Raw genomic sequence first — 72,089 nt, forward strand, 5'->3', positions numbered from 1 at the left:
TGATGGAAGAAGACTGTTTTCAAGAGTAGCCCTGTACATGACCTGGTTCATTCGCCCTTCACACAATTGCATTTGCCCTGTTCCACTCATACTGAAACAACCCCAGATCATCACTGATCCACCCCCATGTTTTACTGTAGGGGCAAGACAGTCTGGTTTGTAGGCTTCTCCAGGCCTCCTCCTAACCAGTAAGTTAGCTGGAGTGGGCATCAACTCAAAATTGGATTCATCACTGAAGAGAACCTTAGCCCAATCATCAACAGTCCAATCCTTGTGATCCCTAGCAAAGAGTAACCGGGCCTTCCTGTGCCTTTCGTTGATGAAGGGCTTCTTCCGTGCTCTGTGTGACTTCAGACCAGCTTCAACAAGTCGGTTTCGAACTGTCCTTGCCGAACAAGTCACATTTCTCGACAGTGCCCACTCATTTTTAAGGTCCCTGGAGGTCTGACGACGATTCCTGACACAGGAACGGACGAGTGCACGGTCATCTCGTGGGGTAGAGAGACGTTTCCTGCCGCGGCCAGGTAGCAATTTGGTAGTGCCGTGTTCGGCTTGTTTTTTCTTGTTGTAATGAACAGCTGTCTTGGAGATCTTTAGTTTTTTTGCTACCTGTCTCTCACTCATGCCAATTTCCAGCAGTGCCAAGATGGCTGCCTTTGTGGCTTCACATAATTCTTTTGTTTTAGGCATTATGTGAGAGCTGACAACTTCTGAGTTGTGCTATGGCTTGAATGTAAGCAGGAAACCACTCTAAGCCTTTGCATGTGCAGTGCTGCTTATGACATGAAATGGCCTCTTATATACCCTGGGAATACAATTAAGCTTAAGAATGTCAAATAGGACATAAAGTATTATGTGATCAGCTGCATTTTTTGTCGTGTTCATTGTATTATACCTTTAGTGGTACCAGGTATTAAAATGAACAAGAAATTGAAGAAAACAAGGGTGGTTTAATAATTTTTTCCATGACTGTATATCGGAGGATTTAAGAGCAATATGCAAGAGTCCTTCATACATCTGGAAAATCACTTTAGAGCCCACGGTGCGGTGCAGAAGGAAGGCAATTGAAAAGAGATTTACAGAACATACTAGTTGTTACCAATGCTCCTAGCATCTCATCTGTCAGTGAGTTTCTCCACAGTCAGAACACACCACTGTGTTTTTCTGCAGGTTTGTCTCAGCTCCCGAGTTACAGGCGCCCTTTGTTTCTATATGCACCTTAAATATAGAGGAACTTGAAGATTTGATATATAACACATATTTTTTCAGGGTTTTTCAGGGTTAGTCAAGGCTCATCTTCTACTCTGGCCTCACAGTGGTCGAATGAAGTCCCCGGTAACGTCTGGACAGCAGACACACAAACTGACCCTCCTTGCTCCAGGTTCAGACTACACCCGGAAACCCCATGAAGGAATGTGTTGACATCTAATTTCTACATGAAATAAATGAGTTGTAAGCACTGGTACGGAAGAAGGCACTCACAAATTCTGATGACATCTGACTCCTGAATGCACCTAGGTTAAAATAGGCAAAAGACGTCTTATGTTGTGATTCAAACAAAGCGCTTCTTGGATTGTCAAACAGCATTTGAAACCCCTCCGGTCACATCTTGTCTTTCAACACTTTCTGTTGGAACTGGAACCATTTATGTAGCTCTCCCAAACCCACAATATGACAATCATGCCCTCTACATGTGGAACTAGTCAGGTGTGTGGAGGTCAGAAAGTATGCTGGGGTTGAACTTCTCTCTCAAGCTCCCATTTTTGTTCTTCACACAGTCAATTCTCCTGTGAACATGTGACTGCAATCCTGCCTGAAAGTGTTGGATGTTTTCCAATTGCACGATTAATGCATCTTGCTCTTTCTGACAGCAGGCTTTTGGGATGTTTTATCGGCACAGCTCAGTAATACAAGGTTACGTCTAAACTTGACTTTTACAGTTTTCGCAAATCCCTATTTCAGTACTTAGCAGAAGATTAGATGAGCAGGGTTGTGGCCGGAAGATTGCAGGTCTGTGATTCAGGGTAATTATTAGTTTCTTTCAGTATGAAAGAAAAACACTTCTTTAACAGTGTCCTAGCCCCAATCCCAATACACCACTTGCCCATAACACTTTTGCACATTCACACTAAGGGGTACGGTGCCCTGATTCTACACACTTCACACTTTTCACCAATTCTCTAATATCAGTGCCGACTGGCAGGGTAGGAACAAGGGTTGCTATTGTTAGCCTATAAAGCACCGCTAGTGGCCAGGAAGAAGTGAAGCAGTGTTCTTTTTTATTTGAAGACTTAATTGATAGCGCAAAGTTGTGAAGAAATTGCGAGGGTCCATGTTTTTCTATCTCCATCATTTGAATGCCAAATGACATTGTGATAATACCAGGACTGCCACAGGAGAAATCACCTCAGCTGAAGATGGTATATTGGAAATGTTCATGTTGCTTCCGTTTACATAAACGCCATCTTGAAGGGTTGTCCCATTTCATAGGGGGAGATTTCAACCAATACCCCTTGTAACGCTTGTCTGAGGTGCGAGGGAGCACTGGAAAACTTGGAGTTTATAAATCTTATAAAAGAAACCTTCTGCGCTAGACAGCTGGATGCTGAGCTTAAAGGCTTGTTCCTTGAGAATTAGGAAGCAGATGCCAGCAGCTTAAGAATCTGAAGCTGACAGGCGACTCATGGTCAGTAAGTGTGTGTTTGGAGAGCTTAGAGAGGAAGCACTGCTCTTGCTTCTGCCTGCATTATCAAATCCAAAATTGGATAAAGCTCTTGCCTGAAAGAGGAAATTTGTATTCTGCCTGTCATACCTGCAGCTGTGTTAAAAGGTAGTTGCTATGACTGTGATGTCTCATTTAGAGGGAAAGGTCAGACTGTGTAGCCAACAAATTTGAGATGAAAGAAGATTAATGCGATACTACTGAGGCCTTTCTAACTTTTTTGTGGTAATGATGCTTCTGTTAAGAACCTGTCAGCGTTCCCATTTGATCTGATTAGTGTGTTGGCTCCACTGATCAAAGACAAGCCTCATTTGCACACTATCACTTTGCCTTTGAACCTCAGATGGTGAGAGTAAAATAATTTGGCGGATAGGGAGGACGTACAGACTCTAGCTGTGAAACACACAGTAAGAGGCGTGTGTTAACTTATTACAGAACATAAAAGCCACACATAAATTGCCCCCAAAGTTGTGATTTTCTGTAGACTTGCAGGACGAAAATTGAAATTTTGCTTGCGTGATGGAGCTGTTCTCACTCCTCCTACTGCTCTCTCCCTGTCAGCCTTCAAGTTGAGAGACCACAAAGCACAGGAGGATTACTGTAATGCATTACCAATGTCAAACAAGTCTGAGATGAAACAAGTCATTTTCAGAGAGCTCTTAAACCACACGTCACTCTGAGGGCTTTGATTCATAACCCTAGCCATACCTTGAGACATTTTGTTGAAACTGTGCCAAGGTTATATGTATATGTAAGAGAGAAAGTGCAACATCTGCAGTTTTATGCCATAAAATATATCACATTCACCATGGTGGATAGAGAATAAGCACTCTGCACCTGGTTCTTTTTTAACTTTATTCAGCCTGAATCAGACAAAAAAAATGACCTTTTTGCATTTCGAAAAGGTCAGGATGCAAGTTTTGTCAAAATGCCAAACATGTCAGTTGTGGAAACTTTAAATTGAATATCCTTTGTCAAAAGTGTTGAGAAAAGGTTGAAAAATAGCTGGCATCAAAAGTTAGTTTACTTTCATCTTCAGGGCTCTGACCACACCACCGGCACAGCACAGCAGGGATTGGGGAGTAAGAATATACCGTCACTCCCCAATCAATCAAACAAACCTCAGTATTCCAACTTCTTTGCGTACTCACAGCCTGAGTGAATGCTGGGGTGAAGCTGGGAAATGCTGTATGAAAATCTACAGCAATAGCAGTGAGTGAGCAGAGAACTGATAAATCGCACCTAAAATGGAGAGGTAAATATCAATATATTGAGTTTTCGGTACAAAATAAAGATGAGCTGAAATAAAAAAATATTTTTTAAACATTTTTAGATAACATCCTAGGGCACGTTGTGCACCTATTTAGTATTTATTTTCCCCAAAACTACTCCCTTAACATGTGGCTGCATGGCAGGGATGCAATTCTCATTATACATTATTGGCTACAAAAACAAGTCCCTTCCTACCACTGTTTTTACAGGAAACATGTAAATATGCGGAAGCGAATAACACTTCGCCTTCTGTTTCATGTGGACTTTCAAGACAATTGAAAGGATAAGTGGTGTGTAGAGCTGGGGTGGTGTCTTTAAAGTTGCATGGTTCCAGACCTCCGTCTCCAGTCCAACAAGAAAAAATCACTTTTCACAGCAGCCCAAGTAGAGGAAATGAGCGATTGAGTGATAAATAAAGATAAAATACAAAATAAATATCCCATACAGTATATAAAACTTGTATTACCAAACATATGCAAAAAAATACAAGAGGAAAATATAAATAAGATGACGTGAGGATAGGACTTTTATTTAATCTTAATCACAGATGTGTGTTTTGTAAGAATACACACTTCTGTTTCTGATTTTACTTAAGACCAGAGTGAACGGTGTGCGCATGTGCATGATTTTAGACTAATATATCATTCTTTAAACTTTAGTCCTGTTAGTAATCCCCGCCCTTTTTTTTTTTACTAAATGTATCTGTAATCTATGTTTTCCTGTCACTTTACCAGAATAGCTCCCTTTTTTTTGTGTCCTGATTACATAATCCTGTGTATTCAGTTACTCCCCAAGCCTGATTATACGAATATGACCATGATGGATAATTGCATATGGAAAATACACAGGACACAAACAGGAGTTACACAGACGATGTGTACACTGTAAATATTACTAAATGTGTATATAATATAATGTGTATACATTATATAATATGTATATATAATGTGCATGTGATATAATATAAATAAACGGGATATATAACCTGAGATGAATGGTGCAGAGTAGCTGTGATGTTGTCAGTGTATTTTCTCGTTGTCAGTTGTGTTGAATGTGAAACCTTTCTACTTCCTTTGATGAACGATAAACCTTTCATGTAATTGTTAAGGAGATGGATTCACAACCATTTCAAGCATCAGTAAGAACCGAGAGACAGACATTACTGTAAATAAGCCTGTTCTTCACATAACAGTTACTGAGTGTCTCTCTTTACAACCACTCTTACGTTCGCGTTGCTGGTTTTGAAAAGAGTTGTGCAGGATGGCTGATTGCTGTGATCAAGCAGGCTACCTGGGAGATTTTAATAACTCATTGGCACCTGAACGACTGCAACATTCAGAAAACCAAAGATATCAAACTTCTAAACTTGTTTGTATCATTTCACTGTGGAATAGAAATCAAGTAAACAACTTTCCACCACATCACATGCAGAAGATTCACTGTTATAGATATATAGGGTTGGTTTATATCAAATTCTCTACTTGAGAAAAATTGATGAGCAACAGTAACTTTATCACACATAAATCCAGCTTTCAGAGGATGGAGCTCTCAGTCTCATTAAAGTTTCCTGCCAATGACTGCGCCCATACCTGAACATAATTTAGAAAAATTAAGACAAGAGTTTACCGGGAGGAGATTACTTTTTTGCTGTGTTGCAGCTGCACTTCATGGTGTCAGCTCATAAAAAGAATGATTTATATTAATATAAAAATCTCTTCTTCACTTTTTGTTCTCTCCATCACTCTGCATCAATCCGTAAAAGATACAGACTGTAGCTTGACTCTGCAAATCTGAACTGATGTGTTTTTCTTGTTGTGTCTTTTTTCCGTTTCTGTAGCGACAGCATGCCAAAGCGGATGGCCCTGATCTGCTTCCTGTCTCTGGTCATGCTGATGACCATCCTGGGAAACATGCTGGTCATGGTGGCCGTCTGCAAGGACAGACAACTCAGGTGGGACAGAGCTTTCTTTTCTTTTTCCGACATATATTCCTTTCTTTCCAATAGCACATATGTTAACTATACATTCAGTTAATCAAAATATCAATAACCTTGTTTGAGATACAGGGGCAACAGAGGTTTGGGTTTGGTATGCCAGCAAAGAATCAAATTCAGAGATTAAATGTGTGTGTTTAAGTGACAATAACAGGACGTAGTTCACACTGGAACAAAGTGAGGACCTTTTTGTTAAGTGGGGACATTTTGGGTGAGGGGCTAGGGAATGCATTATGTCAACAAGGGTGCTCACGAATAACAGAGTACAAGTGTGTGTGTGTGTCCTTGTGAGTGATTAAGTGAGACAAAGATAGAAATTATGTTTGCAAGAAGGAAAGAGCGTAAGAGAAGTAGAGCGAGAAAGCCACAGTTAAGTAACACATCAACTGCTTCTAAAACCGGATTCCCAAAAGTGGATTCCCCAAACACTGAAGACGTAACCACAGCAGAATATACTGCAAATATGAAATGAAAAATAAATATATGTACAGAGTATGTCGCCACACGAAAACATACATACACTGTACAAAGAACGCGTGTTTCTTCTGTGCGCCGCTAACAATGCAGGCGACACAGGTTGGCAGGTCATCCTGAGGACGTGTGGTCATGTGGGAGCAGCTGTCGCCACAATAATTCATTCTTCTTCTCCTCCTCTGCGCCTATCCTCTCCACCCTTTCTTTCTTCTTCCCTTGTGTCATCCCTCCCTCTCTTGTTTCTCTATCGCTTACGATAGTCGGACTCTCTCTCTTTGTCTCTTTCTATCATGTGACACCTGAGAGCTCAGGGTGACCTTCGTCCCCAGGATGTAGTCATGACGTGAGTGTGTGTGTGTGTGTGTGTGCGTGTGTGTGTGGAGTGGCATGGCATGGCGTGAGCACACACCCAAAAAAAGTAAATGTAGGCAAGTGTGTGTCAGTTGTGTGTGTGTGTGTGTGTGTGTGTGTATGTGGAATGAAAGTATTTGAGGTTTCACTTCTGTGTATAATTGCATTCATGCAGTGTGTGCATGTGTGTGTATTTACTGGATGTGTGTATTTAAGTGATGTGACAGAGTCACCGCTGTGAAGCCTCACCTCCCTGAGGAGGGAAGCATGACACAACATATTTGTTTCTCCCTGCTTCATTGTCACTGAGGGAATACACACACACACACACACACACACACACTCATCCACTGTCTTTATTCACTTACATGCAAATATAAACACACACACACATTCAGACAAACTGTGAGACCCATGGGTGAAAAAATGAAGAATAACTCAGAGGACATCATTAAAAACCAACAACTGTCCAGTGTTGGTAATACAGCCAGTAAACAGCCTGTCGGTCAGTTTGTAGGTCAGTCAATCTAAAGAAACAGTCAGGCGGTATTTTTAAATTTACATGGTTTGTCTTATTAGCTCTTACTTCTGGCCAAGTGCCAACATAAACAAGAACACAACAGAAGGCAACGCCACTGATTAACATTCCATAAGCATCAGCATTAAAACTTTGTCAGAGTCACAATGGACAGTTTAAAAAAAAAGTATCAATGTCATCAGATATCATCTTTTTGACTCCATGCATTCGTCTTTCATGTCACAACGTGGTGCCTCCATTACCCACAATGCAATTTGAATGCCAGCAGTTCAGTCGGAGATGCTAATGTACCCTCAAGCAGAGATAAAGAGTGAACTACACATGTAGTTTTCCACGAGGCTACAAGCTAGCTACAACTCACATCTGTACAGTCAGGATTCGGTTGTTGTAGACTGTGCAAGCAGTCCAGCCACCAAAGTTGTGAGGCTAATTTGCCTAAAATTAATTATTAATAATAATATAGATAATTAAAATAGGCTATATTATTAAAATCTATTATTATTAATATAGTATTTTATATTATTTTATATTATTATGCATACATATGTAATAATAATATGTTTACACGGAAAGTAGCTGGATGGACAAGTTCTGTGCAGCCTGTAGGAGAGGAAAGCTGCCAGTAAAAGTGTTTGGATAGGTAGGGACACACAAACACACACACACACACACACACACACTGTACACACACACGCACACACACACACACACACACACACACACCCACAAGGTGTTGACACCAGCAGAGGGTGATTCAGAGGGTGCTAAACTACTCAATAACCACCACACTAACACAACCACTGCGACCGACCACCTCTTGTTTCTCTCAATGTGTCAAGTCAAGTGTGTGAACTAGTAACCCCCACACACACACACACCCCACACGCAGACACATACTGCCACACAGTCTGCATGCTGTTTATACTGGACATTGGGCAGATCTTTCAGCAACTGCGGTGATAAATCTGTGCTCGTGAAGCTTTTTTGGTCCCTCGTTACAATCAGGAACGTAGTTATTAAAGAAATGTGTATGTTGTCATTTTGTGTCTCATATGTGTGCATTTAAAAGCTAACTGCTTGAAGATATTTTTATTGTAATAAGTAACAATACATTTTAAGCTATGGTACTTTGCAATTTGCTTGAATTGACATGGTGCAGCCTTGGTTTTCCTTTTGAATGACACGTTTCTGTTCTTTCTTTGGATTCAACCATGTAACACTGACACATTATCCTATTTCTCCACGAAATAGAAAAAAAACATATCCATCTTAGTTATTTGATAAATGCAGTAACTACACAAATGAATATTAACATAATGGCTTGAAGGGAATTTAAATTGTCATTAGCATTTCTAAATGCTGTTGTAATTGAGTCTTGCAGCGTCATTGCAGATGGCATTCACAGCCTCAGGCAACATTTCACAAAAACAAAAATACAAGCTTAATGCTGTTTTGTGGCAGAGCAGTTGTCATGTTGTTATTTCCCATGGGGTCATTTTATTTACATGTTTTTAGCCTTGAAATTCACCAGCTGGAAGATACCCGGCAAAACAAACCATCTAACGAGGGAATAGTTTGATTGTACAGGACTGTGTCAAACTAAATTCCCAGTTCTGGTACACAAGAGCATATTAGCATCACTACACCTGCTGTAGGTGCATCATTGCCTTAGTTACAGCTTCATAAAGAAAAACAGTGTCTTTCTCTAAACCAAGCTACTTACATGATTTTGAATGTGTTTTCCTGCCTGTGTCTTTATCCCTCTTCTCCTCTTTGTGTATTTTCATGTAAAATGCCCTCATGTCTCCTCCTCCACTCTTCATATTGTACAGTAGACACCAATGTTCGTTTGTAAATGACACCAGCCTTACAGTAACACATTCCCTTTTAAAAAAGTTTAGTTATTCTGAGCACTTTAAGCTAAACACGATATGTCATCTTAACTAAACATGACGCCTCCCCCTCCAGGCGTGCTAATGGTTTCTAAACTGCGCTGAATTACAGCCAACACTGCTGTATGTGTGTGTGTGTGTGTGTGTGTGTGGATGTATTACTAACGTTGTGGGGACACACATCTGTTTACACACTGACATTGTGAGGACCCACCTCCGTTATGGGGACAAAACATAATGTGAATCATTACATTTTTGTGTGTGTTTCAGCCTACAGTATAGCGAGTGGGTGTTTAAAAACCTGTTCATCTACAGTATGTGTGTGTGTGTATGTATAAAGTACTTGTGTGGGCTTCTGTGTGTCAGATGCGTGTAAGTGAACATGTGTGCTCATGTCCAACATGGTTTACTTGTGCCCCACATGCAGCAGACAGCTGGTTGTTTCCAGGACTAACAGCCTGTTTTGAGGGACTGTTTGGGTTAGGGACAGGCAGATGGAAAGCCCTCACAGCCATCAGCTCTTACTGCAGCTATTTATAGACTGCAGAGCATCCACGCTGCAGAGCTGAGAGCGTGGAACAGGACTGACTGACAGATTCGTTGACTGATTAGCTGGTTGGCTGGTCTGGTTCGTCTGGGAACACAAAGGTTTACTAGCCTGATAAGAACAAAGGAGATATTGCCAATCTCCATGTGATTGCTTACCTCTCATAATTTCCTTCTAATCTAACAGATTGACTGACGGATGAGCTGTGACAGTACTTCCAACCGCCCTTTGACCTATCTTACCAGGCTTTTGGTCACAGGAAATTAGAGTGCCAAAGTGATGAGTCCTAAAATGTGAAAATAAGCATTTTACCACTTTCGGCTCCCTCGTCTCAAAGTCAATGGGTTTTAAGTTAGATGCCAGAAATAAGATCTGTGGTTAATAGTTTAAAAGTTGAGATTAAAGAAGCTGTCGGAACATTAAACATCATGTCGTCATTCATCTACTCAGTAATTAAACGTCATGTTGTCTATCGTCTGTCCCGAGTAATTTAAAAGTCTAACTATAAATTTGTATCAAAGGAGACCCATTAAGCTTTTTTGTTTGTTTTTCCTTTCCTTCAGTGTTTTATATATGTTCCTCACGGATGTAAAAGTTTAAAAGCCCAAAGTCTGCTCCCACAGTGCCTGAAACACCTCATCAGTAGTACCTTTAATTCCGTGACTTCTTGATATCATACTATGTGAGCTATGCTGGCTCAGGCGTGTGTGAGCTGACCAATCAGAGGGGACTGGGTATTTGGGAGAGGGAATCACTGCCACTGCTGTATGAGAAAACAGATGCGTTTTTTGAGCATTAAAGGTGGTATTTGTAAGAAAAGTAGATTTTTGTGTTTCTCATTCCCAACTCGTCAAATAATGACGCTCTGGGTTTCCTAAATCATCAAAAACTGAAAGTTAACCATACCACCCTTAAAGCATGTAAACCTATTCTAGTAGTAACCCAAAATAAAATTGAGCCTGAACATAAGCAAAATACTGTATATCTCCTTTAAAGTGTGTATAATATAGTGTAGTCAGAAGCTTAGTGGTGGTGCCCAATAGCCTAATGTTAGCTTTTTACTTCTAACGATTGCATTTAAGCATCAGAAATCTTAAAGTGGTGTTTATCAGTAAAAAATCTGAAGAAAACATGCCACAGAGCTTATTTAATCCAAAATAAGACTGAAAATATCAATTTGATAGATTTATATGCTATTAATTAATTTTTCTGTTATCAGAAAGGTTACAAATACGTTCCCCTTGTTTAGCCCCCGACTTAACAGCTGGCTGTTAAAGTGATATCAAGTCACTTTCTGTTGGCAGCTCTGGATTTTTTTTGCTGCACAGTAGTAAACCTTCTGTGAGTGTGTGTGTGAGAGAGAGATACAAAGAGAGTGAGGGTGAGAGAGTATGCATGTATGTGTCCCTGCTGCATAATGAATCCATATATCAGATCTAACCTTGTTTTGTCAGTAACCTCACGCTGGAAAAACAACATGAGGTACAAGCTTCAAATGTCAGCCTAGGTTGTAAAATAGATTTTTGAAAGCAGTATTGATGTACACTGTTTTTTCCACATTGTAATGCATGACAGAAATAAAGGAGCCACTAGCAGCTGAATAAACATGAACCAGATGTTTTCAACCAAAAATAAGCTAATAAATCATTGTAAAAGGATTTTTTACATTTTCAGATTTAAAGATGGCGGGAGAGTTTTCCAAAGATAAACTGATAATCAGTCTAAATTGCTTTTTCCTTTCACCTAATCATGTAGTCATCATCTTCATGTATACCATTGTCTGTTCCTAACTGATCAGCAGTGAGCGATGTATCCGTCAGTCAGTCGATCTATCTGTTTGATTCGAGGACACAGATAAGATACAGAGGTATCCGCTGCCGTACCACCAGGCTCTGAAGCAGCTTCTTTCCTCAGACTGAGATTGAGCTGCACTGATAATACACACTGTAGTACTCCTTCACACAGCAGATGCACCTTGTAGCTCACTGCTGTCTCTCCCACACTGAACCATGTGGGAGACATGTTTAGCAGTATATTCCTTCATTCAACCTTTATTTAAATCTCGAAAAATCATTGATGGCAAGCCCTCATTTGTAATGATTTCGACAGCAAAATTAAAAAACAGAATAGGTGTAAAAATGTGATAACAAACAGAAGCAACGAACACAATCACAGAGGGAATAAACAGAATGGGTACATAAAAATGATAACAGATAAGAAGCAATATGACAGAATACCAATAAAACAGAAAAAAAGTGCTTGAAAAATGATAAGAAACTGCAAGCAAACAATTTTTCTTTTAAAAAATACAAAAAATGACAACATTCATTTGAATCTTGACCGATCTGAAAAATTTCATGGATTTGTGCTAAGCTCAGTGAAAAGGCTACTTTCAGTTCTGTAAATAAAATTATAAAGCGTACTTCCAGACCAAATGTTAAAATGAATATATATATTAAAGACTATTAAAGAAAATAGATACTAAATGAAAAAGGTAGGGCTGGACAATATGTCGCTATTATATCGTTATCCCGATGACACTTTTTTATCGTCTTAGATTTTAAATATCGTTATACGGTGATATAAGTGTTGTCTTCCTGGTTTTAAAGACTGCTTCACAGTAAAGTGATGTCATTTTCTGATACTTGTCTTTACCCACTTAGTAATTATATCCATATTACTGATGATTATTGATCAAAAATCTCATTGTGTGAATATTACCAATATTAAGTACCCTAAAATATTGTCGCAATATTGACAGCAGGGTATTTGGTTGAAAAACTACTGCGATACTTGATTTTCTCGCCCAGTCCGAACATATATGAGGTGCTTTCAGAACATCGATATTGTACAAAAATATCAAAGTGTTCTTTAAAGTCCTAAAGAAACAGATACAATAAACCAGATAAAAAATGACTGCATGAACAGTACAAAGAGAATATAAAGGACACAAGAAAACCTACTCAGCAGTACAGGGCCACCTCTCTATTGGCCATGAACCAGAGCGATGGAGCAGATAAAAGTACAAAATGTCTCTGCGTCCATTTTATGGTTATATTTGTCTTTTTTATCTCAGCAGTACTTTGTGAGACTCTCGCCTTTCACAGATGCTTTGATAAAGAAAATCACGAGAGACTGAAGACTCTGCAGACTGTTAGCTACAACGATCAGGGTGGATTCAATCCCTTAGTCTCTTTTATATGCTTAAGTTTTACCTCTTTGCAGAATAAATCCACTTCAATCCCTTTCTCTCTGTGGTTTCACCTCATCTGAGAAAAGTTGACCTTTTGGTGACTTTTTATTAACTTTCTCACTTTCACAACCAAGCGTCTCTCCCTGATCTCCTCCTCCTCCCTCCTCTTCCTCCTCCTCCCTCCTCCCCTTCCCTTCAGGAAGATGGATGTTTGTTCTTTCCCTCCATTATTGTTGTTGTCCTGTCCTCCTGAAATCTATTATTTTTGTGAGAAATGGAAGCAATATTTGATTTAAAATTTAATTTCCTTTTTTTTTTTTTGTCTTCGCTGGTGCTGGAAGAAAAACTAAACTGAACTTTTCGTTTCCACCTTCAGTTTGGCTTCGATTGCCGAGGGAACTCTGAAGTTCAACCTTTTCTCCGGTGACAGTTTTGGGTCTATTTACACCTGTTTTTAAATTCCTCTATCTATTTCTAAACAACTTCTCATGTAAACCTCACAGAAATAGTTAATGGCTTAAATACATTTTTCTATTTTGACTTTTTTAATGGTTTTTGTTTTACAGTGACCATACTAACATATGAATTATAAAACTTGTTCATATTTACATTTCCCTCACTTCCTGTCCACAAGTGTACCACATTTCAGGTTGATGTGTAAACGTTCTTACCAGTGTACATACGCATTCGTTTTTGTGTGGAATCTCTCCAAAATGGCTAAAATGAAGGAATTTCCATGTAGTGTATAAAATGGAGGGGTAGATATGCTGAAAACGCTTTCCAAAATCTATCCAAAACCTGAAGATGTGTTGTAGCAAACACTGTAACTCGTTTGCGTGGGCGACTTTACAACTATATCCTATTATTTACATCATCCTCCTGGCATGGCTGACATTCAGCTCTGCAGTCCTCTGGTCCTCTGCATGTCATGCCACTCTGGAAATATCCACATGGGACATTACTTCCTACTGGTATTAGTCTTGCCCTGACAGTACGAGACGCTAATGGTTACAGGCACAGGAACACATCCATCTGGCCTCTTTTCAACAACCTGCACCTCCAAAACTAGCAGAAGAAATCAAACTGGTGAACATCAGTGATATGAAATAAAATATGACCCTCTAAATACAAACCTCACTGCGTGGATTTTGGTCTATATGAATAAATGTGCCTTTGTTTGTGGCTTCACAACGCAAAAAACACACACTACTACTCCTACTGTACTACACACACAGTTGAAGGGACAGTTCATCCAAAAACCTAAAATATATATTTCTTCCTCTTACATGTAGTGCCATTTATCTATCTAGATTATTTTGGTGTAAGTTGCAGAGTTTTGGAGATATCAGCCGTAGAGTTGTCTGCTTTCTCTCATTTATAATGGAACTAGACGGAACTGGGATTGTGGTGCTTAAAGTGATGGATAAATACACTACAGGTAAGACGAAAAAAATGGAATTTTTGATTTTCGGAGGTACTGCGCCTTTCAGGTGGCTCCAAAGAATACGGAGTGTGTGCTTTGGAAACCGTGGGCATCAATATGTTGCTTCAGCAGCCTCCACACAGAGATTTTCCAACATGGCTGCAGAGATTTGCTCCCATTCTTTATTCAGCATCAGTGAGGTCCAACAGTGGCCGCACAGTCGGTGTTCCAGTTCATCCCAAAGGTTTTGGATGTGGTTGAGGTCAGAGCTCTGTGCAAAATCAAACTGTGAGAACTAGCCCAGCTTGCGCACGGGGATGTTAAAACAGGAAAGGAACAAACACAACCTGTTGCCACAAAGCTGGTGGAATATTGAAATATATTATTAAGCTGCTGCATTTTGTTATTCCATCTCCAAATGATCAAATCATTCCTGTCATTTGTTCTCCATCAGGAAAATCAAGACCAACTACTTCATCGTGTCTCTGGCGTTCGCCGACTTGCTGGTGTCGGTGTTGGTCATGCCCTTTGGTGCCATCGAGCTGGTCCACCAGCACTGGATCTACGGCGAGACCTTCTGCCTGGTCCGGACCTCGCTGGATGTCCTGCTCACCACCGCGTCCATACTGCACCTGTGCTGCATCGCCCTGGACAGGTCAGACTTTCTGGTGTCCGTGCATATGTGTGTAGGTTTGATTTGTCATGAAAGACTATGTATATTGCATTATAAATACTTAACGTGATTTTTTTTTTTTTGTGTAATGTTCAAGTGTGGGGAGGCTTGTCTGTGCTGTGTGTAAAATGGTAATTATAGAGAAATATTGCCTGTTTGGTGATGAAGTAACACCTCATCTGAAATACTCAATCTCTGAGTAGGTCCACATTAGGCCAGGTGAATTTGTACATGCATCTTTTCCTCCCTGTTTCATGCCTCTGTTCAACAAAACTGTAATTGAAGAGAAAAAAAGAAGAAGAAGATGAATACTAAACACTAGATACCCTGCAGTAACCAACAGGGTCTTAATTGTGCCATACTGCCGTAAGCTACATAGCAGCCCTGCCACATACATGCAACAATTTTATCATATTGAGAATAATAATCCACAAATATAATGCAAGAAAAAGATATCCAAATGTAAACATGTCTTTACATTCATACAGATAAAAAAGAGTGTACATTTCTGCAAACAACAGATATGTTGAAACTTTACATTTATTAATGTTTCAGCTTTACCTTTCTTTAGGTTCAGTTTTCAATTTTATGTTGTGACAGCTCTGTGCTTATGGTCAGGTAAGTAAGGCACAAAAAACACTTGGTTAGGGTTAGGAAAAGATCAGGTTTTGGCTTACAATACCAGGTCTTGTCACCACAACACAGCCAGAGATGTCCTGACGTCTCGTTAAAAACTTGCTTTGTTGCAGGAAAGAACACAGCTGAAAAAATGTGGTTTTACAGATGTTGAGTCAATGTCTTAGATAGTGGTCTCTGGCTTGGCAACCTCTTTGCCCACCTTTGACACCACCACCACCCCCTCCACCTACCAACTATAACTATGAAAGTCAGCTCAGTCATGGTTCGTATGACACGTACAATACAAATGTGAACATATCGATATGATTTGTAGATGCATAAAATGCTAACATTTATTCTCCCAACTGGGCCGATTTTAGGGTTTTTAAAACTTTTGATTGTTGTGAATGCAAGAAATGTCAAGTGTAAATCTGTAATACAAAAGTCACTGTAGATTTTACAGGTTTCTTCAATGTTCTATTCATGATCTGTCTCAACAGAATCACACCACCACACTGACATGAAATACTGTTCATCTGCAGGGTTACACTGGACAAGTGTGAGGCCTTGACACACATCTGTGTGTGACACAGTGGTGTCACTGTTGTAATGGGTTAGAGAGGTGGTTTAGTGAATCAGTCAGACTTGATGTGTAGTTGTGTGGATGAGTTATCCCAGGTTAGAGGTCAGGATCTGCAGTACATGAAGGCTTACAGTGTCAGTTCACCTGATTCACAAAAAACGTAGATGCTATTTCCTGCCTCCCCCTGGTGTTATCTTGTCTCGTAAATAGTTTTGGTTTTATTTTAAGAGGTTTGGAGACAGTTAGCAATACTGACATTTTGTAAGCAAACCCTGAAAAAGATGTATTAGTAGAACACCGTCAAAATCTCACAACGACATCTTTCTGCCACCACATAAAGTTGAGAAAAGACTGAAACACACTGTGTATATAAGGGTCAGTCAAGGCAGAGTGCAATTTGATGTCACCTGATTTAAGCAGTGGCTCTCATTTTAAAGGATTTGATATTAACTTGGGAGAGGACTTCCAGACTGATAGCACAGATTGTGTGAAGAGGGAGACTGGATAAATATTTTTTTCTGCCTCTGCAGCCAGACTGATGGAATTCATTTCAACACAGAAGAAAAAAAAAAAAAAAACTCTGGCATTTACAGCACCCGACAAATTTCAGCACAGCAGCAGACGTAAATAAAACAGACAATTCAAACTGTGAGAGGGAGCACTTTAAAAGTTATTCACTCAGGCTCGCAAAAGGTCATACACATGCTGTTTATACAGTATAGGAGTGTAAATCATTCCTATTGAGAGGTCTTATTGGTTCACTTCTGCTGAGACACAAGGAAGTGAACTCACCCATCAGCCAGCCACAGTGTGCCTGTGGCAGCAAGCTTAGAGCACTAAGAGCTGTTTTCATCCTGTATGATTGCTTCATGAAGTCTGTAAACACTGACAGGCCACAACGTTAGCATGTCAAAGTGAACAAGCTAGTTCCTTGTTTCTCTCACTCTCACAAAAACTAAGCCAAAATATCTAGAGTACGAGTGCTACCATGTTACGCTTGTGACATCATTAAGAGGCTGCAGAACGGAGATTGGGTAGGGGCGCCGCAATATGGACCCACCCATGCACCCACTTGACTTTATTGCCTCAGGCCTCAGCTGTCAACTTATGATGTTTCAACCCTTTTTATAGCATCAAATAACAGATTAAAACTAAATTTATAAGAAAAAAGAACGCTTGAACATACATCAGCATGGTCAGAATGACCTAAGATGTCAGAAACCACTTCTGCTAACATGGAAAGGGACGAGGGATGCTTTGGCTTTTTTAGGGGGAGGTCTTTCACTAGATAGTGAAAGCAAAGGTGGCGCCTTTTCAGTCTGATGAGAATTGCTTGCCTGATGCCAAAAAAAGCAATAATTAGTGTATGTCCTGCTGGCCCTGCCCATAGACCTCACATTGTGATGACATCATAGATTTTTAAATTGCTTTTCTTGGCCTGAGACAGGTTTTACAAATATAAAACCTCCATGGATCAAAAATTCATTATAGAAAGGGTATTAAATGACCCTGTAAACAGTTTGAGGTGTCTGGTCAACAGTTTTATTGACGTCTCTTATATGATAGTGGTCTATTGGGAAAATGTTCTTTGGGCCACAGGGGAATTTTTAGCTGCAACAAAAGTGGCCACTGGGCACAACTGGAATCAAGGCTGAGCAACTTAGTTGTGTCCAGGTCCTAATAATACATTTGTGATCTTTATATACAGTCAGTGGTTTTGGAGGCTGTACCTTTACTGCGCTTCAGCACTCTGACTGAATTAAATCAAGTTGTCATCACTTGTTAATTAGTTAGCTCACTTTCAACGGGTTAGCTTGGTTGGCAGGTTAGCCTGCTAGCTCTGTCATCATGTTGCTCAGGTTAGGTTAGGGTAACTTTTTCAGCATGCAGTTTGCTAGCTTGGAGGCCTTTTGCTGTCTCCTGTAGTGATGGGATCTTGAAAGCAGTAACAGGCAGATAGTGGAAGGAAGGAGAATGCTGACTGAAAAAGGCGCCAAATGGCAAACAGTCTATGTCCGGTGAGTCAGACTATGGATCAAATGTGCATTTTTGCTTCTCTTAAGAATGTAAGAGCTTGCTACTCAGTAAACACACTTGTGACTTGGTTGGAAAGTTTATGTTTAGTGAGGGTGGCAGCCTGTGATGTGTGACCAGACAGGGCAAGCCTTATCATGCAGACAGCTGGATAAAACTTCACCTAAACCTGACAATGCTCAGAGCGGAACAGGTGTGAGTGAAAGCCACAGTCTTATCACTGTTTTATTTTCACTTCTCAAGCTGATTTGTGCTCAGTGACTTTTCAAAAAAGGCTCCAATATTATAAGCCTGAAAAAAATTTAGGAAACTTTATTTATCGGAAGTTTCTAAAAGTTGGAGCTCATGAAAAAATGTATGAACTGAACGTTTACACTGAATGTAATCGTGGGAAGTTTTAAAGTAAAACAACAGTGGAGGATGCTGACAGGAAATTTGCTGTGATCTTCTGATTTTCATGTAGTAATAATGTGTCCACAATAAGAGAAGGGGACGAACCGGAGGAATGCAGGGATATTTTTTAATGTAGACACTCAGGGAACCTCAAACACGAGAACAATTTCCAAATTAGACGAACCAAAGATGCGAAGCTAAGCAGGATGAAGGAGGAAATGGGCTCTTCATTCAATTATCTGGCCAGAGGAGCTTCTATACGTACAGCTGCCTCCGCATCCTGGAACTTCCATTTCTAATTTATTGTGAGGCAATAACCCTTAATTACCCCCAAGTGGTCCCTTTCCCCGGTAAATCATATCACAATGACTGCAACTCCCTCCTACACTTACTGTAATTGCCTCCTTCTTTTGTTGTTGATTTTGAGGTTTCTACTGAGAACAATGTTGCTGATGTTGATACTTTTCCCTTATTCAACTGCATTCAGGAGATTCAAGTATTTGTGTTTTTGATTTATGGTCTTATACTGTAAAAAAGAGTTCCTGGTATGATACCCAGTATCACCGTCTGTATCATTGTCGGTTGCAGTGTACTGAACCAACTGTACACTTGCAGCTTTGTTAGATTTAGCCAAGAAAACTATGTGGTTAGGTTTAGGAAAACATTGTGGTTTGGCTTCAAATAATAACTCTGGTATGCTGCAGCATGCACGTTCTATGAGAGTCACTGGCAATTGACCTATTCAATCCTTAAGGTATGAGGATGGGTTGATTGGGTCTCAATATCTTGAAAGCCTTTTTACTAAACAATCAAAATAGATGATAGGGTGGATACAAATGCTAAATAAAAATGCCACAATTGATACATCTGAAGAAAACACAATGCATAATAGAACTTGTTTGAAAGTTTATTGCGCAATGTTTCTATCCTCATGAATAAAAAAATAAATTAATTAAAGTATAATCAATATCTTTCGAAGATGCATGCTAATGTGCTAATTACCAATTAACATGGTGGTCTGGTGGTGTCATAGATAATTAAAAGCGCTCCTAAGCTATGATACAATGTAATTATCTTAAGAACATGTATTAGTAGACCAACAACATCTGCATCAGCAACCCAGTGTTTTACTTTAATGTAATGTAAGCCATGTTTGTGGTTGTATTAAAAGTGACAGACAGACAGACAGACAGACAGAGAGCCTGAAAGCTGGTTCTTATGTAAAACTGCAGGATAAGACCAAGAATTAATGAAACTATCACTCACTCAGTTACGGCAAAATGAGAGAGAGAGTCTGAACTTCCATATGGTAGAAAGCCCAGATTAACTGTGTGTGTGTGTGTGTGTGTGTGTGTGTGTGTGTGTGTGTGTGTGTGTGTGTGTGTGTATCTATACAGTACAGTGTGTGTGCTGCTAGATATTTTAAATACTCAACAAACACATAAAAACACTCACACTGTGCAGAACAACAGAAACAAAAGGCACCACAGATTAAAACAAGCGCTGACAGATTTAACAATGGATTTGTCAGTAATCCTCCTTCATTACCATAACTTGGAACCAGAACTACTTTTTGTGTTTAGGAGTTCATCTGCCTGGGTGAGATAACCACTATCGCTGCGACACACAAACAAAGAATTATGGATTTAGAATACAGAGAAAAACAGAGAGCTTACTTTCATACAAAAACATTTTTCAACCTTTTTTAACCAGGGAACATTCGCCAACATCCATTGTTGGCCGTTGAGCTTACAATGACTTTCTTACCCTTAAAGGTCCAGTGATTTGTCAGTTTTAGCCCATTGAGTTATATGATCCATCACAATGAATAATAAAGGTCCAGTGGTCCTTTATAGGAAAAGCTCACCTAAAAACTTCAGGCATTATCTACTCACCCCCCCTATATGGATGGAAAGTTGGGTGAAGTTTCACAGTCAGCATTGCAGCATTCTGCTAAACAACTGAAGTAGCTGGGGTTTTGGTTTAAAACGTAAAAAAAACTAACCGAAAATACATTATTTACACCCTTGACGTGTGATTGAGTTAGTGCACCCACCCAGTTTTGATGGGTTGCGTGCTAACACTTTTAGCTTAGCACCTACACAAGTTTTTGCCTTAATAAAAGGGTGTAAATTACGTCTTTTCAAATCAATTTTGGATCTCGGGGCTTCTGGAAACTTGGTTTATGCTTCGCGAGCTGTGCAGAGCCATTTTATTTTTTTATTGGTTGGAAAAGTTTGGTGGACTACAAAACTTCACCTGACTTTCAGTCACCATGGAGGTGAGGCGATAATGACTGTTTTCAATTTTGGGTCAACTTTTTACCCCACTCAATATGACATTCACAGGCTTTAATAAATCTGACTTTGTTTTTGATAGATAAAATCTTAGTTATGTACTGCAAAGAGTGCAGCCCTGTACTGCATTATTAAGTGATTGATGTTCAGTTCTAAAATGAAATATTGATTTTTTTATTGGTCTGATAGACATGCAGAAGATTTTAAGTAGATTTTTCAACCTTGAGTTTTGTTTACACTTCTTTCTTTCAATCTACAACAAGTTCAATCAACTGCAGGGGTCGGCCAACCTCTATGTCACCTTAGTGCCAAGACCCAGGGGGTAAAAAGCATATCATCATTTCTATAGACTCAAAGCTTAACTTCTCTGGAATATGATGACAGGAGAACATGGTTTAAACTGGAAGTGGTGAATGACAGGGACATGTCCAACCCAGTCCCCAGTGGGAATTCCACCCATGTTGACTTTGTGCAACTCTAGCAAGTTTCAAGAGATTGATACAGCACTGAAATTAATGGGATGGAAACGAGCCAATGGTTGCCAGTAGGAAAAATATATCCAAAAAATCTCAAACTGTGTAGTGTCAGCAAATTTGTACAGTACACATGATTGATCGTTAAAGGAGCTAAAACCTGGTTCTGTGACTGAGCCCCTCAGGGCAGAAGCTCTCAGGCTGTTCATGGCTCATGTTCAGGCTGTGGTTGGGTTTTAGTTCTGCCAATCATAGTGAAAGTCCCAGGGGCCAAACTTAGAGCAAAACACACTAATTAGAGCGATGAGGTTGCCCAATAGGAACAACAGGGGTTAAACGCCAAGGGTGAGGACACCTTTACCACAGGGAGGGTAACAGGCACCCCAGATAATTTGAGATTAGGGCCCTGCAACCATGTAAGGGTGCAAACAGTTTTGTGTCAGAAACTGAGGATTGTTGTTTACATGATCTTGTAAAGTAAAAACCATTATAGTTAGAGCCTTCATTCGTTTTACTCTGGAATGCACAGACTTGTGTCTCCAACTTCTTTATGTTAGGTGCATGATGATGTCACAAAGGGGTAGTGGCGCCAGTGGATTGCCCAGAAATTGTCACAGGATTCATTCTTTATGTAGCAGGAAGCTAAGACTTTTGTTATGTCACATTATGTAATGTTACGTGTGACACAAAAGATGATGACAACGCGCCTCGGCACTGATGAGTGGCAGATGATCAGCGGTGAGGCAAGTTGATAGTTGTCAGTGACAGAAATAGTCATAATTTAAATAAGTTATAGAGTGTTTAGAAATATTTCATTCATCATTCTACATTTAGATGTAATGAAAAAGCATAACCAATTTTTGGATTTTTCCATTTCTGACACAATTTCAACATTTTGATCAATTATGGTTTATTGACATCCATAACCTTTTATTTTAGGATTTACAGATTATAGAGATATGAATCATTTGAAGATCCTCCAATAAATTACCTCACAATAAGCAAAAATACCAACGTCGGGTACAGTCGAGTTCAGGCTGTTGCAGTAGTACTTTAGCAGTTTAACAGTAGCAGTTTAGTTTATTTGATTGAGTGGAAATTCTTCTCTGCTAGCAGTGCACTCACTAAACACTAAAGAGTTAGCGTCCCATTCACAAAAAAAGCAGCTGCGTAAGCCTTCAACAGCAAACAGAAATATATTAACCGTGGCTGCAGAGGTCAGCAGAATCAGGCAACATAGATGACTCATAATATGAAGAGGAGAGGAAGAGAGAGGGACAAACAGAGATGAACAGTTACAATACTGATGTTGTTTACCGTTTCCGCAGCCATGTGTTTCTTGGATTTCCTTTCTAGAAAATAATAAATCTTAGGTGAGCCTTTCATCAGCATTCATGAAAACCTTTATGAAGATGTTCCTCAAGGATGCCTCCTGAGCTACACCTTTGTTGCAATCTGCAAATTCATTCCCCTGAACCGCCAACATGAAAAGACTCTTTTGGGCTCCATATGGTTCCTTGATGTGTACAATTTTTTGTGTCTGTGGTTGCTGGCAGCCTTGAGGTTAGAGAAGCTGTACAGATGACACAAAAGCTTGACAGGAAGTCAAAAAGAAACTCTCTCTTCCTTCAATTTTCAAGATGCCTTCAAATTTTAATGTTTGACCTTCGCAATGCAAAGCAGTTTGTTTGCAGCACACTGAAACAGCCAATTAACACAGATTAAGAAGAATCGTTAATCTCTATAAACCCCTAACAGCCTGCTTCAGTGAAGTTTAAGGTGGAGGAGCTCAATATGCTTCATTTAGAGACAGTATTCACATTCATTTCTCACAAAATATGAAAATACCCCCCTCTGAAAACACATCTTTCTGTACCACCTTGTTTGGAACAATGGATAAGAGTCATGCTGTATTCTGCAAAATTCAACATTATCACCTCATCTTTCTACTGTCTCAAAAGCCACAAATATCCCCTGAATTTTTATTAAATTACCCTCAATGACAGTGGGAGACACTGTTATTCTTTACACCAGCAAATCAATATCTTGTTCATTTTAAGAGATTCATAATTTTTTTTTTTTACAATCAATCAATAACACCACTAAGAGGATAATTAGATTTGGTGAGAATGTGCTCGACTGATTTATGACGCAACATTTAAATAAAGTACTGCTCTTACAACAAAAACACATCAACATTTCTAGTGACAACTGAGTGAAAGGCTGATGGAAAAATCCCTTCCTACATGTTTACAGAGAAACTAAGGACAGCTGTGGATGTCATTTGTAGCTTCCAGCCTCCTGAATAAAACAGTTTTTCTGGGAAGGGAACAAAACAAGACAATAGAAACCAAAAAAAAAAAAATATTTCCAAGTATATTATGAATCTCTGACAGCAAGCATCTGTTCGCTGGAAGAGAAAGAACGTAAACACAGAAGGAAACAATGAGAAACCTGAACATAAAAGTACACAAAAACAAAATGACAAAAATCTCTGGCACATTTCATAATCCGTATAAATACTGTCATCTGTAATTTTACCGTTTTATTTATTTTTTACGGCTGTCAAACACTGTTGCTGATTTCAATATGTAGAAAGTACCTCCTGACCCAAAAATGAATGCTCGGTTGAGCTGTTGATGGAGTGTTACAAAAACACAACATGGCATCAGCCTGCACTGGGTCACATAAGGTCTGTCATGTTTGTGGTGGTGGCAGCCATCTTCTTGCTTCAGAGCAGCAAAGTGAGGATCTTAATCATTTTGACTCGATCAGCTGTTGGGGAAACTCAGCCAGGGATCTTATCTTGTCTGCTTATTTACACATTTCACTTTAATATCTTATCTTCTTTTAATTTGATTTTTCTCCTTATCAGTAACATGTCTTCTCGGGTGCATCGTGGCAAGATATTCCCTGAGTAGAAGTCATTTACATCACATGGATTTTGAGTTTTTTCTTCATATACATACACTGAGGGAGCTATTTTGGGTGCAGTGTCTTGCCCAAGGACACTTTGACATTGAACCCCCATCCTTGTCATATATGGATAAGACACTGAATCCTTCAAATGGAGTGTTATTCTTACCATTATGAATTTATTAGTATCACTAATAGAATTTTAGATGAGTAGTCCATGATGACCTGTGAAGGATTCAGGACTCAAAGTTTAGGACTTGGACTTAAAGATATATTATAAAACATCTCTGCATTAAAATGTTTGGTCGCCTGTTGCTAAGACTTCTGGGAAAGAGTCAGAGAGTGAGGAAGGAAGTCGGTGAACGAGACCAAACTTCAACAACATTACCTTGTCACTAAACCTTTATGCCTGAGTCACTTCAGACAGATTTTCATCAGCAATGGAATTGTTAAATGATGTGTTCACCGGCAGCAAAGGAAATTTCACGAAACAGGCGGCTTACTTTAGTTTGCATTAACCGTAAGCTAGCGAGTCTGTGTCTGTGTGTTTCAATTCTGGTTCTCTGTCTTCTGTCCCCTTCTCTTCTCTGCAACATTCATTAAGTAATGTAAATTTCCCCTCCAGCTCCAGTCAGCAAGTCAACATTACAGAACATAAACACCTGAAAATTGAGGTCACCTCCGCAGATCACTGCTGCAGTCAGTGAAGATAAATCCCAAAAGTTAAAAAGTAATCTCTGAGCTCTCCTCCTGTCGATAAACAGCTGTGGATGAGAGCAGAATCTGATGTGTCTCCTGGTGTTTATTCCTCCAGAAGGTCTGGCCTCCAGAGTTGGCCCACTCAGAGCAGCTGAGCAGCAGCTCAGACACCTGATGTCTACTGCGTTTTAGCAGCGCTCGCAATCACTGTCTCACAAATATAAGAAATAAACGTAAAAATACTCTTCAGGTTTTGTTTATGTGCAAGTGAAATTCGAGGCCATTTGTTCTGTCAGATGTGTTTAGACATATTGTTAGACTCGTCCTGGATCCTTCATTTGAATTCTGACAGGAGGCTTTCATCCTGGCCCATTTTTTGACTTGTGTGTCTGACTGTGTGTCATTGCAGCAAAACCAGGTGTTACTAATCACAATAAACAGGGCCCTTTGGATTCAAGTGTTGCAGTAAGCCATGACTGTGACATGAGCCCGCATGAACGATATCACGACCTTGAAATCGAAGCAGCTTTGTAGAGTTCAGCCATCACAGACCTCTGCTTTTCCTGCTGTGATATGTCAAAATGTCTGCTGTGAGAGAGACTTTTAACCTTTTTCCTCCATTGAGTCTCGGCTTCTTGTAACTTTCTGCTTGACAGACCTTGAAGCAGGTCAGAGGGCAAAAGAAAAACACTGAAACACCAAATTGAAAAAGAGAAGCTGAAAGCAGAGGAAAAGATGCATCTTGAAACGTCACTTAATTCTCCTAGTGCTCGGAAAAAGAAACATCTGTTGCCTCTGGTGTATTTCTTGCTATAGGAATTTGGCGGAAAGACAACACAAGCTTGTGTATGTGACAGAGAAAGTGAAAGAAAAGAGATGGATAGTGAGAGAAAAGGAGGGGAAATGGAGAAGAAAACAGAGAGAAAGTGAGAGAACATAGAACATTAAGTGAACAGCTGCAGGATAAAGCTTCTCATTCAACCACAATAAGCTGAAGATGCTGAAAAGGGCGGAATGGAAATTAATTAAGACTAAAAATACCAGAACTGCCACGAGGAGGATGCTCCAACACAAAGGCTTTCAGTGAAGAGGCTAACGTTTAGCCTGAGACAGAAACACAGGAAAACTGAGAGCGACATGTAGTGACATAATAGGTCGAGAAATAAAGAGACAGAGACGAGTTTAAATATCATTTCATGGTCGCACATTTGGAGCCACAGATATTGATATTGATGATTACACAGTTCCTGTTGTCGAATCAAATTATTCTTGAATGAATTTTGTATAACCTGTTGTTAATAAATACAAAATATACAAACACACATTACAACGACCCTTTTTAAAGGTGCAGTATATTAGAATATACGTTTAAAAGATTCAGAAGTTTCTAAAAAAGTATAAATTATGAACAATATGTGAAGAAAAAACAGCTTTGACGTTATTTTCCAAGACATCTATTGAAGTAAGCATGCTAACCAGATAGCCTCTAGCCACTTTGTGCCTCAAGAGATGATAGTCCACCCCCCGGTGCTCCGAGCTCTCTATTCCGGACAGAGTCAGCTAATATGGCCATTTGCTAACTGCACTGCTCACTGAGTCAACTAGCTAACAGCAGCTACAGTTAGCAGCAGTGAGCGGCTATGTTTAGAGTTGTTTGGAGCATGAATTCAACAGGGGGCCAATCCCTACATATTGCACTTTTCAGCAATGTTTCAGAAAATGAAATATTTTTAACTCGTCAAAAGAATCTCTTTTTTCTAAATAACAAATTTTGTTCAATTTCATGCTTAAAAATTCAATCCAAAGCAATGCTGTTACTGACTTTTAAGTAACTTTCTTTGAAGTCAAGGCTGGATTTAAAAACCAGAGAAGTGGATACCTGCTCCCTGGCTTCAAAATTATAATATTCATTGCTTGTCAGTTGGTTTCGGTTTAATTTATAAATCAGTTTTAAATGTTGCACAACTTAAGGGGAGACATCACAGGTGAAAACATTCTTTTTGATGAGAGAATTGATCAGAAAACATTGACAAGTTCAGATTTTTTGTTCTGGAGATTTACCAAAAGTATTACATATTGAATTAGAAAAGCCCATGTGCGTATTTAAACATAAAATATCATCAGTGTTAGAAATCATTGGACATTATTTTACATGTAAACTAGTGGTAGATATGTGTGTGTTGTGTTTGCAGGTTTTGCAGGATGAATAGTGCTGTGACATTACTGTCTCATAAATGATTGTGTTAAAGAAGAGAAGAGTTCTGTAAATAGACCAACAAAGGACAAGAAGAGGAGATGAGAGTCACTAGGGAGTACAAAATAAATGACAGCGATTATGTAAAGGGCTCATTCTCTCACTCAGAGAGAACACAGTGCATGTAGCATAGAGAAGAAATAGAATGAATGGAGTGAAGGTGGGCTGAGTGACTGTAAAGAGACAACAGACTGAAGACAGTGAAGCAAAGTCATCCAATCCGAGGGAAAAGGACAAACTGAGCCTCACAGCAAATGCCTTTTAGAAAACCTTCAGACAACCTCTTACATGATGAAAGCTATTGTACTTGATGGCTTTCTGCTTTGATACGGTGCCTGTATCAATTCTGCATTTTATTCCAGATGTCTCCTTTTTTATGTCATGAGCCATCCCTCATATTGTTTGCCACCAACCTGCCAATAATGATTAAATTTCACTGAAGACTGTCTGCAGATGCTGATGACTGACAAGACGGGGCAGTACTGTTGAGTCACTGTAATAAAGTATTTGACACAATCCCATTCTGGCCCTGTTTCTTCAGGCTGAGACTGTAGTTTTTAATTCTTATCACCCAGAGTGGTGCTGCTCCTCTGTGCTGCATTTGATTGCATCTACTCGTCACTCCAGGTGGTTTTAAATCAGTCTGATCAGCTGGACTACAGAAACCTCATCACCAACAGGACTGTGATGTTGTGCTCTTGTGTGTTAAATAGTCAAAGCGATCAGAGAAAAGACATGTCATTCGAGTCATCAGGTCTCAAGTCATTGCAAGTCATCAATACAGTGACTTGGGTCGACCTGAGTTCAAGTCAGAATAAGTCCACATCTCTCTACACATATATAAGTTATGTTACTAAGTAGTTTTGGTGCATAAACCAAACCAAACTATGACCGTCTGACAGCAATAATAACAGTCCAAATGTCCTAATATGTCAGCAAGCTTTATTTTGAAAGTCTTACCAGACTGCATGTGTATTATTGTGATTTGCAGGTGCAAACCTGACGTTCGAGAGGTAGGTAGAGCGTCATAGTTTGAAACGTAAGGCCACTGACCAAGCTGCCGTATTTGACGAGTTGGGAATGAGAGTGCGTTGACTCGCAGCAGCGTGTGAACGTGGAATACAGCAGCATTCTTTGGGTTTGGCTGTTTTCAGAAATCAGCTTCCATCTAAATAATGTCTGATTAAAAATGTCAGACATAAACAGAGAAATGTTTTGTAGATCAAAAGGAAACGGGGACCATTAAGAAACATCCTGCCATTCACCCGAGCCACGTCTGCTTCTAATCTGCAGGTTCATGTGTGTGTGAGTGAGTGCATGTGTGAATGTGTGAGCGTGTACCTTTGTGAATCTATGCATACCATCGCTTCTTTGCACAGATTCAAACATCTGGGGGTGTGCATGCATACTGTGCCTTTGTGCCTGTGTGTGTTTGTGTATTGGGACAAAGGAAGAATTCAGACTTGTGCTGCAGACTCTGGGGGGGGGGTGGGGGTTGTGTCATTCAGACCTCCACTTCCACACTTAAAGAATCCATTAGCAACCTTTTCAACGCGACTATTTTGGCAATTCAAATAAAAGAGGGTCTCCTGACCTTTATTGAATGCCACAGCATATGCAGACCACACACAGTATACACAGCCTCTCCAAATTACTGATGGCTGTGAAATGCCACGCACCGTCAGCAGGTAATGAGGTAGGAGCCGGCAGGGGAGGCTGCAAAATATCAACAGTGAGTGACGATGGGATAAACTGGATTAGCTTTAATACTGCTGCTGCAGAGCTTCCGAGGGAAAGCAAAGGTTATAAAAATGTGTATATTCAGCTGCCGTGGGGAGGATGAGCTTGGGACTCAGACATTCAGAGAAAAGCTGCAACTTCAAAATCGGTTATCATATAATTAAACTTTGTACATCATTCTTGTGATTAATCAAGTAAAGTTTCAAAGCTCCATTAATCATGTTCTTGAGGACTTTGGGACGGTTAACGTTTCTGTAAACCACAGTTACGTCCAAGGCTCCCATTTTTACCAATCATGGCACATCATATAGTCGCCGGAATAAATGTTCGCTAAGTACGTTTCTACAAAAACACAGATACGTTTCAACTTAACATTCTTTAAGGTTGAATTTTCTATTTGTGATGCTTATGCTCTGGTTAGGTTTGGGCACAAAAACCACTTGGTTAGGGTGATGAAAACAACATGATTTGGCTTAAAATACCTGTTTTGATCACCACGATCACAGATGGAGATGAAATAGAGACTTTCTTCATCAACACAAAAACAGCTGGAAACATCCCCAGGTGTCCTTAAAAATATCCAGCAGTGTGACTGGATCTGTGGTCGGCTGTTTGGCAGCCTTGTTGGCTGTTATATCGCCACCTGCCTCCTGATGTGAGTCAGCTAATATAATAATATGTGAATGTGATATGCCACCTTGGACGAATCTATAGTTTGCAGAAATGTTACCTGCTAACATTATATCCTCCAACAACTCCAGGGAAAAAATATCTAGCTCTTTAGCTGCTAGAAGTCCCGCTTTCTTCACCAACTAGTTAATAACGTCTGTCTGTTGTTTGGTGCTGGGCAGGCTGCATACAGTGTGGAAAACCTTTAAGAGTGTGTCTTATGAAATTTCTTCACTGTTTAAAGCCTCGACACCCCCATGGTCTGGTGAAAACACAGGTGTTTTCACTAATGTCGCCTCTTCACAAGACTGTGTGGGAGTGAACAGACTGCACTGTGATTGGCAGCTCCCTCAATCTCCTCTTAGTTTTGTTGGATTTAGCAGGGCTATACTGTTATTATTCTTTTTAGGTCATAGAGCTTGGTCACATTATGTTATTCCAACCCAACCTTAACCTGAACAGAGGACAAAGTCATTAAAAACACCTCTTCATCAAAATACCAATTCCAAGAATAGAAAGAATAAACTTTTTAAAAGAGATTAATATGTTTATTATATTTACTTTTATTATATATTATCATTTGTTATTATTTTAACAAGTAAAGTAATGAAGACGGATGCAGTACACTCACACACTGTATATTCACACACAGCTCAGTGCAGCTCTGTGACCACATGAACACATATAGAAAATCATAAACCAGCTGAAGTGTGACACAGATGCACACACACGATAAAAACACACACATACACAAATAGACACAGAAGCAGACTGGTACGAACACACACACACACACACACACACACACACACACACACACACACACACACACACACACACACACAAACATAGACACATCAGGTTAGAGGGCAATGGAGGTCTGAGTGTCTCAGTTGGTCGACTTCATCTGTTTCCTATCATACTGGAACAGATCAGAGTTCTCCACAGGCACACACACACACACACACACACACACACACACACACACACACACACACACACACACACACACACACACACACACACACACACACACAGTCATTGACCCTGCCAGGTAAATTGCAGGTGTAGAGGATTTGTTACACAAAGCAACGGAGCATCTGTCATTTGACCTTTCATGCGGAGGGATTAATCCACGTCTCCCTCATTTATTATCCTCCTCTTCCTTTTTCTGTTTCTTGCCTTCCTTCACTCCTTCACTCCTTCTCTCTTCCTGTTTTCCTCTTCTCGCCTATCTCTTCTCCCCCTCTTTTTGCCCTCATCCCTCTCTCTACACTCATTCATAGTATTTCTCTGTCATCCATGCGATTCCACTCATCCAGTTCAGCACCAGCGTCTCTTGAGCGATATCACTGCTCAACAGCAAGCTGTGAATTCCTGCTGCAGTGTCTGATATCATCTTCACACACACACACACACACACACACACACACACACACACACTCTGGCAACAAAGTCAGAGCGGATGTGTGGTGTTGAGTAAGTTACAAGTAAAGTGAGACAGATGTAGATGCACAAAGAGAAATATGCATTAAAAAGTTTTCATTCTTTTTTTGTGAAGATAATCCTGTTGGACAGGATCACAGGATTTCATTCACTGACAAAGACAAAGGGTTTTAAAATCAAAGCTGCTCAGCCTTTTGGCATCGAAGAGAGAAAACATAGTGTTTGTTGAAAAAGAGAAGAAAGTGGATAATAGAAGAGACACATCCAGGTCAGAGTGAGTGAAGCAAAGTGCAAAGTTATTTCCACAGCAAATAAATATAATTTGAGTATCAAACAATCACTTACAGGCTTAAAAAGTGTCCCTAAACTGTTGTAGTTTGTACTGACCAGATTCATCACATGACAGAGCTACGCTATGAATATGTCACATGGGAAATCTGATATGAATGAAATATTTTCACATGTGAAAAGAAAATGATATCACATGTGAACAAGGACTGGTAATTGATTGTTATTCCACGTGTGAAATTGTCAATTTTCACATGTGAATTACACAAATTCATACCTTTTTAGTTTTTACACGTGACCCAACATTTTAAACATGTGAAAATAAAAGAATGTCGAATGTGAAATTTTCCTCTTCACATGTGAAAATCACAAAATCAAATATGTTTTAGCATGTGAACTGATATTTAAGCATGAAAAGACAATGATGTGCATGTGAACTGGACATTCTCACTTGTGATTTGCTTTTCCAACAAATGAATGAGAATTTCCACATGCAAAACAAAACATGGCAAATAAAATCACATGAAATGTGCTCCTTCACATGTGACTTCCATATTTTCATTCATGTTATCACGCAGTTGGCTATTTTCACACGTTGAAAGAAGACGAATCACATGTGAACCTGTCAATTTAAACATGTGATTGGCTTTTTTCAAATATGAATGAAAATTCCCATGTAAGAAATTCACATTTTTACAGTTCTTCATCAGGCTCTTGTCCGTCTAATAACTGTCATTGGGGGACAAACTGAACATCCTGTCTCCAGCAGCAAAGAATAGCATTTTACAGATAGAGATGCGATGATGTCATAACAACTGTTTACCTCTGTTGTTCTTTATTTTCAGGTATCAGATAAGCCTCAGAAATTGGGACATACATAAGAAATGCAAGGTAGAACACAAGGGAGCTATTATAAAGGGTGAAGATTAAAGAAGGGGGAGTAAAGAGAGGAGAATTAAGTTGGGACAGACGAGAGTGAGATGATGGCACAGGAAGAGATGTAATAGAAATGACAAAGAGAGGAAGGAATTAAAAACTGAAGCGAGAAGAGGAGGAGACCCACGGGGAAAGTTAGGGAGACATTTCTGCAAATGTTCTAGTGCTTAATTATTCGTGGTTTGCATATTTTTTACAAATGCTTTGGCAGGGAAAACCCTCTGGTCTTGCCAGAACAGCTCACAAAGGCGAGGCAAAAACAGAGGGACTGAGTTACATTTGAAAACACCGGCAATAAACAACTACTCCAGCTGTGTCCCTTTGTTCGATCATAAAATTTGGCTCTAATTGTTGGCTGGTTGATTGTTTTTTAGTGATGTGTGGATTTAAATATCTGATGCTGTTCACTTATTGTGTGTTTGTGATAAAAATGTCCAAAAGCAAACATGAAAACGACAGAAAATTAAAGGGACTGAGAGGGGAACAAAAATGCCTCTCAAATCATTGACTCAAAAGTTTTCTTTCATGTAAAGATTTTCTTTTAGCTTTAACTTCTCTGATGCACAGCTTCTAATTGTTGACTCGTGTATATCTGACAGCCTTTCCCATGGTTTGTCTGCAGGTACTACGCCATCTGCTGCCAGCCTCTGGTCTACCGGAACAAAATGACACCGATGCGAGTTGCTCTGATGATCGGCGGCTGCTGGGTGATTCCCACCTTCATCTCCTTCCTGCCCATCATGCAGGGCTGGAACAGCATTGGCATCGACCACCTGGTGAGTACTGAAGTGTGTGTGCATGTTTGTGTGTGTGTGTGTGTGTGTGTGTGTGTGCGTCAGGGGAAATCTCCTGAGGAGTTTGGGGATGGATGGAAATGGAATCAGAACTACTTGCATCTCCACAGGATATGCAAGTGTATGACTGCTGTTGAGTGGAAATTGAGTTGGCTGGAGGGAAGTAATAGAAGGACACAAAAATGACAAAACAAAACATATTTTACATAAATATAAATTGGTGTCCACATGTGCTCAGAAACAATTTATATCGGGCGGCGTTGTTTACAAGAATGAGGAAACTCTTCATGCACTGCTGTTGAAACAACATCAACATGTCAGACATGGAGACAGAAGGACAAGGCCACTGACACCACAGACATGGAGTCAAGCTGTTCCTTTATTTCGGTCTGCAAAAGTAGTTTTTAAAAGTTTTTTTAATGGGTGAGTCATTGTTACGAGAGTCTTGTTTGTGCAGTGAGGTTTGTTTAAATAAGTTTCGAGCTAGAATACAGAGAGAGGGACGGGGAGAAATTAGGACAGAGGCTCAGGATGGATGTGACCAAGCTGGTTGAACGTGTGAGAAAGAAAAATAAAGAGGTTAAAGGTTCATTTTTGACCTTGTAAAAGGCAACACAAGGTCTCATACATGGTGTTTCTGAAGCTTTAGCTGCAATTACAGTTCCTCAATTGCAATTCAGTCCAGCGATAAAGGTTTGTTAACTTGTTGGAACTTTATGAATCTGTCTTTACGTGACCTGCTTATAACTTTTATCAACAGTAAGAACCAGTGGCAAGAGGATTTTTCTATTTTTACAACAAGAAACTTGAATAATGCTACTTTTTTCTTTCCAGTTTGAAAACAGCACCCCTGACGATAATGTCACACGTGAATTTTGCCTTTATACATGTGGAAATAACAATTTCACATTTCACTCAAGTTTGATGGAAATCAATTACTAAAGGCGAGCGTTGATGAATAAAACAACAAAGCGATGTAGAGAAGAAAGACAAGAGAGTCAGACAGAGGTGTGCAGACAAACACAAGCATGACAGAGAGAGAGAGAGAGAGAGAGAGAGCATCCCCAGCCACTATTAACCTCGCTCGCCCCAGTCTGCTTTTATCCGAGCACCAGCGAGTGTTAGTTCTGAGCTGACTGTCAACAGGAGGACTGGCTGACTCATTTTTGGCAGCGTTAGCAGTGAGACACACACAACATACACATTTTTGTCTTCCTCTTCTTCTAACACACACAGACACACACACACATTCACAGAAGTTTACAGCAGTCTAAAGTTAGTGCCGTGCAGCAGCGGGCGGCAGCGTCTCTCTTTGGGTCTAATTAGAGCTGATGAATATTCTGAGTGGCCAGTCAGTTCTGGCAGAAACTGCAGCTCCGCAAACTCGACAAAACAACCAGAACTCAGGTGGTGCTGAACACACAACTCACTCAATTTTTAATGGTTCTGGTTGTTTTTTTTTTATGGCCCTGTGGAACAAACGTTACCTCACATTTTGAAGTTAGAAGTGGCCACCATGATGATTTTTTGCCAAAAATAGATTTTAAGCAGTGGAAAGTAACAAAGAACTGTACTGTGCTTTACTTGTTTATTTCCATTTTCTGCTATTAGTCTTCTCCACTACACTTCAGAGGCCAAGATTGTACTTTTTACTCTGCTGCATTTAATTAACAGCTTAAGTGACATTTATTTGGTGCACGTGAAGTAACTTAACTACGTCAGTAAGTTCAAATAAGTCACTGTTGACTTTTGCTTTCATGCTGAACATGAACATGGTCTCATGGGTGAGAGTCCTGTGCCTGTGTGACCAAACAGCCCATTTCCCAGGATTTAATGTTAGCATATAACGTTTCTGTAAACCACAGATATGTCCAAGGTTGTACTCAATGAGGCATATCACATGACATTATATGCTTATTAGTGGACTTTCACATCAGGAGGTGGAGGAGAAGAAGGTGGCGTTTTTACAAGCTACAAGGCTGCCAAACGGCCGACCGCAGTTTGAGTCTGTGGGGATGTATCGGACCATCGCCATGTTGTTTTTGTGGCGATCAAAACAGGTATTCTCAGCCAAACCAGGATGTTTTCCTGACCCTAACCAAGTGGTTTTTGTGCCTAAACCTAAGCAGAGAATTTGTACAGTGTCGTGACCAGAGAGAAATGGAAAATTGAACCTAAACATTCGTAAAAGTCGCAACATAAACATTCATTTCGAACTGATCTGTGGTTCTGCAGAAACACACATTTATTCTGGCAAATGGGTTGGACCCAACCATCGGACCTCAAACTCCATCCTGTTTTAATGTGTTGCTCTTTATACTACTTCACCTGACGTCCTTCCTCACTGCTGAAATACTCACTACTGCCACTAGAGTTTGCCGCCCAACAAGAAAAGTTATTATGGTTGTTATAAGCTGCTTTCACAGTTGACCTATATAGACGTTATTTGGTGAGGACGGGCTGCCTTCTTGATGTTTCTGACATACAATTAAAAAATCTAATTGACTGAGTAAACAAAGTCACTTTCAAAGTCTTAGTGGATATACACAATGTTCATCTAAACCTTGAATTAAGTAAAAGTATAAAACGTTTTCAAAATACCAAAATTAATTCTCAGTCAGAGGGTTTTAAATTCATTTCAGAAAAAATAATTGCCTAAAGTTCAAGTTTATGTCCATAAATCTACCATAAAATAACATCTTCAGCCGTGAGCACTGAGATGAGAAAGCCTCCTCATACTTTAGATGTCTCTTAATATGCTCAGCCAATTAGCAATCACTTGATTTTAACGAGGTGTAAAGATGCTAAAATTTGCCACATGTAGCATCTGCAGAGTGTAGAGCTTCAAAGAGGTTTGGAACAACATCCGTATCAATTTTCCAGAGATGGTTCACACAAAATGTGACGGTGTCTTCAGTGAAGTCGTTTTCCTCCACGGCTGAAAAGATTAGGGAAGAATCAGTGACAAGAACTGCTTCCAGGGTGCCCTTTGGCAAAGTTTATGTGGAATAAATCTCTCAGTAAGACGTGTGATCACAGCTCCGCCTGCGCCTGCATGAAGCACAGATATAAAATAAATGCTTTGTCTTATTATCACACACTTTTACTTTACTCTCATCATTGTGTGCATTCATGCAGCAGGGCAGGTGACCTTAACGCTATACATGTTACACTCACACAACTCAGCCCATTCATAAAAAACAACCTGAGTTTTACACACGAGGGAGCCCGGCCCTGCAGATTGATCTCTGTGTTATTCAACTCATAGCCCTGAGCCGTGGTTTCCCACAGAGATAAGATGATAGCAGATGAAGAAGCGGGACTAGGACTTCACTGTGATTAATGGTGACGTGCAGAGCCTCCCTCTCCCTCAGGAGCCGTGTTCCCCCTTTTACTACGCAGTCTCAGCTGAGGAGAGCGTGGGATTTTAAGTGTTGTGAAGCCTGGAGGCACGGTGTAGAAGAGCAGAGCTGTCCATCAGCTCAACGCATGTGTTTACTCCGGGACTACTCAATATTCAACCTTTTACATAAATATATGTGCCAGTATGCGCATTTGTGTGCATGCATGTAATTGCATTGAGTCATTTGTGCATGACTGTAATGCTAATCTGTCTCAGGGCAGGTTTAATTTTAATGTGACTATAGCCTGAAATAACACATTTTAGTCATTGTGGTTTGTCAGCCAAGAACAGATAACGATGCTACAGAAGGCAGTTTTTTTTTTTTATTTGTTATAGTACTCAGATTACTTTTCGGTGGCAGCTGGTGCCTCAATGTAATATGTTCTCATGTTTTATAATAAGTCAGAATATGATTTGATCCCACCAGTGTGGCTAAGTGATAGAAATGTCCTCATTCAAAACCTCATTTAAAAAACTGACTAAATAAGAAATCACCTATACGAGCATTTTCCAGGCTTACAGCCGGTTTTGACGCTCAACACATCGTCATACCTAAACAATTAAATAGGCCAACTGCCAGTGCCAAACAACATGATCGTGCAGCATACCAGTGACAGACATACTGGACCTTCATTGTACGCTTGCAGTTTGGCTAGGTTTAGGAAAACATTGTGATTTGGATGAAAATAACAACATTACTTCAGCTACAAATGTACATACCTGTAAATGTTCTTATGTACGTGATGTAACTTAATGACGATAGTTACCTAAAATAGCTCACCTAAAACTGGCTTTCTTCTCTTCTCTTCTTCTCTCTGATTTGATTTCTTTTACTAGATTGAGCAGAGGCGCCACAGCGAGGGCAGCAACTCCACATCCTGTGTCTTCATGGTCAACAAGCCATACGCCCTCACCTGCTCTGTGGTGGCCTTCTACATCCCTCTGGTCCTCATGGTGCTGGCCTACCAGAGGATCTACGTCACCGCCCGAGCACACGCCCTGCAGATCAGCATGCTGCAGCGGGCGGGAGGAGCAGCCGGTTCAACAACAGACTCTGCTGACCATCAGCGAAACCACCGTATGCGAACAGAAACTAAGGCAGCAAAGACTCTGTGCATCATTATGGGATGTTTCTGCCTCTGCTGGGCACCGTTCTTCGTCACCAATGTGGTGGACCCGTTTATAGACTACACAGTGCCAGACAAACTGTGGGCGGCCTGCCTGTGGCTGGGCTACATCAACTCCATGCTGAACCCCATCCTCTACGCCTTCCTCAACAAGTCCTTCCGCCGTGCCTTCCTCATCATCCTGTGCTGTGGGAGGAAGAGGTACCGCAGGCCGTCCATCCTGGGGTCCGGCGCTCCCTGCACAGCCACGCAGATCAACGGCTCCACACATGTTCTCAAGTAAGTTCTCTGAATCATTTCAGTGTTCGGGTCTGGATCCATGTGATCAGGCACTCCTTTAAATCTTTAATCTTGCAAGCATAATGTTAGCTTCCTGGCTAAAAAACAAAATTATGACCTTTTCTTAAGAGTATATAGCTATCCTTCAAAATATCACTGCTTTATTTCTGAAATCTGAGGTTTTTTTTACCCCAACGTCGGCTTTCATCTTCTCCACACGTTTCAGATAATAAATCTTTAGTCCCCCCTGCAGTTTTTTGTTGTTTATCTCCTGAAACCATGACTTCCTCCTCAGTCTCTCATAATTTCTGCAGCTGTTATCTCACTGAATACAGTAGGAGCCATTTATCTTTCATCTGCCCTGCGTGCTGTAATTACTGCAGACATTTCCTGAATAATGTTCAGCAGGGTTAAATGGCAAGTCGCGACAGCTCATTGTGATAAAACTGATTTGTTTTCAGGTGTTACAGACCACTTTATCTCTGTAGATACACTCCCTCCCTCTCCACACTCTCGAACGCAGAGCCTTGACTCTTCTCTCCTCTGACCTATTACTGTTTCTAAACATAGAACACATGTTTCACAGTGATAAGAGTATGACGTTCAACATGTACATCATGGTGACCTATTGCGTATATAATCTTCATATTTCTCCTGGTCCTCTGTCTCTAACAGCTGGATAGGACGATCGTATCTGCGGGCCAATAATAACGAATGCAGTACAGCATCCTTGTTAATCCTGTGAGGGTCAAATAATCTGACTACCTATGTATGTGACATGTATTAATAATATATATATATATATATATATATATATATATATATATATATATATATATATATATATATATATATATCATTTATCAGTGTGAGAGCTTTTCTTCCACATGTCTTTGTCTTTCTTTCCTTGTCCTCGCACTAACAAACAATCAAAAACACTGGTAGGGTAAGCAGAGAGCAATTCTGCACAAATACTGGGATTTAGCAGATTTCTTGGACTTTGCAGTGTGAATATGTCTCTGTGTGTTTAATTCAGTGTGCTTCCTCTGTTCTCTGGTATTCTGATGTTGTTACTGTTCCCAGCAGTTCTTCTCTTAGTGAGCTCCTCCGACTGCGAGAAAGAGAAAATCATTTACAACAATTATGTCATTTATGTAAATACAGACCGGAGACAGCCCTCCATTGCCGGAGACTGTTTGAGTGTTGAGACATTCATCTTGATCTTAAGGAAGATGATTACATCATTGTTCAGAAATTACACTTATGAGTGATTTTTTTTTGTAGACGTTTTTAAAGTGCTTTTATGAAGAGGAATATTTTGGTATGATGAGTCAACCCAATCAACAGAATAATGTTGGTTGGTAACATTTCTCTGTGTTGCAACTTTATGTTATGTTGTGGCAATGTTGTGCTTATGTTCTGGTTAGGTTCAGGCACAAAAAATCAGTCGGTTAGGGTTAGAAAAAGATAATGTTTTGCCTGGTTTTGTCACCACAAACATGGCTGGAAATGTCCTGATGTCTTGTTACAAATATCCAGGAAACATTAGTTGTCATGCCACCACCATCCCTTCCAGCTCCTGACAAGAAAATCATCTCATATACATGTAATGTAGAAATGTAAATATGGTATGTATGACAAACGTATCCATGGTTTGCAGAAACGTAAAATGCCCACATTTTATTCCAGCGTCTGGGCTGAATAAGTCTTATTGTCGAAGTGTTGTACTTCTGCTTCCTCTCACCTTAAGGCTTCAAGTTTGTGACTTTAAAAGTAGGGTTTCCAAACATAACTACAATGGCACAAAATGTTTCATTTAAACTTATTATTACTTACTTTGTCATCCAGAGCACTTGATGACAGTCAGGAATTACTTACAGTGTTCACTTCAGTGTTTCTGAGAAAAAGCTGTGCCTTTTGTGATTATTGATTTAAATAATCTGTCCACTAATGTAGGTCAGAGATTATAGATTAAGTTATTGTATAATTCACTTTTACCTCATCAAAGATTATTTGGTTCCGACAGGTGATATCTATATGTATAACGCTGATTCTGACCAGTGAAAACAAAATAACTGGCAGAAAAGTTCTTCGACAGGATGACGTACTATATAAAATGCTTGAAAGGAAACTTTAACAGTTACGTGGTTTCACTTAATGTTTCGTGTAGTATATAAAAAAATTCCCTGCAGATCCTTTGAGATTTCCATTTGAGCTCCAGAAACGATTTGTTTGAGTAATTTCACTCTGTGTGAAAACCCATATGTGGTGATGTCTGCTCACTGTTGTGACATTGCAGCAGAAAATGTTCCACTTTTATTCAAAATGGTGTTGACATCCCGAGACATTACGGAGCTGGAGTTCATTTTAAGCAATCAATGAGTGTGTTTATACGAGCGCAGGTGCCCTGATCAATTAAAGTCCACTCTGCTCGGCATTTCCATTTCCTCCCCGACATTTGTAGACCACCTCCTGAGAGCTGTTATGAGGATTGACAGCGAGCTTTAAATGTGAGCCTGCCCATATAGAGGTCGTCTATACACTCATTATTTTACTCAGAAGTTAAATAAAATCACAATTATTAACACAGGAGTAGTAAATACAGAAGACCACCGGTGGTTTGTAATATTTTCAGAACTTGTCTGTTTTCTTAATCCTTAATTCTGCTGCAAATCACCAATTATAAGACAGGAGTTATACGCAACATATATCCTTGCACATTCTCTCATTATACCTCCCAGCGTGCTATTGACAGGAGCCCCACAGCTTGCTCAGACACCTCTGAACTTCAGAGGTGTGTGACTGTATGGAGGACATCCATTAGTCCGCTTCAGTCTCAACGGGAAACTGGACGCTGGACACGTGGGCTGTTCACATCATCGCATCCTTCAGCCTCCCTTTGTTTTAGCCTGACGACCCACACGTTACGTAGATCGGTACACCGCAGGGGTTTGGGGTTCAGGTTTCAGACTAAAAATATTCGAGGCTTTTTGACAAATGAAGATAATGCACACACATAGTTGAACATAGACAAAGAGGATTCAGCAGTACAAGGACGTGACGGCAGCCAGCTTCACACGCACACTGCGACAGTGACAGTCATAGTGATATATTACTCTGTCTAAATGTGATTTATGATTTATGAGTCTGCCTCCCTTTGGCCCTCGAGTCTCACTGGTGGAAAAAACATGTCTTTCTACTTTAAAGGGGGAGATTTTTAGTGGGGACAAAAATGGTCACCAGTGGGCAGCTGACTGGATTTTAATGAACAAAACAGTCTAATGATCGTTTTTCAGCCAGGGCTCAGGAAAGTGTGTGAAAATATAAGCAACCTGTGTAGGAGGAGATATATTCTACTTATGTTGTAAACAGTGTTGCCGGTAACGCGCTACTTAGTAACGCGTTACTGTAGTCGGACTACTTTTTTCAGTAACGAGTAGTCTAACGCAACTACTATTCCAAAACTAGTAGTCAGATTAAAGTTACTTTTCTAAAACACCGTGCGTTACTATTTCTGCATTTCGGGGGAACGTGGGTTAGGTTAGATCTATATTTAGGCCTAGGCAGTGCTTAATTTGTAAATCATAAGGTGCCGGAACGCAAAGTACATATGACAGCTCAGGGATGACGAGACGGGCACAGGTCCCGGAACATATACAGACAACGTGCTGAAAACAACATGAAAATGCCCACTCACCACGCTGTGGGACTTACAAGCCTCAATTTCAAATAATATCCATGGTATAAATGTTATGACGATCATTTACAATTATTTTAGGCTATACTCCGCACAGCACGGGCCAATGCCCACATCACCACAGGTGGGACTTACAGTACTATATAGTCAACAGGTCTAACGTGTAAAACAAAGCTTTTACTAAATCACATATCTTCCATTATTATTATTCAAAGACTGGCACGGCGGCCTATTAATAGACAGTACACTCACCATATTTAGTTGTCCAAAACACCCCACATCACGAGCATGACGCTGGACGTCCCACACTCCTCTCCGCTCAATGCCTCTCTTCCCCTTCTCAATCTTCCTGCTCCATGCCTTATTTTATTGTTATAAGTATTCATGTTAAATGGAATTCATTTTATTTCTGATTTTTTTTTTCCGGGGGGTCGGGGGGGGGGGGGGGTGGTATTAGGCCTATGTATTACGTAAGAGTTTTTTAAAAAATGTTTACGTTAAGTCAAGAAAGACTGTCTTTTATTTATTTTTCATTTAAAAAACAAGTAAGCCTATTTCAAGGACATGTTTGCAAATGTTGGTGTCAATAAAGAGAGTATTGGCAGAACTGGTAGTCATTGTCATGTTATAGGGCCGGGCCGGGTCGGCGGGGGATCTGCTGAAAGTAACTAAAAGTAATCTAATTTAGTTACTTTTAAAAGCAAGTAGTCAGTAACTTAACTAAGTTACTTTTTAAAGAAGTAGTCAGTAGTCAGTAGTCGGATTACTGTTTCAAAGTAACTGTGGCAACACTGGTTGTAAAGCACAGCAAGTAATAGAGACATGCAAGACAATTTTTTTGAGGATGTTGTGTTTGGGCAAAAGAGAAGATGGATCTAAAGCCATTTCTTGTGGCTCTGTGAGGTTTTATGGAACAGCAGTGCCATACATTTTTATTTATTTACTTTAAATTGCACCTTTCAACAACAATCGCTTAAATTCAAAAAACATAATGTAAAAGGCATGGAGAAAAGAAACACAACACAATATAAAGACACATTTAACTAGGATTTAAAGGGCAAAGTAAAATGTAAAAAGAAAGTAAGGAATTGAATAGAACAGGGAAGTTACAATGCAGAATAAAGTTTACCATGTACACCTTCTGTTTAGTCTGTTAGCATGCTAAATTAGCACTTAACACAAGGTAGAGACAGTCAATACGTTTCCATCCACACTACGTTCATAGCTTGATTAGGCCATTTAACTGGACTACTGCCATTGTTCCAGTGTACAAAAATCCGGGGAAGAATCGATTTATTGATGGACTGGACCTACTGGACCTTCATTAAGTCACATAGCAGACAAGTTATTTGTCATTTTGCGTTTTATCTTAAGTCTTAAATTTATCGTAAAATCAAATATCTTTCATCTCTTCACAACTAATGAAAAATGCACGTGTCATATTAGAACAGAACCTTTTCTTCCGTCCTGAAGGTGGTTTGACAGCAAAGTACTCATCAAACCAGCTGAGCTGAAAATAAAACAAAAACGTGATAATTACAGTTCATGAAATGGCACACCTCACCTTCATGTACGACATAATGCTGTAAAACATATGATCGGAGTCTGGTCATTATAGCTATGAGAATCCTCCTCTGTTGTATGCAGAGAGACAGGCTGCCAAGTTTTCTGTAATAACTGGAGGTGTTACATGTGACTTCTTTGTGACATGTATTTGCTGCTGGAATGACAGGAAACAGAAGGGTATCCAAATCAGGAAATATGCTTTGCATCATTAAACACACCAACCGATTAAAGCAGGAGACCTGAAGACACGGTGACTTGTTTTGGAGTGTTGCCGGAAATGAATGCAGCCAGCAGCTCTCTGCTCTCTGCACTCTGCTCTCTGCTCTCTGCTCTCTGCTGCTCTCAGGTCGTTTAAATCAGCTTTTCCTCCTTTCAACTGATTGGCTTTGACAGTTGAAATAGGAATTATTGAGGTGATCTCCATTAATGACTGCAGGGTTTGTGTGCTGCGGAGATCACATGTCAGTCAAACAGTGTGGGCGGGACTGGAACATCCACGATTCAATCCCTTTATTTTACAGTTTATTCTCCACAGAGATAAAACCAGTGTTTTGGCATTTGGAACAATGTAATGGCTTCCACTAACTCGATAAAGGTTAAAACACTTTGTCATCTTTACAAAGCACTTTCAGTTCATCTTTACAGCATCCTTGTTTGTTGCTAACGTCCTCATATCTATCTATGAGATCTTCTTAAGATTCAAAAATGATTTTGTCAATGGACAATACTACAAATTTGCCTATCGTGGGTTCACAGCTCATATAAAGATACATTACAGGAGGATACAAACATGTAGCCCTTCTGGCATTGTTTCAGTTCCACAGTTTTTTTAAGAAGCCTGTCGAGGTAATATGATGCAGTATTCCACAATGAAATGTAGTTACAGGTAGAAAGTGTCTCTTTCTTCTGAGGAAAGACATTTAGAGAGCAGTAGGTCTATAGTTCTCTGCTCCAGTCGATTTGTGTGCATTACTAACTTAGTATCCTGGTCTGAACTCCAAGGACGCTAATTAAGATCAGACGTCTGCAATCTGAGATTAACATGTCTGAGATACATGAAGAAATTGAAGCGCTGGACTCAGACGCAGACCAGTCAGATTAAAGCGTCTCTGGTGTGAAGGATGCTTTAATCCTGACACTGATGAAGACTGAATTGATCCTTGACACTTACAGACACAGTAATTTCCCCTCAGAGGTCGTAATCAGTCTTTAACCCGTCTGACCTGTATTTATCCAGGAGGCTTACAGCAGCACTCTACACTTACACTGTATTGTGTCTTGTATATTTGTGAAGCAGCTCAAGAAGAAGTGTGTTTGTTCGTTTGTTTAAGCCTGGGTCTTATTTGATTGCTGTATAGTTTTATTATTTAAATATACACAGTAATAAGCTGCATTGACTCACCTTTATAGAACTTGGACAGAGCGAGGTATTGTCACTGATTTCCTGATTTGATTCAATTCAATTTTCAATTTGATTCATTTGAATATTGATTCAGTTAGAGATATTTGAGTCACGATGCCAATTTTGCTTGGATATGAAAGAGATGCTGTAAAGGATTAAAAATATTAATATTAGATTAAGAATTCAATTAAATGGTTTGAGAGATTTGTGATTAAAATCTGCCAATGTGGAAATGAATATGATATTGTTATGATTGTAGCTTCTAATAATGATCACTGCTTTAGTGAAGAAAGTGATGACAGATGTATGTATTTCAACAGGAAAATATGAGAAAAGATAGAAACTTTCCCATTTTAAACAGCATTTTTGGCCATTCTGCTACAATTCTGAGTTGACGAGGTGCATTCAATTGCACTTGAAAAAACAACACAATTTTCCTTTGTGCTTACAGTTCTAAAACTGTTTGTTTAAGATTAGAGAAAGATTGTGGTCATGACTGATTTGAGTGCAAATGATTTTCTTCTTTTTACTACACCCTCACATTTTGTTGATGCATGACAGCCACATTACTTTCTGCACTGACATTGAATGTTGTTATTTCACATAAATATCCACTCTCACAGGATCGTTGCATACAAGTTTAATTTCAGCACAATGGGTAAGATACATAATACATTTTAAGCACTTTACATGTAAGCATTTGCAGTGCATCTGCATGCTTTCATCTGCTAAGAGCACAGAGATTCCTGTCAAAGAAATGTATGCAAATGACTTATGATTGGTGCATACGAGCCTTCAGGAAGAGCTCTGCCTTGTTCATCAGCGATTAGCTGAATAAAAATGAATCCTCCCAGCCTCGTGCTTTAAAAGTGGCCTGAATCATCTGATTTAAGACTTTCGGATAGAAACTGTCACTCTTCCTTTGTTCTGCTCGCTGGCAATGATGTATGCATCAGTCTTCTTGAATAGAAAGTATGTCAAAATGTCCGTCTCGGTGAAATGTCGAGGTAATTCGTCACCGTTTTGGGGAGAATTTGTGAGTCATTGAGCTAACTGTCTTTTTGGATGAGCTCGGCTGGTTAAAAAAAAAATCATAGCACAAAATGACAATGACTATCGATGATTATTTTGTGGAATTAATTAACATGAAAAGTGCTTGTAGCCATGTCAGTGGCAAGTTGGAGTGTTGATTCTAGATGTGGATATTCTGGTTGTGAAGGAAAATGGACAAAAACATGTCATTTGGTTCACAGATAATGTGGAAGATGGAGACATTTTACCCATTTATTTGTACTTCTGGGACACCATGAGGCCTGAGACAGCATGTACCAGGTGAAGTCAGGCTGACACAAATGGAAAAATACTTTGTTAATGGAAAACTTTGCCTTAAAAATGTTTTTTTACGTTGCCCCCTCTGCTCTGAAACCAGGTCTTTACACAGTAGAATGCTTTTAGAAGTCCACCTGTTTTTCTCCCAGGGGACGATGGCTTAAAGGGACAGTTCACCCCGAAATCAAAACTTCAGAGGTTTCCTCTTTCCTTAAATGCTTTTTTTTTTTTTTACATCTAAATTGTTTTGAGTTGAGAAGTTTTGGAGATATCGGCTGTAGAAATGTCTGTCTTCTATCTCGGCAGGCTTGTGCTCATGTTAGCATGGGGAACATCAACATTAATGGCATCCTCCTCACCTGAGCTGTAGCATTAGCTAGCTTAGTTAGCTAGCCTCTCATGTATGAGTAGATGCAAGCTTCCTTCTGCTTGGTGACACGGAAAAAAAATAGTTCTGAATCCGCTAGACACCAACACTACTTGGTTAGGTTAAGTAACCGGGTCGTGATTTCTGGAAAGAGACATTGTTGTTGAGTTTTAAAATGTACACTTTGGGCACCACAAGCTGATTGCCATCTAGTTTCATATTATTGGAGAGAGGATGGACATTTCTAGGTGGATAAACAGCAACAGGTTAAAGGGAAAATCTGTATTTTTGGATATGACCTGTTGCTTTCTACTGCTTCCTGTTTCATGACGTCAAACGTGACCCACTGGAGGGGGAACTCATCCTCTGGCAATGAGAAAACCTGCGGTTATCTGCACATAAGTAACAACACTATTTAATGCAGCCTTTAAACAGAGCAGCAGTGGTGGAGGTGCCTTGCTCAGGGTCATGGAAGCAGAGGAGAGCACATCCATTTCACCCACCTATTCAGTACCTAACAGGCAGTTGGAGCATTATGTGCACGACCTCGTTTTATATATCCAACCCTCCATTAAAGCAGAGCAATCCAGCCTGACGGAGGTAGTGAAGGGGTTCAGCACGGGTGGGAAAATCACAGCTCAGGTAATGGCTTTTTAAAATGCCACGGCAATGTCAGCTCGGCCTGTGACTTCTTTGACTGGTAAAGCACAGGAAAAGATCAGGATGAGATCCAGGCTGGGATTCATCAGTGTCTGAGTCACACAGTGTTGATGCAGGTTCTCTGTGTGCTCCATCATTAACCAAGGAAAGAGACGGCTGATGTTTCACCTCATTCAGCTTCCACAAGTTCAGCAGAACGCTCTCACAGGTGTGATCTCTCGCTGCGAGGGTCAGCCTCAGAAGTGATGCATCTCTGTGTGGGCAGAAGAATAGATCTACACTTACTTTACTCAATTCAACCAACATAATGGCCGCACAAGGACGTACGTTTCCACTGCTCATACCTCGTTCTGGGAAACGGTCCAGATATAGAACATTGACGCCACTCGCTCAGTTTACACAGATTGGCTTTTTGTTTTCATTTGACCCTCTGCGGCCTCTGTTTCAGAGCTAATCATCGGCTGTAGAACTGCTGGATATCGCTCCCAAAGGCAAAAGATCATGACTCGCGTGTATCATCGACCCTTTTTTCCTCAAAGGATGATGAGACCTATTGTTGTTGTTCTTTGTACAGCTGTGAATGTGACTGACAGCCGGAGAGGATCGGGGCAAAATGACCTGACATCTGCAAAAAACAGTCACACATATTCTAAAAAGATGAAAAGTAATCATGGAGCTTTTCAGATGGTAGCAGGTGACTTGTTGTCTTCGTCATCAAACTGTTGTAACAATGCTGAACTTTAAGATTTAAAAGATCATCTAAAAAGTGATGTAGATCAGATTTACAGTTAATAATGTGTTCCCTTTCCTTACTCTGTCCTTGAACACACAGTATCTCATTTCTGTGAGTTCTATAAGTAGCATGGGATCATGGAAGTTGTTGTTTTCATTGCTGAACAACCACCATAGCCAATGAAAATCTATATGTGTGACTCACGTTGTGTTTTCTCTCATAACCTCTGACTTTCTCACAGAAGTTACAGCGACATGTGACCAAGTGAAACACATCATTAGCTTGAACAACATTACAGATTTCTCTGGGTTTGATAATGGTTGGAAATGTTTAGGTTAATGAAAGACACAGCTCAACAACATATATAACAACAGTCTACAAAAAAAGGTACATATTATATAATTGACACATGAATAGATCACTGACTTTAAGTTCATGCTTCAGGCTATTTTTGTTTTCAACTTAGTAAAAAAAGGGTTCAGGTCAGGATAAATAATGCATCACTGTATTGGATCTCAGGACAAACAGTACAAAAACAGGGATTTTAAGTAGAAATGGATACACCACCAGTACAATGTTATTTACATATCATCTCTTAATTTATCTTACACATAGACATAGATTGAGTACAATTACTGAATAACACAAAGCGGACATTTGGAGAGATAACTGATGCCATGCCTCTCTCTAACACCTGGCATTGATATGTAATCTGACTTGGATGAACATACAGCATGTCGTGACTGGTAATGGATTTGTTCAGAGCTCCTGTGGATGCAGCTGCAGGTATCCAACAGTGTGGGAGTGTGAAAGAGAAATCTGCTGCAATAAAGTTTCATCCGACAACAAAAGTTCAACACAAAAAGTTACTTGTGTTGTGTTATTCAAGTTCAACGTGGTAATGAGCACATTACTCATCTCACCGCCTGTGATTCCAATCGACGACCACTCACAGCAGAACCCACATTATACTTCAGTAAGTTATTGATCCATGTCGGGTGACAGAACTTGTACAGAACTTTATTTCCTGCCCTCTTCATAGCTGGTATTCAAATCAAGATGCAAAGCTTCACACTCAGCAGAGATTTTTGATCCTTTCCAATCTGATGGTTCAATTTCTGGAAAATGAATAAGTATAACTTGCGCCTGTGTGTGTGTGTGTGTGTGTGTGTGTGTGGGAGAGAGCGCTCTGAACATTATCTTTGCTGGATAAATATTTTAGATAGCAGAATATGGCTACCCTCCTTTCTTGTAGCCTGGGTATGTTTAATATCTGAGAACAATGAGTGAAATTTTTAAAACTTGTCAGGAGCAGAGACTTTTCTTGAGCAAGCCCTTTCCTGTTCATCTAGACGTTGCCTAGCAATGCACAAGGCAGGGATTCTGAGAACTTGAACCGTGTTTTATGATATTTAACAGAAAGGAAAAATCTGAATTAGTTATTGAAGATAAGATATTTTACATTTGACTGCTGGTCATGGTATGAGCTGAATAATCAAACTTCCAGTGTTATGCCTTACATAACAAGAAACCTCAAAGATTGTGTCAACAGTTTAAAATCACGGAGCGAGCTACAAACTGTGGGTAACCATAGCAACTGAACATTTACATGACAAAAAAAAAATCAACAAAGGATCTCTACTTATGGTCGTGTGTGCTGCAATCACATCAGCCTAATTTAACACTCGTATTTCACTGTTATTATCCCAACCTTTTCTTGTTATTGACTTCTCAAGCACATGATGTAAGTGAGGGTCAAGGACGGACACACACTAACACACACTAACAGGCCTTGACCTGTATGGCAACAAGCTTGTTGCACAATTGATGAGCTTCCTCCTCATCAATATGACTTCAAACCTCGATGAACTTTCAATATTGCTTGCAAATATAAAGGAAATGACCCCTGACCTCATGAATATAAAAACAAGCATGTCTGAAATCCATGATACAGTACATACATACACATATACATGAGGACGAGTAATATCAGAATACATACACAAAAGTGTCTGTATATGTAAGCAAGAGTCCTTGCTGAAATACAATACAAGCAGGCAGTTTCATCTTCTCAGTGCAAAAATAATCCTTGCTGCCCGCAGATCCTAATCCACTCTCTCAACTGTAATATTTCTTTTTCCTCCTGTTTTATTTTCCGCACCAAATCAGCGCACAAACAAACTCAACTGTTAAACTCAAAGTAATGGGAGTATACATGCGGCAAAATAGTGAGGTCCCAGGAGGCAGGCAGGATTAGGAACAACAAAACAAGCTTTTAATAACGAGCCAAAATCCAAAAATCATAGAATCCAAAAACCAAGAAGTGCAAATTACCAAATATACAAAGTAGAAACACAAAAACATAACAAAGTTTAAACCAGGAAAAACAGGAGGAATAAAAACCAGAAACAAACCATGGCAGAAGGGACACGAAGACTCAGGAACAGACTCAGGGGAACAAAACAGATGAACTGACAAAGACAGCAGGGAGCACACAGACTGTATACACAAGGGCTGATTAATTATCAGGACACAGGTAAACAGAGAAAAAGGTGGGAAATCACACAAAAGGAAGAAATTAAAAGCAAAACATGACACATGAGAGCAGAACTTCAGAATAAAACAGGAAATAACAGAACCACAAACTCATGTGGTCTCGAATGCTAAAAAAAAAAAAAAATCTGGACATTGCTGTACCACTGAAACCTTATTAGAAACACATTGTATTACTCCGTTACTGCATTGCCCCAACACTGCACTTAAGGCTCTAAAGATACAAAACAGATCAAAAACAAAAGTTACAGCAGATACATGTGTCTGTCCCGCCCGTACTGTTTGATTGACAGGTGATTTCTGGTAAGTGCAGTTAAATTACAGTCCATACAGCAGTGAGACAGAGAGGGAGACATGGTGAGACAGAAGCATGGATGTGTATTCAGATAGACGCTGGTAAATCTGACTGTTTGGTTAATACACAGGTTAAATATGATATATTGGTTAGTTACAGCATCACACATAATAATTATATTCCCCAAGTCATATGAATACACTCCATTATACACACACACACACACACACACACACACACACACACACACACCAACTGCAGGGCCTGCTTAGTGTTTATAGTCTCTTTGTAGTCATATATCTGAAGGCTGTCAGAGAGGTGGGAGAGGAGTGAGGAGAGGAAGGAGAGGAGTGAAGAGAGGAAAGAAAGGAGTAAGGAAAGGAAGGAGAGGAGTGAGGAGAGGAAAGAAAGGAGTAAGGAAAGGAAGGAGAGGAGTGAGGAGAGGAAAGAAAGGAGTAAGGAAAGGAAGGAGAGGAGTGAGGAGAGGAAAGAAAGGAGTAAGGAAAGGAAGGAGAGGAAAGAGAGGAGTGAGGAGAGGAAGGAGAGGAGTGAAGAAAGGAAAGAGAGGAGTGAGGAGAGGAAAGAAAGGAGTGAGGAGAGGAAGGAGAGGAGTGAGGAGAGGAAAGAAAGGAGTAAGGAAAGGAAGGAGAGGAGTGAGGAGAGGAAAGAAAGGAGTAAGGAAAGGAAGGAGAGGAGTGAGGAGAGGAAAGAAAGGAGTAAGGAAAGGAAGGAGAGGAGTGAGGAGAGGAAAGAGAGGAGTGAGGAGAGGAAAGAAAGGAGTAAGGAAAGGAAGGAGAGGAGTGAGGAGAGGAAAGAAAGGAGTAAGGAAAGGAAGGAGAGGAGTAAGGAGAGGAAAGAGAGGAGTGAGGAGAGGAAAGAGAGGAGTGAAGAAAGGAAAGAGAGGAGTGAAGAGAGGAAAGAAAGGAGTGAGGAGAGGAAGGAGAGGAGTGAGGAGAGGAAAGAGAGGAGTAAGGAGAGGAAAGAGAGGAGTGAGGAGAGGAAGGAGAGGAGTGAGGAGAGGAAAGAGAGGAGTGAGGAGAGGAAGGAGAGGAGTGAGGGGAGGAAGAGAGGAGTGAGGAGAGGAAAGAGAGAAGTGAGGAGAGGAAGGAGATGAGTGAGGAGAGGAAAGAGAGGAGTGAGGAGAGGAAAGAGAGAAGTGAGGAGAGGAAATAGATGAAAGAGAGGAGTCAGGAGAGGAGTGAGGGGAGGAAGAGAGGAGTGAGGAGAGGAAAGAGAGGAGTGAGGAGAGGAAGGAGAGGAGTGAGGGGAGGAAGAGAGGAGTGAGGAGAGGAAGGAGAGGAGTGAGGGGAGGAAGAGAGGAGTCAGGAGAGGAAAGAGAAGTTTGGAGAGGAAATAGATGAAAGAGAGGAGTGAAGAGAGGAAGGATGGGAGGAGGAAGGAGAAGAGAGGGGGAACAGAATTAAGTAAAAAGAAAGAAAAGAAGGAGAGGAAGTGGGAGAGGAGAGGAGAGGAGTACAAAAAAAGAGAGTCAAGGAAGACGGATATGGGAGTCAAAGAAAAGACTAAAGAAGGGAAAGGAGGTTATAAAGGACAGGAGAGGAGAGCTGAAATGAAGGAAATAGAGGAAATGAGAAGAGGAGACGCAAAAGAGAGGAAGAAAGAAGAGGCAGGAGGTACAAAAGTAGATAGGATAGAGGGGAACGTTAGGAGCTAAGATAAGGAGATAGAGAGAAGGGGGAGGGAGGAGAAAGGAGACTGGAGAGGTTTGGGAAAAACAACCGAAGAGAAGATGGACAGAGATTGGAGAAGAAAGAAGGAGCAGGGACAGGAAATGAGATAGAGAGGGGAAAGTATTTGAAGAAAGAGAAAGCAGTGTGTCAGAGTGTAATATCAGAGCTTCCCAACTTCATATTTATTCTGGATCTTTCTGTCTCCTGCCCGTAAATGACAGTTGAAATGATTTATGTCAGGGTGTTTTAAAGCCTCGACTTAATAGGCTATTTCCATCATTTCGTGACATGCTGCCTCGCCGTATGAAGGCTGACACCACCTGCAACGAGCAGAGAAAACAGAGAGCTGCAGTCTGCCACTGTGGACTCACGTACATGGTATGCATACTGAAGCTTTCCGTTTCAACTGATCGGCAGTAAAACACAGAGGTGGTTAAACACACACAGCAGTAAAGTGATTTCAACTGTGCTAAACAGCGAGAGAAAATAATCCTCTTAAAAATACTGAGTGAACGACTGAAATCTGAATTCTCCCCAGTGTTTGTGTAAGGAAATATAAATCTGAATGAATCCACATCGTTATGTATCATTTGTGAGTTACGCTGTCTGTCTCTTCACCACATTCAACATTTGGAAGGACCAGTCGTGCTGTTTAGTTTGTATTCCACTCAAAACAAAGGAAGCCAGTCAGCTCACAGCAGCATGCTATAGCACACCGAGTCCAGCTAGATGTTACCTTTGGAGCATGTTTTTACACCTCTTCAGAGCAATTAATGAACTCCTGCAGGTTCAGTATTCATCTCACATTATAAAGTAGAGGGTTATAGCTGAGTCTGTCTATCAACAGCATGTGCTGAGAGCTTAATATTGAGAACTGACACCAAAACTAAAAACTAAAATAACATTTTCATCAAAATGAGCTCCCATATGAAGGTGACAGTACAGTTGTGACATCACAACTTCACAAGAGTCCCGATGGCTTGTTGGAAGTCACAGTTTCTGAATTCAGGCATTTTTCTGTGGATTGAGCATTTTGTCACTTCACGAGGTCTTCGAACAATGTCTTTGGTTTTCATCGGTCAGCTGGCAGTGGATGAACAGTTTAACGTCAGAAAGACGGTGGACTCGATCTTTGAGCAGACGTTAAATTTAAGTCTGAAATGAAAATGGGATTGACTTCCAACTAGGGATGTGCGATATGACGATATTAGATCGTGAAGGATTAGAATGTGTAGACGATCAGCCAAAGTGCAGAGATCGTAGGGATCGTCTAGGGCACATTCTATAAATTGCAGTTCTATGCTGATGCACCGACGCACCAAACGTATTACGTCGTCAACCTGACCGACCAATCATAGCGAATTACGGGCAGTGACGTGCTTTCTTACCCGCCTCCTTGAAAAAAACAACAAAAAAAAAACAGTGTTTCACCATCTCTCATCTCTGCCAGTTAGCCCCTCCACCTGCCGCCTCTCGCACACACACACACACACACACACACACACACACACACACACGGGCGCATGGATAGGTCGCGCTTGGCCGCTAATAAACGGTAAATGCGCTAATTGTACAGTGTTCAAATTACCGCGAATCCCCCTCCACCCCCCGTCGGATAGTCCGACCACTTACAGACTTATTTGACCCTTTTCAATAAGCTATTTAGTGTTTTGATATACTGAAATCCTGTTAAAATGACTGTGTTGAATAAAACAAACAGTAATGTCTTCATTGATATTTTACTTTTATGTTTATTGAAAGCTACCTTTTATGTTGCAAGAGTGCACTTTATCAGAGTGTTGTTGTTTACCTTTTAGTATGTTTACGTTGTTTGCACATGTTGGCAAAACTGCAACTATTTAAATTAAAATCTGTTCAGAAAGGTTCTTTGGCCTAAATTGTCTGTTTTTCTTTTTTTGATTTAAGATCGTGATAAAATCGAAATCGTGATTTTATTCAAAAAAAATCATGATATGATATTTTTGCCATATCGCCCACCCCTACTTCCAACGTTGTCTAGATGTTGGATTTTGGTTACTTAGCACCGCGATATAAACCAACAAAATACCAATGCTAATGACGATGGTGTCCAGCAGAAATGACATATTGTGCTTTTAAAGCCACACAAATCATTGTTTTTAGCTTAAAAAAATAAAAGTGTAATGTGAGAGAACAAGCTGATGAACCCAAAAAGGAAAGCTGTGAAGGAAGCTCTGAGGATGAAACTGTAAACAGATGTGTGCAACAAGCCGAAGCATTTAGCCCGAGAGCCAGATCTGTCTCTCAGGAGTTAATGGAGATCACACTGGATTTAACTGTAGAGTGAATCCTGGACTTATGATCATTAATCAGGTTCACATAATCTGATCCCAGTTACACATATATGTGATTGGTGGGTAGTGGCCAAAAATTAAGACGGCTTAAAAGTTCACTTTTAAATGTAATCTTAAAATTGTTTAAACATTTATTTTTACCCTCCTGATCCCTGATACCTCCCTCAAACTTTCTCTAAGTACCTCTTGAGTTATGAAAACTATTTTTGCCAAGGTACACCGCAGGGCCACATGCTGTATTTATGTGATTTGTATCTGCTTTTCCAAGTGCCCCATTGAAGCTTTCATAGCACTTACACTGAGTGAAATATTCAGACATTAAACACTCTCTCTCTCTCTCTCTGTCTCTCTCTCTTCTGGACAGTTTTTGCAAAAACACAATGTGTGTGTTTGCTTAATAACGGCACACACACACACAGGAATACACAAGTGCAGCAACATCACAGACTACAGTCATTTTCTGTCTGATAGACGACACACATAAAAGACCCAAACGCTTTGTACTTCAATTAAAAGTTAATTGTCTTTTCAGATGGAATCAATTTAGCACTTTAGCGTCCTGTATTGGATAGAAAATGAGCCCATTTAATTATATCTTTTCATCTCATTAAGAGAGAGATTATTTTCATGAGACAAATGGATTTGATCGGCGTGGCCGAGTGTATTACAGCGTAGTTTTCCACATCAGAGCGTCTTAAATCAAACGTGTCTTCCTAAATGAAGATGTGATGAGTTTTATCCATCACTGATGGGAAAAGTGGGTTACTGTGGCAGCGAAGACAATATGGAGAGATATGAGTGTAACGTATAACGTGTATAAATTCATGTTTAAAACTGAGCTAACAGCTGGGGATTGTTTCTACAGCCGCCATTTTTTTTTACCCTGTGATCAGCAGGGAGAAATCCATCACAGAAGAGGCTTCACCCACGGGAGCAGAAAATAGACCAGAACACAATGCAGCCACAGGAATTTTGAGTAAAGCGATGAGGCAGGTTGATCTGAAGCGGCTTCACCAAAAAGGAAAATTAAAAAAAAGACGGCCTGCGGAAATGCGTCGAACATTAGCAGTTGATGATCTCCAGCCCTCAGATTGTCTGAGGTGTTTTAGAGATGTAAAACATGTTATCTCACCCAGCAGGTTGGGTTTGTGCTGGCGGAACAAACAGCAACCTCTCTTCATTATTCAGAGCTCTCTCCAGCTGGGAATATTACCTTTGGCTGCAAATATACAGCTGCTGCTCTGCCTCCCGCTGTCTGTTTGTTCTGTATGTAGGAGGCTGGAGGAGAGTCCAAATACAGCGTCAGACACTTTTAAACACACAGATACATGTAGGGAGCATATGGACACACACACACACACACACACACACAAACACAACATACTGTGCAATGCTAGTGTGTTCTGATATGTTCACACACACAAAGAGCAGCTTCATGCATCACTTCCAAGGCTAATAAGAGAAACACTCCAGGCCAGGTAAACAACTGAAGTCCACACAGATACACACATATCATTGTTGTATGTTGGCATGACATTTAAAAACACCTGAACAAAGACACAGAAATATGGAATTTGCCAAACTGTATATTTTGGAACAGAAAAAAAGAGTGATAGTAGTGTAATTTAACATGATATATTTGTCACTTGTAGTATTGCCCAAGATTTTGAGAGTGCTGTCACTGGCAAACCCTGCTAGTGATGAGGGATCAGTTTTTTACTCTGTTGGAGACTGCCCATTGCTCTAATGGCTCATTTTTTCCGAAACTGTTGAAAACAATGTCCCATTGGTTTGAAGGCCCATTTGTCCGAAAGCCCATCACCCCAACGTCCAGTGCTCCAAAGGCCTGTTGTTCCTAAAATACTGTCACTCTGGAGTTTTTTTGCCCTTAATGTTTAAGTCTATTTAGCTGTGCAAGGAAGAGCCCAAATGATACTAAAGGACAACACCAACCCTAACCACAGCCTGTTCACCCTGCTGCCATCTGTACAATCAGACTACAGAGCAGCTTCATTCCTCAGGCTGTGAGTTTCATTTTTTTAAATCCTTGTGACACTAACACACAAGCTATTTTTTTTTGACCCTGCTGTAACTTAGCCCCTGTTTTTAACACAGACGTATTGTTAACCCAGGGTTAACCTAAGCCCAGAACTATAACATTCACACTGCATTCATTCTAACCCTGAGTTAAATATTTGTCGGAGCACACGGATAATGTTTGCATGCAAGAATGTTGTCTGACCACTCTGGTTACTTTAGCCCCGTTTCACACTGGCCCCTTTTAGCCCTGTGTTTAGATGATTTTCTAGGGATAACCCCACAAACTCAGGGCTAACCCTGCTTTAGAGCATGGCCAGCAAGCCCGAGGCTAGAGTCCACGGTAGCCCACTTTGGGATGTGCCAGAACTGTATCAGTGTGAACGCTTTCTTAGGCATCAAAACCACTTGGTTAGAGTGTGTATTTTTCAGAGCACAGGGCGTTTGTTTTCTCAATAATAGGCAGTCGCACAAAGGGGCTTTCGCTCCGATGGTACATTTTTCAGACTACTGGGTTTCTAGAATAATGGGTTGTCAGAAAAAATGGCATGGCACCGCTAAATGAATGTCTATTAAACGGGTCAACAGCCCAGCAGTTAAGGTCCAGGCTGTAGATTTTTTTCAGTGAGTTTACCAACTGAATGAATGTTGGACAAACAAGGAAAAGTCTTTTCCGTTCAGCCTCCTTTCTCATATTCGTTTTGCAATTCTCTCTCTTTCCCACCCTTCTATTTTCTCTCTCTCGGTCTGCATCTCTTCTCATGTATGTATTTGCCTTCATCGTTTCCACCGATGCTCAGTGTGTGTGGCATCTCTTTGTTGACCCTGAAGCAATACCACACACACTGTCGCCACTTGTTAGTGTGTGAGTGTGTTTGTCAGCTTGTGCATGTGTGTGTGTGCTGCGGGAGATAACAGGTGTGTGTTCGTCTGGGAGGAAGAAAGTAGATGGAATGTGAGTATTTATTTGTGTTTTCATTCCTCTATATTTGTTTCTGCATCAATGAGAATGTCTGAATATCTTTCTGAGCGTGTGTGTGCATGTGCATATGTGTGTGTGTGTCTGGACTGCATTGTCTTGCGGATATAAACAAAATCAAACAGAGAAAATCCTAACAGGAAGCATTACTCTCTGCTATGATGCCGTTCAACCACAAGCTCACAACAAATGACTGCGGCTAACACTCCACACATGCTCACTATCTGGCTCTGCTTCCAAATGTGTTACACAAGATTGCGATAAAGTGGGCTGAGAGGAAACAGCGACATTTCGGGGACACAAAGGTTTTTTTTATAATACATAGACCTTTGGTAACAGAAATAAACGCCAATCTATAACCAGACAGCGACTGGACTTAATCCCAAAGGATCTGATTCCAAAACTTAAACAAAGTTTTGCAAACGGTGCATTTCCCAAACCTCAACTTTAATTTGTTCTGTGTTTACAGTCATAGCAAACGGCTTTGGTTTCAATATTTGTCTTAGATTTTCATATTTCCTTGAAATAAATTCCACTGTTGTTGTCCAGAGTGTACTAAAGGAATATTCCCGTCTACCACTGCTTTTTTTTGCCATTTTAACCTTTTGCCAGTTAGCTCAGTCTGATTGCTGAATGCCGAAATTAGCCTCAGGTGAACAGTATTCAAGATATAGAGTAATAACAGGAATTGCAGTTTGAGTTACATTTGACTTAGGAGACAGTATCTATTGGCTGCTTGTTAACAGAGAATATATTGTTTTATTTAATGCTTTAGAATTTGGAGCATATCCAGGAATACTGAGCAGGCTTCCTTCCTTGGATTTTTTATTTTTATTGGCTGATATCACAGCCCGTTCCCTCCCTCTGTGACAGCTTCTGTCAGATCGTTGGTCGCTCAGTCCATAAATTGTCGGCCTGTCTCTTTATCTGTCCACTAAAAGGTCTCTGGGCTCGTTATGTCCACATGGCTGCTCCCGGTCCCCTTCAATAGCACAGACAGATTCGGGTAGAGCTCATTTAATGTCAGATTTGTCCAAACTTTCACAGCCAACACCAGGCCACTGACTGTTCTGATGTTTTGTGTGTGTAACTGTGTGGGTCAGGTCAAGTTAATTGTATTTATATAGCCCGAAATCACAAATCCGACACCCTCTGTCTTCAATGAAGTGAATACAAGAATCGATTCAATGGATCACAATGACTTGCCTTGCGGTGTTAAGCTTTAACCTGAAATGTGAGGCAACAAAGAACCTGTCAGTTTAAGCCCATATGTGTGAATATTAAAACAAAATTACATTTAAGATAATCCTGCAGTCTGTGTGCATGTGTGTCCTGCATTGTTTGGATAAATGTTGATGCTCACAGTTTTGTTTTGTTTTTTTGTCGGAATTATAATGCAGGTAGCTGTGACACACACACACACACACACACACACACACACACACACACACACACACACACACACACACACACACACACTTTGTCTTGCCTGCTGTCTGATGGGTCGTCTTGGGTGTAAACTAACCTTGTTTTTCCCTTTCTCTCTCCCTCCCTCTCCTTCCTGTTTCCTCGCCTACTTCCTTTCCCTCTTACCTTGTTTCTCTTCCTCCCATTTTCTGCGCTGAACTTTCTTTTTCCTTATGCTGCATGTTTGCTGTTTTTATCCCTTTTGTTCCACCCCTTCCTCTTTTTTTCCTCTTGGCAATAACTTCCTTCCCTACTATCCTTATTTCATTCTCTCTCCCTTTGCTCACATTTTATTTTCTTCTTCCCTTCCTTCTTTCTTCCTTTCCATTCTCTTTGGCATTTCTTTCCTTTCTTCTCTTTCACTGGCTACACCTGCCACATTTCATCCTCACTTTCTCCTCCCCCCTTGTCCACCCTTCTCATTTCCTTTTTTTGTTTTTCATCTCCTGCTTGCCTTCTTTCTTCCACTGTTGCTTCTACCCCTTCTTCCTTTTTTTTAACCTTTCATTTCTTCCTCCTCCTCCTCCTCCTGTCTCTCCAGCGGCTGCTCCTCTGCCTCCAAGCTGCTGCTCTGGTTCTGCAACACCAGGCCAGTGCCTGTCTAGCTGCTGTGTGTGTGGGGCGTCTCAAGGCTCTATCAAGTGAGTCTGCTGCCTCACACACTCACATGCACACACACATGCACATACACACACCCACTGAGGTCAGATGTCTCAGCTATTAAAGCAGAGGTGCAAAACACAACTGCTCTGATGATGCTAATGTGGTGTTAAATGAAAGAAGGAGGCATGTGTGGAGCAAACAGTACATCTTTGCTTTCTTTAAGCCACCATGTGCAGGATTTTCTGAGGTTGTAGCATCTTTTAAACTGTGTATCAGCGTGCATTGCACGCTGATACACAGTCCCATCAGTGGGCCTTTTCCAAAGTCTGCACCGAGTGGATTTAAATCTGGGCAGAGCAGCCCAGTCTCATGACCTGCCCGATCCACTACAGGTCAGTGTGTGAGGGTGAGGGTTTACCTCGGCTAGGTGTGAAAAGTACAGATATGAAGGAGCAGTAACTATGACGCGAATGGAAAGCTTCAGTAGAAATCCAAACTCCAGAATAAATGTTCCTGCAAAACAATGTGTTGAAACATACGTTCTTTATGATGCAGCTTGTAACAAGACTGTGATTATGACCTGGTTAGGTTTAGATATAAAAAACACCTGGTTAGAGTTAGGAAAAGCTTAAAATACCTGCTTTGGTCGCGACAAACACTGCTGGAGATGTCCCAGCCTCCTGTCAAAAATATCATCACCACTCAGTGTCAAGCTTAAAATGTTGAAATGACGTGGTTTGTTTGTAAGGCATTTTTCCAGTTAGTTGAATTTAAAGCAATTGTTTATCTTCAAATGCCATTTTGCAATGAATAAATATCAGTGAGGATTTGGGGAATCAAAGGATTTTACATAAAAGATGAGTGAAGTGCATGATGAATGTTGAGGAAGAGAAGTAGTCATCCCTGTGTATTACCTCGGGGGGAGAAAAGCTGCAGAACAGAATGCGACGCTGAGCTCACGTTTGTTTTCCAATCTTCTTTACCAAACAGCAGAGCGAACTCTTACCAGAAAGTTTTAAAACAATTCACAGGAATTAATGGAGCATGAAACAGACTCAGTTTTATATTCATTACATTTATCTCAGATGTTGTGATGTGTGCTTGTAAACCATTAAATGTAATGACTTCAGGGATCGACATTTACGTTATTACATTTACACTCAGCAAATTACTATGAAGATCATTTGAGAGAGAGAGTAAAACTGCAGAAACTATACATCGCAAGTTAGCCAAGAGTGAACCTGTCATTGGATCCACAGTGTAACAGACAATAAAAGTGATTTATCTAAGATTACTTGCAAGAAGGTTGGAGGAAGAGAGGTGACAGAGAAGAGCAAACAGACAGCAAAGAAACCCGTAAAGCCACTGGTAAAACTTTTATAGGTGTCTTAACCTTTAGCAAAGATCAGAACACAGCCAGGCTTTAAATGCACTGATAAGAACCACTCATATGGGTCATCTATGAAAACAGTTTGTTCTATAGTTTGGAGGAAAGGAGAAGGATGCAGCGAGGATTCAAAGCTGGTTTAAGAGACTGATAGGAGTTCCAGGGTGCCAGAAGCAGAGAAGATTTTTCCCCTCCATCGTCCACTCGAGTCTCTCTGCTCCTCTCTGGTCCACTCGTTACTGCTGGCAGGCTGCTCAGGTCTAATTACATCTTTCCTCAACACCGCCCGTCTCCCTGGGGGGTCGTTAGGCTGCCAGATCCCTGCGCACACACACTACACATACTTCTGTCAGCTGCATACATGTGTCGGAAATTCTCTCTTGTCCGCACAAACCCAAAAGACTGTACATTTGATTCCTAGAGGGTCAAAATCAAATGATCCATTCTGAGCTCGTAGAACACAGAGTGACAAGGCCACGTTACGTCAACAAAGAGACGAATTATAAAATAACTGTTGTGACATAACAAAAAAACAAAAGCTTTGAAACCAGTCAACTTTATCAAGGTTTTTCAATTAAGCTTTAACTCAACAATAAATCTGCAACAAGGGATTGGGTCAATGAAAGGCCTGTAAAACATCTTTTGTAAAGTAAAATCAACAAAAATATGCATATGTAAGGGGCAATGTGTAAGATATAGCAAGAGCTGCTGTAAATCACCGTCTTCAAACTGACCTCTGTCACTCTCAGAGGCTGTGTTCGGTCCCGGTCCGGTGTCCAGCCAAGGTTGCAATGCAGGCAAATTTAAGTCAGTTAACAGGGCCACTTAGCTCCATGGCTAACTGCCTTGATTAGCTAACGGCAGCTAGCTACAGCCAAAGATAGCTACAGCAAAGAGTATAGTGAGCTGCAGTTAGTGGTTATGGCGCCCCCTACAGTTTTAGAGCTGCCCTCGACAGGTGGGCATTTCTTAGAAGTTACACCTTTAACACAATGTACAAAACAAATGATTCCAGGTGACTTTAAAGACATTTCACTGGGTCACATCCACACACATACACAAAGGATTCTAAAACATACACTCAATATACACTGTGCAGTATATTCTGTACCAGTGTGTGCACAGGGGGTAGAGAAAGGGATGCTGGGTATTGAGGCCGGACTGTAGACTGGTGTGTACAGATGTCAAATGGATTGAGAAGATACTTTTTTTATTTCACTTAAAATGTCACAGAGCTTTTTTTTTTTCACCCGACAGACTTTTTGCTGACATTGCACAACATGTCTAAGTGTTTGCAAACCTGTCGCCCACTTTTCCGCTGCTCTGCTGTTGTTTTTCTTTCCGCTCTGATTTTCATTCCGCCTCGTCCTGACATGGATGCCAGACCTCCGGATGGAACAGAGTAAGCTCACGGTACCAGCTGACTGATGCTAAACTGTGGTCGCTGGCTGTCCTGAAGGTGTGTGTTTCTGCCAGATGTGTGTGAAAGATAATGAGCATGTGTATGACGAACATCTTGAAAAACAGCCAGCTGAAAAATGGCACCTTTTCTTTTCGTTGCAGACGGCAGCGCCATTTTCAGAGCTATAAGTGTGAAACGTGTCATAGCTCTTTAAATGGTACTGCTGTATGCACTCAACTAACCAGCCACCTGGAATACAGCACTGTCGACGACTCTGCTCTTCTCTCTTTCTTCTTTTCAATCAGAAGACATACAGAGTCAGGAGGGACACTGCAGACAACTGACATGTCTCTGGATACAGGGATGCTGTAATTATCAAACAACTTTTGATGTCTTTGTCGCTCCTGTTTTGGATGAATAAATCAGTGTTTTTGAAGGAAAGATGTCACAAGAATCAAGTATTTTTTGTGGCATTGTTTGGTACTTAAAATTGTGCCTGAGCTGAAGGGGTTGTGCGTGTGCCCTGTTTCTGAATGAGGGTGTGCGTGGGAGGCAAACTGTCAGGCAGTAGGTCATGTGTCAGTCAGGAGCTTCTTTTCACACACTGGGCTTATTTCTCTCCTCATGTTGAAAGAAAAGTGCTGAGCGCTTCACATATCTTTGTGCCAGATATTTGAAATATTCAGACCCAATAAAAGAGAATTGACATTGTCCCTGGCAGGGGTGACCAGGGCAGTCAGTGACCTGTCAAGGCTCTCTCTTGTGTTGCAGAAGGGTGCAGAGTTCAGTGGACGCAGAGGGATAAACCAAACATGATGGGTGTTATCACCTGCAGTTTGTAAAGCTTTGTTTAGTCAATAGGATTCTATGACAATAGTATCAAGGATTGAAACATTATTTAGATTATGTTAAACAAGTTGAAACGTACTACAAGGTTATGAAACAGTCTCAATTTAATATGGATGCTTCTATATGACTTTTATAAGCAAGCAAAACCATCAGGAAAAGATTGGCTCTTTCTGAATAATTAAAATAGTTATTTTAAAGGCCTGTCATCAGCGTGTGTGTGTGTGTGTGTGTGTGTCAGCTGCCTCTAGCAGTCCTTTGGCTGCTGCTCGGTGTGCACTGAACCCTGGAGGAGCTGTTCTGTTCTGAAGACACTACACAAAATGATTGTGGTCTGTTTCTCATCTCAATGGCCACTGATGTTGGCTTTTATAGCTGAGGGAGGCTATTGGCAAGAGACATACAGGGTCTTTAATGTGTTTTGATGGCTATAGTACAGGATCTGTATAATTCATTAATGTGGCCATTTAATTCACTCTAAATGAAGCATTTTACTCTGTCACTTTGTGTACTGGGTCATCCGTCAAGAACTGGTGTTGGTTAGGAGAAATGGGGTCAGAAGACTAATGGAAACCCAAAAGCAGACATTTGATAGTTTGAAAATGGAGCCTGTTTTGTTTCTGTTTGTCTCCTTTTATTGGTCGAAATTGCCTTAAATCCCACTTTGTTTATTCCCTGTTTAAACACATTTTATGATTAAATTCCTCCAAATATTTGTAGCCCTGAGGACGCAGAGCTCTGACTGCACAACCTCTGCACACTTGAGATCAGTGTTCTGTACTTTTCTCATCCCCAAATAATTGGCAGGTGATGCATCATTGTGAAACACCTACACATGTTATAGAGACTGTCTCCTGACGACACATGCTTACATCAACCACAGCACCAGTGTCAGCGCTTGGTAGCATGAAAGGTCAACTGCAACCTGTTTAAAGTTGAAAATAATTTTAACTTCTCATCAATGCGTCTCGGTGTCTAAATTCAGCTGTTGCTATGGGTAACGCTGTGACCAATGTAGGTGGCGTGATTAAAGCAGCGGGGCTTCACCTCAGGCCATGTGTAGGCACCGATAAATAGGACGTTTTCCCTCTCTTTCTCTTCGCTTTTGGTGACACACAAACCGACTCAGAAACCCGACACACAACATCCCGACTCTCTGAGGTTTCATTCATGATTACCTCTCGTCTCCTGATGGAGGTCTGTTTATTTTCTTCTGTCTGAGCATCATATAAATATGAAGATATTTCCCCTCATCTCACAGGACTCCACGCTGCGAAAGTGTAATTTTCCCTCCCTTCCAGGTATGAAACTCTGCTTGGCAGGATATTTTCCATCCCCCTCGCCACAGCAGCGTCTCACGCAGAGACCTGAAGTGGGTGAAATATGCAGAGAGAAAAAGAGACGGCTGGAGAGATGTGGCAATGATTATGATTCAGCAAGTCCTCATTCGTAAATGACAAAATAGGTCGGAGCTCCCAGTTTGACCTATATGACTCACAACGAACGCTGAACCATCCACCCTGACCTCCTCCTTTTATGGAAGTGCAACAACCTCAGGGTACTTCCTTCTTCACCTCAGAGCGATGACAGTCATTGTCGGCACAATCACAAGTAGTCACTTGTCATTAGTTTGACTGCTGTTTTGCAGCCCAGAACTTTTTTTAGCCTGAAGCAACCAGTAATTGGATGAGAGAGTGGATCTGCCATGCATATGAATTTCTACGCCTCTATCCTGAATGACGTTTGCCGTCATAGCAACTTGTCAGTCACAAAGTAGCCACACCATATCGTCTATTTTACTCTGAATGGGACCATAATTTACATGAACATCTTGCTGTATTGAAGAAGACTTGAACCTTGAGACCATAAAGCTTCATCCATATTTTATACAGTCATGGGCCTCAGCTCAAGGAAATCACTTTCATATGGTCTGCTTTATTCAATGGAGTTTGCTTGTGTCTGTTTATTTGGTGATCATCTACATGGCAATTCCATCTGCCAAATCTGCCATTCCATCTTCCGACTCAATGAAAGAAAGAGCTAGTAACTGAACGTACTCTACATTTGACAAATAAACAGAAAAAAGTATAATAAAACCTTTTTGTTGCCGTTGTATTGTCCACATTACCTTACAGATTGTATTCATAGCTCACTGTTTTCTAATTCATAATTACGATATTTTCTGTCTTTTAATTATAAAGATGGTCATTACATTTACATTTAGGGCATTTACATGGTCATGGTAAAGATACTGCAAAAGTGTCAAAAAGCTCAATCCACAGAGCAATGCACACAGCCTGTGTTCAGAAACTGTCCCTTTAGACGAGCTGTCAGGATTTCTGTAAAGTTGTGATGTCACACTATACAGTCACTGTCCTCAGCCACGCCCTCCGTGGTTGCAAAAACATCGCCAGAGCTGATGCAGAAACACAGTGGCCATTGCCTGCTCAGGCCTGTGAGAGCTGACCAATCAGAGTAGACTGGACTTTTTGGGAGGTGGGGCTTAAAGAGGCAGGCACTAAAACTGAGCATTCAGACATACAGCCTTTAATCATCATATAGGCACCATTAATATGAAAATCAAATTTACTAATGGCAGCCTGTGAGCATATCTTACTCCAGAGATGGAAAAATCTCCCAGTGAGCTGCTGGGAGGGACAGTCCAGTTGTGACAGCACATGTCCATGTGGGTTAGACAGATGCTCTCTTATTTCTTTTTTACAGAGCAGATGAACTACAGCACACACAGACCACAGCAGTAATACATGTAGTTTGGCATCAGCTCTTATCCTCCCACACAGAACATGGCTGCTCACTCCTCATTATCTCTCGATGATAACACCTTGGCACAGTTCATCAATTCATCCATATGTCAGATGTGACTCCATATGTCAGATCAACACAGTTGGCAAGCTTCAGCTAAAAAACATTTTGCTAATATATCTTTGTTTTCGGCAAATATTTCTGTTTAAGCTTGGAAAGGGAGAAGAAGAACTTTAGAGAAATAAAGGCTTTAGAATTGAAGTGGATTACTGGTCACATTAATTATTCAGGGGTTGAATTTTTCCATTAATCAGCTGATCAAGTTTATTCAGTGTGTATGTTCAGACGTTGTTTTATTAATGTTAGGGGTTTTGGTGTGTTTACATGTGAGACTGTGTGTGTACTCAAGTATTTAATTCCCACTGCTGGAGAACCTTTTGGATTTTAAATGTATAGGCTGCCCTTAGATGCTTAAACTTGCACGAGGCTAATATGTGTCGAGCTGGTTGTGCTCTCTGCAGTGTTGCAATTAGAAGTTGGTGGGTATTGATGTTAAACTTTGTTGCTTACTTGTTTTTCTGAAGGATCACACAGATTTCATGCATATTTAAATGCAACTTTTCATTCAATCATCCCTTCATACAGAGGAGGAATGATCAAGATGTTTAAAGCTATGGTCTACGATTTGAAAGATTGATCATTATTATTAACATTATTTAGATGGTGGTTATGGTCCAATAGTACGACCTACACAATGTGAAGAGTAAAAGGAACCAAATAAATCCACTCTCTCTAGCGCCTGCAAAGCTGCTGTAGGAGATACACTAATAATAAATGTAATTTATTAATCACTGGTGATTAATAAAACACTCGTTAATGGGGCACCACCTCCGGTGTTTTGTCTATTTGAATAATCCGGAGGTAATTAATCAAATTTGACTAGACAAGGTTAACTTGTATCAATTCTAATCAATTTCAGATCAATTTATTCAATCTCATAAATGAAGTAGTGAATTCTACACAGATCCATCGGTTCTCCACATTAAAAACAAACCTGCACAGACAATGACATACGGTTAAATATGTTTATTGACTAAATAATTCAGATTAAATAAATGAAATGGCAATTTAAATGAATAACAACAGGTAACAGGAAATGTGGATAACTAAGTAATGGGTTACTAGTGGAATATGGGCTGATGGTGAGATCACGAGTTAGGTTGAAGCATTTAAATATTACGGGAGTAATTTTTAATACTACCAAAATCCTAACCGAGTTTCTCTTAAACTAAAAGATCAGAATCAGAGCCATAGACACCATCTCATGTATCATGTGTGAATCCAGCTGTTATGAGTGATGGAGAGCCTACTTTCTTAGCAGAGTTGCGGAGTCCGCGGAGGCGGATTCCCTCAGGTGATTTGCGACTCTAGCTGGCAGTCCCGGTCCAATGGCCGACGGTCAGTTGTCCGGTATCAGCCGGTTGGACACCTCGGTCCGCTGTCTTAGGAAGAGGGCAGCTGGTCCAGTACCGATCCGGTGAAGATCTTGGCTCAATGCCCAGCGGGATGGTACCACTAGCGATCGCTGGGGGCTTGTCAAAGAGTCTGTCTTTCGTTGGAAACCGCTTGCACGGTTTCGGACACAGCAAGTTGCTGTAGCGTGGTGATGATGATTTTGATAAAGATTTCCTTCTTCGTTGCTTCGAGTGGTTCTCAGGCTCTGACTTTGTAAACTAAATCTAACTTCTTGAATAAAATAACTGAGGATGATACGTTGATCAGGCGGATCTTCCGTTGTTAGTTAATGCAAGATAATCTAAATTAAGTTCACTTCCTCTAAATCAGGTTACGATACTTAACTGTATAAAACAAATTAAAACAGAACTTCGTTCTGGTACAAATTTAATAAAAGAAGCTAATCAATACTGCGAAAAATATAAAAGTGAGAAAAATCAACGCGTGAGCACTTCTGTTGAGATCGCTGTCTTGAAGCGTGTTTCAAAGTAAAAGTAAAGAGCGGAAAAATTAAAGACGAGAGTTTCAAAAGTAAGTTACAAGAGTAAGAGTGAAAACTAAGCCTAGACTAACTCGAGAGAAGTGATGTCTCTCTGTTTTGTTGTCTCCAAATGGCGGGCGTGCCTGGGGGCAGGACTGCTGGCTTTTTGTCTCTGGAACTTTGACAGACATATCACTGAAAATTCACAGGAACTCACTAAAACTAAACTTATAGTTTTAAACGTTTCAAAACCGTGCTTCACCTTTCACAGAATCTCACCATGGCTCAATAGATGTACTTTGTCTATCATGAAAAGGATTATGACATAATTAAAATCACTTAACATTCAAAAGGAATTAAAACTTGATTAAAACGTAAAAGAAAACACACTTGAATATACAGTAGGTACAACTGGTAGAATTGATCACTTATACATATTTCTCCTAGTTCTAGCTTAATACTTGTTAAAACAAAAACAGAGACATTTACTGGTGATAACAATAAACATATTAAACAGAATATTTCTTAAACAGCTCGTCCAACTGTACCAGGGCTCACCGTCAGGAGGTGCTGTGGTTCCACCGAACACAGGACACATTAAACATTAAAACTTGGTCTCAGTCAAATTTCATCACAGAGAAACGGGAAAAAGATCAGTTTTATGAACTTCTTTTACTGACTCTTAATTTGTTAGAATTAAGAGGATGAGTTCCTGGTTTAATGGTATTTTAGAACTTGCTTGAAATCTGGATGAGTGCAGAAACCATTATAGGTTGGAATGTGTGATAAGAGAAGCATAGTCGTAAACTATTTGGGCAGGAGGGCTAGAAAAACAGAGAAGAGGCCCAGAGTACTTTTACTCTGGAGAGTGGATTCATTTGATGATGAACTCAACCGACCTGAGAGAAAGGAGTGTCAATATCTTGAGTGGGGGAAGAGGACAAATGGTTATTCAAAGCTGTAAATAAAGGAGAGGGTTTCTCCTGTGAAGCGTCCATCTGACGGTTTCATTGAAAGAAAAACAAGTCAGGTGAAGAGGTGAGAGACTTCATAGCGTCTCTTTCCTGAAAACAGTCAGCTTGCAGATGAGAGGAGTAATTAATGCAAGAACAGAACCTCAATGGAATGCAGAGGCAATGGACATGTGTTCCTACACTGCAAAAAAATGGATCCAATAGGAGCCATGCGGGCCGCATGGCTCCTATTGGCGAAAGGTCCGTGAAGATATGGACCCGATGCTGATACAGCGGAGTTTCTGTTGGGCAGGTAATCTTCTTTATTGTGGATGTTGTGACACAGATAACTTTCATGCCGATGCTGGCTTATGACTGTGAAAGCTGCTGTTAGTTTGTTTCTGTGTTATTAGACGGCGTCGAGACAATTTCTGTCTCTGCAGTATTGTCAACACTTGTTTATTTGTTCGACGGAGACGTTAGCCTCTATGTTAGCATTGTAAGCTAACAACAAGCTAACATTGCTATCATGTTTACACCAAATCAGCCTATTTATTTGCTCGTGGCAGCTAAATGAAGCAGCAAGTGAAAAGTAAATGAAACCCTCCGCTTCACGTTGGGGTTTCAATCATCCTGTCCGGATTTAATATTCAATATGATGGATTATCATATACGCATTACGATGTGTGTCTTATCTGTCATGAACAAGAGATTACGGTTTATGGGCACGTTTGTGTCGCGGTCTGGTGCCACTCAGACAACAGCTGGGACACACACAGCTGGTCCGAGGCTCATGCAGGTTTAGTTTTCAGCCACAATGTGGAAGCGATCGTTGTGATTAAAGCTGACGGCAGCATCTGTTAGTCTCTTGGTCTCTTGTTAGTTTTCTCCTTGTTATCCCAGTACCAGAGCTAACTTAGCTGTTGATAAATAGTAACCTATTACCTAGCTGTAACGTAACATAGCTGTAACATGCTAATGACGTTACGCTAGCTTGGCTGTGGAGCTTAGCTGTGGACATTGTAATGACTTACAAGATTTACGTTAGTTTCAACGTGCATTGTAATAACTTTACCTGTGAATCCAACATCGTTACTCGTTACCCGGTTTGTTGTTCCTGGAGGGGGTATGTGTGTCATGGGAGGCTCCGAGCGGAGAGCGATACGACGTCGGAGGGGGGGTTAAGGAGCACAGAGGGGAGGGGTGTGTGTGTGTGGGGGGGGATGCTTTTTTCAAACCTTTCAAATAGTAGACCAGAGCTTTAAACCTTTTTTTTTTAATCAAACAACCGTCTTTAAAGATTGTTTAAGTTACAGCAATCAGTATTTGTATATTTACTATGAGTCAAATGACTAGGTGCCAAATAGATACTCACATTCAGTGTGACTTTCTGTGTTGCTCGCTCCTTACACTCTGTGCAGTGTTAAGTTTTGGAAATCATGCACTGAAATGAGCTGAATAAACCAAATATGGAAATATGAATGAATATGAACATTGACTCACTCATTTCAAGAATTAGGTGTGTAGCAGCATTGTTGAAGCACTGGGTCAACATGCTGTTGTTTTGGAGCAGTACCATTGAATGACAGTCATTTTCTTGTTTTTGGATGAATTACATAGAACTGGCCACACTGGCAAGCTGGCTGTAAAGAAATGAATGCATTATTAACTTTAGCAGAAACATTTGTCATCAGCACAAGCCTCATTTCTTGCGATTTGCAAGAATCACTTATTATTATTAAAGGCTAGTCTCCCTTGTTAAATAGCTACAAAAGTTTTCAAATTTGTTTTGATTTATGATAATAATACATAACATATTAAATGTCCAAAACGCCTCATATAGTTTTGGGTTAACTACTTGCTTTAGAGCTATGTTAAATTATATTTTTGTAGATCATATTTGCACATAAATAGTCGGATAATTGGACATTCTACAAATCTGGATGGGATTGCATTTGTTGTATGGCTAATAAATACGCTTACCTACAGATAACCTACATATACTATTACTATATATAGTACATATGCTAACTACATATAACATATAACAATGTAATGTCTTCTAGCCTATATTTAAAAAATAGCAACATCCTAATCTATCATCCATCTCTATTTTGTGTGTCAGTTAGGAGGATCTATTGGCAGATATGTTTGCTTATGTAGGTCAGATATATTTTCGTATAATCACCTGAATCTAAGAATAATTTTTTTTTGGTAACTTGAAAATGAGTGTTTTATAACTACAAAGAGAGTGACTCCTCTTCTACAGAGTCTGTCATGTTGCACTGCCATGTTATAGAACGGGAGCCCAGAACAGACAAACTAAACGCTGGCTCAAAAGAGGTCCCCTCATGTTTTCCATGTTTATAGCAGCCATGGCAGGGTGAAACGGCCTGTATTCCCATTGCTGCCTCATGGCTAGGTGCCACTAAATCTCACCCATAGGTCCTTTAAGTTTGCTCCCCATTTTAAATTTTGTTGTTATAAATGCTGAATTCTTGTCAGTAAGCTTGAATGGAGAGCTGATGAACGTGAGGCCACAGTTTTAACCAGGAGAGGCTGACGGGGCCAAACTCTGACAAGACATAAATGTTCAATAAGTCTTCTGCTGGCGATGTGGGGAGGTAAACACCAGCTGCTTCTGTGTGTGTATGTGTGTAGAAGTCATGCCTATTCCCGTTGTGTCTGCTTGATGTGTTGTTTTACATGTGAACAGAGTATACATGTGTCTTTCTGACTGTCCACTCATCAAGGGACAGCACTGCCAATGAGCCTGTTTTATTATTTAGATCCTCTCTTCCTGTTTCTGTTCTGACTTTTGACAGAGGAACTGGAACGTTTGTCCCCAGTCACACGGAAATACAACAAATGTCAGTTTTAAAACCCAGAGCACCATGGCAGCCTTGAGATATTTACAATAACACGTCAAAACAAGGGTTTACAGTCAAATCGTAGCTCCTGACAAGCTCTCTCATAAAATAACCGGATTTAAGATTTTACTGA

General features: G+C 40.4%; 1 protein-coding gene across 1 annotated transcript; it reads left to right on the forward strand.

Moving 5' to 3' along the window:
• Positions 1 to 5,838: 5,838 nt before the first annotated feature.
• Positions 5,839 to 38,031, forward strand: htr4 (5-hydroxytryptamine receptor 4). Its single transcript, XM_073487565.1, has 4 exons — positions 5,839 to 5,945; positions 14,860 to 15,060; positions 33,047 to 33,200; positions 37,459 to 38,031. The coding sequence occupies exons 1-4, from the start codon at positions 5,839 to 5,841 to the stop codon at positions 38,029 to 38,031; spliced, it is 1,035 nt and encodes a 344-aa protein (XP_073343666.1).
• Positions 38,032 to 72,089: the final 34,058 nt, after the last annotated feature.

This window comes from Pagrus major, chromosome 18, assembly GCF_040436345.1.
Source record: "Pagrus major chromosome 18, Pma_NU_1.0".
Lineage (NCBI taxonomy): Eukaryota > Metazoa > Chordata > Actinopteri > Spariformes > Sparidae > Pagrus > Pagrus major.

What these genes read in the sequence shown, in the direction of transcription:
- htr4 (XM_073487565.1), top strand. Translation starts at nt 5,839, where the DNA reads ATGCCAAAGCGGATGGCCCTGATCTGCTTCCTGTCTCTGGTCATGCTG. An exon ending in TGCAAGGACAGACAACTCAG is followed by an intron (nt 5,946 to 14,859) that starts GTGGGACAGAGC and finishes GTTCTCCATCAG; the next exon opens with GAAAATCAAGACCAACTACT. An exon ending in GCATTGGCATCGACCACCTG is followed by an intron (nt 33,201 to 37,458) that starts GTGAGTACTGAA and finishes TTCTTTTACTAG; the next exon opens with ATTGAGCAGAGGCGCCACAG.